Raw genomic sequence first — 72,089 nt, 5'->3', positions numbered from 1 at the left:
CTGAGAACATCACGTTCGGCCACAGCTCCGAAGGTCATTTCTTGGAGGACATTAAATCGGGCTTGATCCTATCCAGCTCCGCCCGAATTTGATCAATCTGGCTAACATATGCCCGAGCCTGAGAAGGAAAGGCATTAGCATCTGCTGTTAAAGATTTATTGTAAACTTCGAAAGCCCTTACCTTCTCTGCCAACTGATCATGCTCCCGCTTAGCCTCGGCAGCTTCGTTTCGAGCTGCTGCTAAATCCGACTTCAAGATAGAAAGGTCAGGGAGAGACGAGATATATTGCAATTTTTGCCCGTACAGATCCACTAGCTCGTCCACCTCCTGACTTTTGCTTTTAAGCTCCTCCTTGAGCCGGCCCACTTCGTGCCTGAGCCGGTGGAAGCTGGCATGATGAAGCACGGAGGCCTATAAGAGAAAGAGGGGCGATTGTTAAAATGAGACGCGAAGTTAAAACTAAAGGAAAAGAGCATAAGAGCAAAGCTTACCCGGTCCAATGCCTGCTGGGCCTTGTTGAAAAGGCACGATTCGCTGACTTCGGCAATTTTCTGACGGTCCTCTTGAGACACCAGAGGGTATAAATAGCTGGCCACCCCGATCGGTCCCTATAACATGTTCATATCGGTCAGCACCTTGAAAGTAATTAGCCTCTTCCAATTCGGATTGGTACTCGGGGCAGGAAATATTTTCTCTAACCTAGGATCGGAATTAACCCCGAAAAGGTTGGCCACGGGGATGGACAAATGCTCGAAACCCGACATACCCGGAGCAGGTATTTCATAACCCTCATGACCGGTTGACCCTCCATCAGTCATTTTGCCTTTGGCTTTCTCAACGACCGCGGGAATATCCACCAATGGCGTCGGGGAATCCTGTATGCAAATTATTATTTCAGATGAGGCCACAGCTTGTATCGGAAGGACAGAACCAATACCATACAAAGGCGGAATGTTAGGTACCTTTTGGCCTGGTACCGAGGAAGTTGCCTTCGATCCAGCGGCTGCGGCTGGCAGTTTTTCAATACTTCGAGTAGGAGTATGCTCAGTCGTAAGGTCTTTGAATGCCCCAACCTTCGACCCGATGCTCCCTGCGTCCATCGAGCTCGAGATATCCCTCGAACCAACAGGAATTTGGCTTGAGTTTTCCACCAATGGTGGAGTGATTGCAGCAGAACTGTTCAGATTATGCTCAAGGAGCTCGTCAATAAGACAATGCCCGCCCAACGCCTGGTCGTCATCATCAGAATGGTCCAATAGTTGACCAACAACCTCAGCGCCCAAAGTCCGGGCCAAGACATCTTTTGATGAGGTCTCTCGAATGACGATCCTTGATCTTTTCCTGTCCTGGAAAGGAGCTCGAGAGGATCCGGAGGATCGTCTTTTCCTCCTTTCAGCTTTGTCTCCCTGATCGGGAGCTTCAATATCCTGCTCATCGGTTGAGGCCTCAGCAGTTTCCTCTCCCCGAATTCTAGTGGCCTTTGATAAACCTGTGAAGCAAAAAGAAGAACAGTTCTTACCTATCTAACAGGGCGTATTACGTAGGTAAGAAAGGGCAATGCTCTAAGGGAAGGACTTACCGTGGGTCCCGGCCTCCCACCGGATCGGGACAATCGCCTCCAGGTACGATCGGCGTAAGTAAGTTGGGAACAGATTTTCCCAATCCACTGGTCAAGGTTGGGAACCGCACCGAGGGTTTGGGCAAGTGTTATATACACACGAGCAGGTAAAAGGTTCAGTATAAGTGCAGGCACATGGTCATATCGCACCAAAATAAAGTTACTTACGGTTTGGGTTCCATCTCTCGGGAAACGACAATTTGTCACCAGGAATCAGATCCGCTGTTTTGATTCGGACAAACCTGTCCTGCCATCCTCAGTCTCTATCTTCATCCAGACAGGAGAAGCGCGCCTTTCTGGCTCGTTTTGAGAGTTTAACATGCCCCCTCTGAAGACACGAGGGCTATATAGCCGAAGTAGATGATGCACCGTGAATGGAATGTTCACGTTTAAAGTAAAATAACGGAGGAGCACTACGATCCTCCAAAATGACGGGTGGACTTGGCCGAGGGTAATTTCATACCGTTTGCAGAAATCGACCACCACAGGATCGAGTGCACTAAACGTGAAAGGATAGGTATAAACATTTAAATACCCATCCACGTAAGTTGTTATGGCTTCGTTCTGGTTAGGGATAACGACCTTCTTTCCCTCCACTCGCAATCTTCTTTGACCTGATCAAGTTTATTCGGGGGTATCGTGCACAAATAGGCTAATATTTCAACACCTCGGTCCCCCTGCTGAGAAGGTTTTTCGACCTTGAAATCCCAAATGGTCGAGTAATCTTGAAGGATAAAGTCGGTCAGTACTGGCTCTGATTTAGGGGCCGAAGAGGTCTCACTAGTTTTAGCCTTTGAAGATTTGCTCGTCATCTCGGAATTATGAAGATAAGAGGGTTTTAAATAAAGGTTTGAAGATCGAGTAGGAAACTGATAAGGAGATATGAAGATATAAAGATTTGAAGATATGAAGGTATGAAAGTTTGAAGGTATGAATATCAACGTATCTAAAGCACACGAGGGTAAATTCTCTTTGGTAAAAGTCATAAAGTGAAAAATAAAAGGAAAAACTTGCTTTTATAGAGTAGGACCGAGACAATTTGCCTTCCTCAACCGTCTTCAGTGCCAACAAGGCCTCAACACGTGTCAATGTCAGATGGATGTGACAGATGTGACCTTGATCCTATCCAATGAGACCTAGATCGGGACCTCATACGAATACCGCTATGATCAAGTAAAGCCTTCGAATAGGTCGCAAAGGATGTGGCCTCGAACCAGTTACGGTCGAGTTTAATAATAAGATGTTCGAGTATGATGACCGGTAGCAAAACATTTCGAATTTTTTATGAATTATGGAATAAGTGATTATTGGTCAAATATAGCAAGGACATGTACAAAGATTCAGAAACAAACAATACACATGGAACGCTAAAAACAGCCCAATAACGACCAATTTTTAAAATTCCATTGAAAGATTTTTTTCATTCCATAAAATTCCGACTATATCGGATACGTCAGTATATCAGGAAAAACAGAAGAAGCCCTACTCTACGGCCAGTAATTGGAAAACAAAAATAAGACAGCTACATCTTTAATCAACTCGACAAGTTGGAGGTTGAGATTTTCGAGCCTATCCACAGGATGCGGCAATGATGTGTGATATCGATTATATATCCCCGTGACTTGCACCCGAGGCGGATGAACCGGGGATATCCAATCCCGGTGAATCTTCCTCATCAAGCACAATGGTTGGCGGAGCTTCGCCCAAAGGCATTTCCCGACAGGTCCCCATGATATGATGAGTTCGAACTCGAGATCCAACCCTCGAATGTACAACAGGAAAGCTTCCAGCCTCTCTTTGTCTAGGTGGCCTCGAGGGAGCAGGTGTTCTTCTTCCCCGAACTACGTCCTCAGCTACTGACTTTCCCTTGGAAGCCCTCCTCGTTTGGAGTCCTGGAAATCAAAGGTATTGAGTTAGGATATAACACAGGGAAATAAGGGTCGAAACGATCAGATTAAGAAATTACCATGGTCTTTGTCTTTCCACCCTTCTGGTGCCATTCTTCTCCAAGAGCGGCCCACGCTACGACAAGCTCGGAGAAAGGCAGTCACCCATTCAAAAATAGTATTTTCAAGCTCGGGTTCAATCGAATTTGGTGAAGGGTTCCACACTTCGGGAAAATCGACAGACGATGGATGGTGAAGTTGAACTGTGCGTATCATCACAAACCAGTAAAGCCATCCTCGGTCATAGTCGTCTTCGGGGTCGATTAGGCTTCGACTTCCTTTGGGAAGCATTTGAACAATTCCTCCTCGGATCACCCGGGGTATGTATAAATGAAGCAAATGGTCGAGAGTGAAAGCGACTCCGACCACATTAGCCAACTTTTCAATGCAATACACGAGCCTCCAAATTTGCGGGGCGAGCTGCCCGATACATATCCGGTACCGACGACAGAAGTCCTCGATCACTCGATGAACAGGGAGAGTGAATCCTATGGCAAGGGGATAAGTATATGACAACGAATAACCAACAACATGGTGATTTATTTTCACACCATCCTCAACGGGGCGGATGTCGACATCTGCGCCTAAATGGCAATCTTCTCTGACTGTGGTAATGGCGCCATCATCAATACAAGATTCAAAATTCTCCACCTGATCAAGATGGTGAAGGACTTTACAGTCATTCGTATAGATAAAACCCGACGGGACAATACTAGCAGCGAGAGATTCTAGCCCCCTATCGGAACCAGTGGCTCCAGTTGATGGCATGAATGAATGCTGATCTTCACCTTGAGTCAATAATGGGACGTGAGCCATATTCGTGGAAGGCTTTCCTTGATGATGAGTAGTCACGCCCTGAAAAAAGAAGATTGAAGATCCGAGGAGTAGTACGAGCTCAATACAGGAATCGCAGTAGGTTTGAGGAGGAGTAGAGTGAGGTTTGAAGAAGTGTAGATACATGAAGGATGAATGGGCTTTATATAGGAAGGGAATCCAGAGGTATTGTAGCGTGTCAAGGACTCTGCCACGGCGAGGTCTCCCAAAAGGATTTGGCGGTTGAGTAATGATGACCTAGCATCGGGCAGATCAAGATGTTGAATGAAAGGTCTTATCCTAGGTAATTGGAGGCAGGCTGTTCAGCTTTATTTGGGTCCATTTCTCGCCGTCAATAATTTTACCTCGGGAATGGGGGGACTATCTGTATACGGGTAAAACCGAGTATACGGAATGCGCAGTTTCCCGTTGTCATGGTTATGCTCGGACACGACCCGACCGGGTTATCGAGAAGGAGGCATCGAATTCGGTCGAGAACTAGGCGTTATAGGAAAAACGGTTAATTGCAAAAAGAAGAAAACTGAAATATCCGCCTTCAACCGGATATTTCGGCGTCGATCTCGGCAACAATTGTCTCCAGATTTCTTTCCTTTATCTAGAATTGTATTAGGGTTAGAACTCTTCTACTATATAAAGAGGAGGTCCTCATCCATTAGAGGGGGGCTGGCAATAGAAGAAAAGAAAAGAGTTCATATTAAGAAATAAAAAGATCATTCTAAGTTCATCTCCATTCGTTCTTGGGTTCTTTTTTCATAATTCATCGTGTATGTGTTCAGCATAGGGTATTGACCTCGTTTTCCATACCCGAGGCTAGACATAATTAACATTCGGTCAGATCTGCTTCTTTGTTTGCTTATTGGCTTATCATGCAATTTAGTCTGTAATTGAATTTAGCCACATATCTCTAGCGTCACGCATAAATTTAATTGTTCTCCGTTTTAAGGTTAAACATTATTATTTATCTTTAATTTGTAACATACACCTTCACATGCTTGGCTTATTCTTCTTTCTCTCGTCACACACAAACATATATATGTCTATGTAATCAGAGGCAGAGTTAGGATTTGAAGCTTATAAGTTTTCATTCTATTCTTTTAAGGTAGTTATTTAATATGAATTTTTTAAATAAAATACAAGCTCTGAATCAAAGCTACTGAGTTGGGTCGAACACGTGGTCATACTCTAGCTCTGCCCTTGTATGTAATCATCTACGGTAACCTTAATTTATAAACCCTATTTCGATACCCTTTCATATTCTGATAAATATAAATATACATTTTTATAGGGTTATACGATCTCGACGTAGACCTTCTCGGTAAAACAAATCATACTTAATATTATTCTTTAGACAAGGTATCTCTTGGGTCAATTTTGGCCACATATTACCCTAGTTAAATCAGCTAAATTTTTAAATAAGATCAATTAGATGGGTCAAATAAGCTTATTGCATAAATAAACGGGTCATTAACCTGCAACTTCAAATGCATGCATGAGAAGTGAAAAGCCTTTAGATGCACGCAAACCATTCGTGACCGTTATATTGGTCAAATTTCTATCTAATGAGTCGCTATTTAACCAGTCGTACTTGACTACTTTCCGTCGTGATAGAAATTGATGTGTGGTACTAATTTCAGCTTTCAAAATAATGGTCAACAGAATGAAGATATATTTTACATCTCACTTGTACTAACACTCCACTTTCTAGCTAACAACCAATCATCTCCTAGACTTAAACTCGAGATTACCATTGTTCTTATTGGTGGTCATTGCATGGAATAGCAACTTTGAGATGAGGATTGAGGATAAAGACAACTTCAAAATTCTTAACTACGTAATATATAATTGTTGATAAAGATGGTCAAAGAAAGGGAAGGAATTGCTACAGTATCTTCTTTAGGACTTTAGCTTTCCTAGACCTTATCTTCTTCTTCTTTTTCTTATTTCTTAGCTTGTTGCTAATTTTCTTGTAGGTCGTAAAGAAGTCGGATAAGGTTAAGAGATTCGGATAAAAGATTCAAAGCGATATGGAAATGAAATAATGCAAGCGACACAGATAACACAGGATAATCAAAGCACAGGAAATAACAGATAATAGCAGAAATCGGAGCAGATAACACATGAATTTTGAGCCGAGGGTCTTTCGGAAACAGCCGTCCTACCTTGGTAGGAGTAAGATCTGCGTACACTCTACCCTCCCCAGACCCCATGATGTGGGATTTCACTGGGTTGTTGTTGTTGTCGTAGTAAAGAATATAAATAAGAAATTGTGGGGGTTTCAGTTAGATACTAATGCTTCTTTGAATTTTGCTAGAATAATGTATCCAGCTCATGACTCTGTTATCATCATTAGTTAATGAGATCTTGGGTCTACTTTATCAAGCGTAGTCCACCAAAAGAAAGCTACTCCTTAAATAGAAAAATTAAGTTGAAGTAGTCCATTTCAAGCTGTTCTATCTTTATCAAGGAAGATTAATTAGGGAGATTTCTCTTTCCACCTACACTTATTAGTTCTCTCGAGAAGTTGAAGGGGAATAACTTTTCAAATGGTTTCAGAATCTTTAACTAAACTTATTGTAACATCGCAATCGGCTCTATTTTATCGTGGAAGGCATGAGCTAGATAAGCCATATTAATTGAACTGATAATAGTGTCGAAACTGCTACATAGAAATTTCAACATGTATATTAGACAGAAAAAAAAGAAGTTATTTTATTTCCCTGAAATTTGGAACATACCCTTCTAATGTATTATGTATTGGCTGATTCTGTTTTCTCAAGTGAGGCACAAACATAAGAATATGTGTATCAATTGTAGCAGTGGGACTTGAATTTAGAACTTCGATTGCAAGACGCTTTTTTTGATGTTAGAAAGAAGACTTTAAAAGTCTAGTCCCACTCAGTTCTTTATTTGAAAGGGCTCCGAAAATACTAACCCAGCTCAGTCCTAAGCGAGCAGTGGGTTGGCCCGGCCGTGGGCTAGCCTTGTAACTTTTTAAAAAAAAAGAAATATTATCAGAATAGCTATTTTATTCGGAGGAAGACAAACTTTTAAGTATTAAATGTGAATAAGGTATATTACTTTGAAAGTTGTTTAAAATAAAAATAAAAAATTGTAAAACACTTATATACAATTGATTGATAGTTTCGATCGAAGAGCTGTAACCGTCACCTGTCATGCATACATATTCCTACTGTCGTAATGAAAATTATGATGATGTATTAACTTTTGTAGTTTTAGTGTATATACACACTTATCACATTACCAAGGAGCTTGAGGTAAGTACAAGAATTTGTGCAAAAAAATAACGTAACTTTTTTCTTGAATTCATCATAGTACTGACTAAAAAATATGATTTTCATGTTGCTATATGAGTACTAGTTTAACCAAACAATGTATACACAGAGCTAGTTAGTTGCATGAGACCAGGCTCCAAGATAAGAAGCATGAGTGGGGTCAAATAAGAGCCTTAAAGAACCTTGTTACGTTCAATTGTGAATTTTTCAAAATTTTCCTTTTTATTTTTACACTTTTTGTGTTAAACTTAATTAATTATTATATTTAAGTTTTGGCCTCGATCAAGAGCTAGCCCATGATAGCCTCAAACTTAAAATGGGCTGAAAATTCTCAACAACCTCACCATTCAGCGGGTTGGGTTGAGCTGACCTCAAAAACAAGTCCATTTTGACGGCGCTTCAGGGGGACTAAAAGAACAATTTTTTTTGTGCGAAGCGTCCTTCAAATGCATTGGTCTTTAATTTTTAGCCCTTTCCCCTAATACCATGAGATTTGAGATTTGAATTCCGGCTCAGTAAAAAGAAAAAGACAATTTCGTAAGGCAGAATTTTATAGTAAAGTTAGGCCTTAAGACAGAGTTTTGCCTTCAGGTATAAGACAAAACTTTGCCTTAAGATAGAGTTTTGGCATGTCTGAAGGCAAAACTCTACCTTAAGGTAGAGTTTGCCTCAAAACTCTATCTTTAAGGTAGAGTTTTGCAGGCAGAGTTTGCAGCATTTTGCAGGCAAATCTCTGCCTTGCGAATTCAAACTCTACCTTACTATTTTTTTTAATTTTTGACTGAGCGGAGGTTCGAAACCAAAACCAAGTGATTCTAGCGAAAGGCAAAAATTAAAGACCACCCAAAATTGGGCATTCCTGCTAATTGCCCCTAAAAGAATAGGCTCAGCATGCTAAAAACTTAAGCAAATTAAATGAATTGGATAAGTATCAAATATAGAAACTGAATTGGATAAACATATATGGGAGATATAGAGTAATGACCACAACTCAGCCAAAAGTTCCAATCACAAAGTAGCCGCTAGCAAGTAGCAAAGCAAGACTTTTCTTTCCCTTGAAGGGAATCCCTTCACTTTTTGGCTAAATTTATTGCACAAAACGTCAAAAACCTATTAATTACTCCATAGTCTATGGAAGAAGAGTTACTATACACTTAAAAATGACACGATTAATTGGTAATACTATGCAACATAATATAACATGGTCCAAATTGCTGTATGCCCTTCATGCGGAACCATTTAGATGATGAGATGGCATGCTATGGTAACTTTCATGTACTAAAAAAAATTGATGATCGCTTCACATATAACTTGTCGTTTTTATTTTTTATTTTTTACAGAAGTTTCAACTGGTATCTGAACTGTTTATATCACTACTAGTAATTTAGCCTATTGCAGCAGTAGAATCAAGATGGAAGATCATTGAATTGTACTAGTAGATAGGCTTCTATATACTATTATATATCATTAATTTGCAGTAAGAGCCTTTATCTGAACAGGATAAGGCCAAATGTATTGTCACTGAATGAGTTGAAATTGAACTTATTAAAGTATGTCTCCCGAACCTACTTTAAAATTCAATTAAAGTAAACTAAGAAAGGGAATTGAGAAGATCACACAATAGAACTTTTAACTAGACCTCTTTATGCTCTAGAAGGAAATCCACTAAAAAGTTATTAAGAGAGGGAAGAGGGGGAAGAGTATCAATTTGAAGCAGGGCTAGCTTCTTATATGTAGGTATATTAAATTTTGAATACGTTTAGCACGTGTAATTCTTGATTTGGCCACCGATTAGAAGTAGAAATTTCCAATGGAAATTGGTGGTGATGGGTGCATGAGAAGAGGATATGAGTGAATTACACGTTGTTGATTGAGATGGTCAAATCATGGTGAAAGATATGTTACATGCTAGTCTGCTGGAGTATCTTGTCTTTATAAATTAGTATTCATTTGACTTCTATTTCTTCTTGTTGTGGTTGATTTCCAGATACAATGCATGCATGCGTGATCTAGTCTATTTCCTAAAAGAAACAAAAAGACTTTCTGGGATTCTTCATTAGATAGTACTTCTTATACTTCCAGATGAATGTCTTTTCATCATGAGAATGTCTTTTCATCATGAGAATCTATTTCCACTTTCAGGGCTCACTCCTAAAAGAAGTTATTTATATTCCCCGTTTAATTTATGTGACCTTATTTTTTTTTCCAGTATATTTAAAAAAAGCCTTTCATTTTATTATTAATGACAAGCTTTTATAATTACACAAATATAATGATGTGCATGTTTACGACCACAAGTTGTAAAAATCTTATATTAGGCCACACAAATATAATATCATGATGTGCGTGTTCCAGAACTTTTTATTTTCTTTTAAATTTTGTGCCTGATTAAACAGATTCACATTATAAAATGAAACGGATAAGATTACTTCTTAAAAGATAGAAGTAGAACTTTGCAATATGTTTGTTTTTCTTTCTTTATCAAGGAAAGTTAGGGAGACGTCTTTTAAGAAGCTAAGGGACTGCACTTGCTTTTCTGAAAAGTAAGTATATGTCTTGCTTACGTTTTTTAAGGTATGAGAATCCAAGCTTTAATTTGCTCGTACAAAATTATGCTGTTCTATTCTTTAATTGGTGCTCCGGTTCTTTCATTTCTATTCCAACTTTCTGTATGAAGCAATTGTGGGATCAAAGAAATTGATTGGAAATGGTAGAATCTATTTTTTATTTTTTATTTTTTTAAAAAGGTTTATGCATATTTAAAAGAAATGATTTTGGGGGAAGAAATTTCAAGACTTAGGAGCCCTAAGGTTTTAAAGGTGCGAAAACCTTTTTGTTAGATGCACTTAGGTGATTAGTTTGAAAAAATTTACTCCATCTATTTAATTCAATTTGTGTGTTTTTTTTTTTTTTAAGTCTGTTTCGAAGAAAATGATTTCTTTCTAAATCACCAAGATTGTGAGGAGGTTTCCTCATTCTCTCCATTGAGAGTAAGCTTTTGAGTGATAGTCCATATTATTTTAATCTTCTTGCAACTTCGACTAGAAAGGAATATTGTGTCAAATTTCGATGTTTCACTACTATTTTAGTCACGCAAAATAATTATTAAAGTTCAGGTCAAAAGAAATAGCGTTCTAATTAACTAAAAATATTTATCAGTTCATACCTTAAAAAAGTATTTATGAGTCAATCGAATTATGAATAGTTTTTAATCCCACTATTCACTCCTAGAAATACATCGTTATCTGATGTTACTTCTTTGATCTATAAACTTATTCTGTATATAATAATTAATACGTAGTAATTAAAAACGGAAAATAACCTTTCATGACTATTTAGGAAAAATAATTATCCAAAATAGTCCATGTTTATAAAATTACCCGAAATGGCCTAATTTGTACCCTCACTTCAAAAGCGTATTGTATATTTGTATCCTCACTACAATTGAAAAAATGATGTATATTATTGTATACAATTGAATTTTCTTGGATATAAACATATCTTATACATTATTATATACTTTTATACAAGGTTGATACATTGTCTATTCCAGATGTATAAAGTTGTATATTATTATATATTGTGATAAAAATAGCTATGCGAGGTGTAATTTAAACATATGGCTACGCAAATATAATTTTGTATGATAGAATGTACATTATTGAAATTTCCCCAAATTTAAATGCATCTGTGTCGGCACTGAGAGCAATCAGTGGACAAAAAGTAGTGGAGAAAATTTAAAAGGAAAGATGGTCCAAAATTAATGCATTAATAAAGCCTGTGAACATGTTGGGAGGTAAACGTGCAGCTTCAGTCCCACTATATTCTTCATGGAAGCTTTATGATAGTGTTATGAGAAAGTGATCATACTATTATAGAAATTAATTTATAAGTAGTGAGGTCTAAACAGTTGGCAATTAATAGCCAATCAGATTAATGCAAAGGCTTCCAAAACAACTAATTATTTTAGGTGCTTGAGTGGTGATATTATGACACTAAAGATGATCAAACAAGACCAAAAGAAAAACGCAAAAGCATAAAAGTGAAAAAGCCCTTAGAAGAAGAAGCAAAGCACGTAATTGGTCCTTTTGCCAATTTGCTAAAAAGAAAGCAAGCAGGTGCTAAAGTATCAAGAAATTGCTTATACATATAATGGTAAGAAACACTGGGGAACTTTACACAAAGCTTGTGCATATGAAGGGAACAAATACACTGGGGATCTTAAAGTCTTGTGTGGCCATAATAGTAATTCATTATAAGCCTCTAATGAAATGCTCCTAAATTCAATTTGTCCCTCCAATTAGTAAATAATTTTACACCCATTTAATTTCCCCTTTCTTTTGCGAGCAATTGATAGATCTTATAAGATATCGATTTTAGAGTTTACAGATAACGTACGTATAAGAAAGTTGGGGCATTTAACTATAAGTGACTTTTAAGTTTTAAAATTAAAGGGAGGTGATTCAAGTTTTAATTATTGAGTAGAGGTGACTAAATTTGATTAGTGATTAAGGGGCTTTGAGCTTGCCCAATAGTTTCATTTTTGACACTTTGGCCCTTTATTTTATTTTTAATACTTTGCCCATAAGTTTTATTTTTAACACTTTGCCCATAAGTTTTATTTTTAACACTTTGACCCTAAACTTTACTTTTAATACTTTGCCCCAAAGTTTTATTTTTAACACTTTGACCCAACCACTATAAACCCTAAAATACAAAAATCGGGGGAAAAAAAAATCCTCTTCACCGCCGTTTCCTCCATTTTTGTTCTTCCCATATGTTCTTCGTGATGCTTTCTTCTTCTTCTTCTTCTTCTTCATCCGCCATTGCTCAAGAAAAAAATATCATCCGATTTTACAATTTTTTGATTGAATGTCATTGGTGTAGCACTGGCATTACTTCATAAGTGTTTTCGGGTCCATTGGTAAGTTAAACAATATTGTTTCTTTCAATTGTTCATCTGGGTATAGTTGCCTTATTTGCTAATTTTCCCAGATTCGTAGTTACAGCAGTATAGTTGTTGCAACAAGTTCTAAAGCTTCTGTGTAAGAGCTTCTGAACTTTTTGCATCAGCTGTTGTAGTCCTAGTGTTTCTGCAAGAGTTGTTGATAAATTATGAAGTTGTTGCAACAGATTTACTAATCTGTTGCAACAATTACAAAAAATGTGAATAAATAATTTACAACACCTGTTGTACTTTATGCAATAACTGTGAAATCTGTTGGAGAGCTCCTACTCTTTCCAACAACTGAGTTACTTGTTGCAACAAGTATGATACTTGCTGCATCAATTACAGCAGCTGTTGGACATATTTTACAGTTGTTGGATGAAACAGAGACTGAAGTTGTCTCCAACAAATAAGTGAGCTGTTGCAACTAGTAACCTACTTGTTGCAACAAGTATGTTATTTGTTTCAATAAGTCACTTAGTTGTTGCATTTTGTTATGAAAGAGACAAAAGCTGAAGCTGTCTCCAACAAGTAATCAAGTAGTTGAAACAGGTTACATACTTGTTGCAACAAGTATGCTAGTTGTTCTAACAATTCATATAATTGTTCCATTTTGTTATGAAACAGAGAGAGAGACTGAAGCTATCTCCAACAAATAAGTGAGTTGTTGCAACTAGTAACCTACTTGTTGCAACAAGTCATTTATTTGTTCCAACAAGTCACTTAGTTGTTGCATTTTGTTATCAAACAGTCAAACTGAAGCTGTCTCCAACAAGTTACCAAGTAGTTGGAACAAGTTACATACTTGTTGCCACAAGTACGTTAGTTGTTCCAACAAGTCATATAGTTGTTCCATTTTGATATGAGACAGAGAAAAAACTGAAGCTATCTCCAACAAATAAGCGAGCTGTTGCAACTAGTAACCTACTTGTTGCAACAAGTCAGTTATTTGTTTCAAAAAGTCATTTAAAGTTGTGATTAAGTTAACTAATTTGGGTCCAAAATTACAGGAAAAAATCACTCAACTATGAACTTAATCATAAATTTAAGTGGCCTTTGGGCTTGGGGTGGTCAAAGCTGTCACCTAGAGTAATTTCAACACTTGACATTCAAGCATTGTAATTACTAGTTGTGACAACTTTGAACATCCAAGCTCAAAGGCCGCTCAAAGTTGTGATTAAGTTAACTAATTTGGGTCTAAAAGTACAGGAAAAAACCACTCAACTATGAACTTAATCATAAATTTAAGTGGCCTTTGACTTGCGCTGATCATGACTGATTTTCTTAAAACAAAATATCTTCAGGCACCATTAATGGGGGACTCAATAATAATAGGTGTTGATTGCCATGGTGAATGGATCGAGATGAACAATCGATATATTTGGCGATGGAAGGGTAGTCACATGTTAGAGACGATAGCGATGACTGTCCCAAGAGATGTTGAGTTTGATGATTTTGTGAACTTAATCATTAACTATTGTGAATTAACTTGTGAACCGAAAGACCTTGTCATCACTTACATGCATAGCTATTTTGAAAACCAGAGGGTCTTGCCTTTTAAGATAACCTATCAGAGTCGTTTGCGTACTTATTTAAAAGATGTAGCTAGGCCCATTTTAAGGGTATACGTGGTTGGAAGCCCGGTCGAGAACCATAATTTAGCTCAAGACCAACAAAATGTATTAAATGATAAATTGGAAAGGGTGGATATGGATATTCCAGATAATAGAAGTGCGAAGCCCCATGGAAGTGGGGGTGAGCCGATCCCTATACCCAAACTTGCGAGTAATACACTGTGTGCTGCACAATCGTCACAGTCCAGCCATGTTCAAGATGATGAAACAGGTTTTTATAAAGGAATGTCATTCAATTCGCGAAGTGTGTATTGCTTTAGATGTGAACATTTGAAGTGCAAGTGATGGCCAAGGGATGTGAAGATTTTAAGTTCTAGCAAACACGGAAGGAGGTGGACAAAGAGGGCTATGCAGAAAAACAAATGCTCCTTATGCAAAACAGTTGGCCACAAAAAAACAACATGTCCAAGCCGAAATGCTCTATAGTTGTAGATTGCATTGTGTTGTAATAATAGTTATCTGTTGGATCTTTATGACATTTTAATGTTATTATTTCTTAACATGGTAAGTTATATTCTTGGTGATTATGAACTTGGTTTATATGATATGTTGTTCGGGTTCAAATCACTAATGTAAATATTCTTGTTAATAAATTGTTTTACAGTTTCCAACAAGTAATGAATTTGTTGCAACAGCTCTGTAACTTGTTGGGTTTTATCGAACAAGTAACAGGACTTGTTGCAGCAACTAGTAAGTCGTTGAACATATTACAAAAAATCGGAGTTTTTAAGTAGATGCAACTAAGTTATATGTTGGGTTTTTTCTAACAAGTGGAGTGACTCAAGTTTTAATTAGGGATAAGGCATCATTACCCCTCTCACCTAGTAGCGTTTTTGCTACGACACACCTTACCTAATTTTTTGTCCTATCACCCCCCTAAACTATTTAAAACCGTAATATTTGACCCCCTTAAGGTTGACGTGGCAAGGAGAGCGTGTTTCACTCTCTTTGAGAGAGTGAGAAACATAAAAAACGGGAAAACTTAATTTTTTTCTTAAAAATCCGTATTTTCTTAAAATATGAATATAAATCTAGTTTTCCACATTTTAAAAAAATAATTAATTTTTTCAAAATTTTATAAAAAGTCAGTTTTTTTTTTTTCAAATTTTGACAAGAAAAACACTTTTACCGGATTTTATTTGAAAAATAAAAGTGTCCTAAGAAAATGAAATCATGAAAATCAAGATCTTTTAAGACATTTTAAAAAAAAATAATCAAGATTTCCATATTTTTAACAAATCCATTTTTCCATATTTTAAAAAAAATTCATGTTTTCAGTTTTTGTTTTTTTAAAACATAAATTTATTTTTTTAAAGAAAATTCAGTTTTTTAATTCGCGTTTTCAGTTTTTTTTTTTTTTTTTTAAAAAAACGGGTTTTAAAAATAAAATTTTAGAAAAATCAATTTTTTATTTTTTTATTCTTAAAAATTGACACGTAAGCTGAAATTTTTATTTAGTGATAAACAATGGAAATCAAACAAGTAGAGTGACTTGTTACAGAAAATTGGTAACTTGTTGCGTCTTATCCAGCAAGAGTAAGGACTTGTTCAGCAACTTACTCAGTTTGCTGCAACAGATACTACACTTGCTGCAACAGATACTAAACTTACTCCAACAGATACTGCTTGATTCACCCACATTTAGTGATCAATAAAAGGAATCAGCCACATTTAGTGATAAACAATGAAAATCAAACAAGTGGAGTGACTTGTTATAGAAAATGGGTAACTTGTTGCGTCTTATCCAGCAAGAGTAAGGACTTGTTCAACAACTTACTCAGTTTGCTGCAACATATACTACACTTGCTGTAACAGATACTAAACTTGCTCCAACAGATACTACTTAATTCACCCACATTTAGTGATCAATAAAGGGAATCAGCCACATTTAGTGATAAACAGTTGAAATTAATCAGATTTATTGATCAATATATATACTTAAGCAATTTCATGGTGTTTTGGGTCAGGATAGATGATCAACTAAGTCCAATACACACTAAATGGAGTGATCATTGGAGTGAATTGATGGGATTCACCCACATTTAGTGATAAACAATGGAAATCAATCATATTTATTGATCAATATATATACTTAAGCAATTTCATGGTGTTTTGAGTCAGGATAGATGATCAACTAAGTCCAATACGCACTAAATGGAGTTATCATTGGAGTGAATTGATGGGATTCACCCACATTTAGTGATAAACAATGGAAATCAATCATATTTATTGATCAATATATATACTTAAGCAATTTCATGGTGTTTTGAGTCAGGATAGATGATCAACTAAGTCCAATACGCACTAAATGGAGTGATCACTGAAGTGAATTCATGGGATTCACCCACATTTAGTGATAAACAATGGAAATCAATCATATTTATTGATCAATATATATTCTTAAGCAATTTCATGGTGTTTTGGGTCAGGATAGATGATCAACTAAGTCCAATACGTACTAAATGGAGTGATCACTGAAGTGAATTCATGGGATTCACCCACATTTAGTGATAAACAATGGAAATCAATCATATTTATTGATCAATATATATACTTAAGCAATTTTTAGTAATTTGTTGCAACTTCTTTCCACAACTGTATGATCTGTTGCAACAGATTAGTAACTTGTTTCAGCAGATTATTTACTTGTTGGAACGGATTAGTAACTTGTTGGAACAGATTATTAATTTGTTGCAACATCTTTCCACAACTGTATGATCTGTTGCAACAGATTAGTAACTTGTTTCAGCAGATTATTTACTTGTTGGAACGGATTAGTAACTTGTTGGCACAAATTAGTAATTTGTTGCAGCTTCTTTCCACGACAGTATGATCTGTTGCAACAGATTAGTAACTTGTTTCAGCAGATCTGTTGCAACAGATTAGTAATTTGTTGCAACTTCTTTCACAAATGTATTATCTAATGCAACAGATTAGTAACTTTTTTAAAGAGATTAGTTACTTGTTTGAACGGATTAGTAACTTCTTCAACAACTATGACTTGTTCCAATCATTTAGGCAACTTTTCTAAACAGATTAGTAGATTAGTAATTTTTTGCAACTTTGTCAACAACTGTACTATCTGTTGCATTTGTTGCAACAACATTCATAAATAATAACAAGGATAAAAAAAAATTGTTCAAGTAGTAATTTGTTAAACAGCCAGCTCAGGGCTCCAAAACTTTATCTATCATACCCACTGCCCACCGCCACTGCATCCTCGCCACTGAGTTGTCGCACAATAGAGTCTCAGGCTTCATCATGTTAGTGTCAGTAAGAAAATGCTCAATAAAAGCAAGTGAATACGATCCGCATGCCATTGCAGTTTCATTACGGGGGAGATTCTCCTTCAGCACAAATTTCCAAGCTTCGTTGAGCAGCTTTTCAGGCAAGCGTTCAAACATGCCACTCTGCTTCAGTAGTTTCGGCCATAATTCAATGACTGGCTTGATGTGGATGAAGAACTCATCCTCTTGGATTTTTGGGACGTTGCAGTCATAAACATTTATCACCCCCTCCTCAATTATGAATTCGAGGGTGACAAATTGTCTCACATTTATGTTCATGATAGTAAGCACCCTTTTGGCACCAACCCACTCGCGACCACCTTTGGCTGGTGCACTACCTCTACAGTAAGCGATAACATCATCATCCCATATAAAATCATCAAGCATTTGATTGAATGGAATAGCTTCCGGCTGTGTGCTCTCATCCGACAAGTCTGTGTATCGCTTGAGCATGATATTGTAGAAGTTGAGATCCAAGATTATATCTGTGGAAGCATAGTGCTCAGTGAAAGTGCTTTGCCTCACACGCATTAAGAGCATAATTTCATCAACATACTGCATTAAAAGTATAAGGAATGTCAGTCACCTAAACAACTAAGTGAGTTGTTGCAACAAGTGCACACTTGTTGCAACAACTCTCCTAGTTGTTGGAGTTTGCTTACAGCAGTTGGGTCTATTTCCCCAACTGCTGTAAACAAACTCCAACAACTAGGAGAGTTGTTGGAACAAGTGTGCACTTGTTGCAACAAGTGTTCCACTCGTTGCAGCAAATATATAACTTCTTGCAACTAATACAACCAAAATAAGACTTGTTTCAACAAAAATAATTGTTGTTTTCAAACTTACACTAGCCAGCCACCAATCTTCCATGCTTGTCATTATCCTGAAGTCATCGGCCTTAAATTCATGCAATGAATACATCGTACCCTTGCTCTTCTTGGCATTGACGAATTTGTCAAGCTTTTTCATTTTTTGTGCATCTGCATGCTTATACACATTTACCTTTTTAAGATCAACAACATCAGTTGCCTTGTGGGGTGTAGAAGATTTCCTTGACCTAACATCGGCAAGTGCCTTGGAAATTGATTTTCCCTTCTTGCGAATGCGAATAGGAGTATAGGGTGAGGTCAGCTTCTTGGATGGATTGACACCCCTCTTGGATAACAAACTCTGTAAAGCAGAATTTGTGTCTTTTTGTACCTTCACCAACTCATCAACATTATTTTTCAAATCATCCATTCGCTGCTTGCAATAGGTGCATTCACAAGCACATTTCGATGTGTCGGCACCAACAAAGTAAAATCTACCACCAAATCCGCCACAACTAACATCTCCATCAATTAGAGTTTGTCCACCGACATCACCACCAATTGGAGTTTGTCCACCAACAACACCACCAATTGGAGTTTGTCTACCAAAACTAATATCATCATCTATTATTTTTTCACCGGCAATTTCTGTCGCAACGTCATCAACAGCAGGTTGACTACCAGCAATAACACCACCAACATCTACCACAACTGATTCCCTTTTGATGGCTGTCACTCCAGCCAATTCTAATTTCATCCCCTCAATCATTTTATCAGGAACAGATTGTAATGGCTCAAAGGAAGCAAGGAATGGCATATCCAACTCCCTTACTATCGGGACAAGCCACGGGTGCACAACCTACAACAAAAAAGTAGATATATTAAAATGGTCCTAAATCATAAAATGCAACAGATAACTAGGTTGTTGCAACAAGTGTCATACTTGTTGGACATTGTCCAACAGATTAGTAAGTTGTTGCAACAAGTGTCATACTTGTTGGACATTGTCCAACATATTAGTAACTTGTTGCAACAGGTGTCATACTTGTTGGACATTGTCCAACAGATTAGTAACTTGTTGCAACAGGTGTCATACTTGTTGGACATTATCCAACAGATGACCAAGTTTATTCTATATATATGTCTTAAGGCTTACCTCTTCCAAAGGAGGGTTAAAAAGATCAACACTCAATCTTGTGTTGCTCTTTGCAGTCAGCCATCTAAGCATTCTTGGAAAAGACACTTCTGAAGGGTAGTCCTTCACTTGTTGTCGGAGGTGAGGAATGGCTTCAAATGCCCAAGCCTAGAAAACAAGATACCATCAAAATCAGAATGATGATATAAATACAAAAAGTACAAGAAATTGACATTGCAAATGTTTTACCATGAAAGCCCAAGGGAAGCCATATAAATTTACTGTCTTCACTGTTGGCTTAAGCTCTTTCGATAAATAGTCAACAGTCAACTTGAAGCTTTCCCGGCCCCATCCATGGTTGTTGAATGCCTCATAGTCCTCCGCAAGTTTAAGCAAACCAAGTGGTATGTTCAAACTTGTATCTTTTGCCATAAGAACACAGTGCACAAACCAAACTAAACACAAGGACTGCTTATGCCTTTTTGACATGGTTTTGGACTGCAAATCTACAAGCAGCTTATCTCCTTTGTAACTTTTTCCAACTAACTCCACCAAACCAGTTTCACTCTTATCTTTTCCACCCTTTCCTACTTTCTTGGCTTCTTTAGCTGTCTTGGTAGTCTGGGCTGACTTATTCAATACAATAGTAGGAAGCTCACAAGGATGACATCTAAGGCCAGTAACTATGGCAAACTCTTTCAAGCCAAAGCACACCGGCATGCCACAGTAATTAATCCAAAGCTCATCCTTCGCATCCGAAAGAATTCTACGCTTCATAAGCCCATATACCATTTTCATTTGAAACCGTGCACCGGTCTCTTCAGACAGATCCAAATACACCCCAAAACAGCTTTTCCGAAAGAAATTCTCCAACCCCTGCTTTTTAAGAATTAGCCTAAACATATCAAAGTTCTTGGCCATGCCTGATTTGACCGTAAGATCAACGATCAAATCATTATTTTCATTCAATGGCATCCTCACGTCATACTTGTCAATACTGAAAACCTTGACGACCTCGGCAATGGAAGGTCTGTTATGATCTATGTCCAATCTACTAGAAGATTCTGCAATTAAATTGGCATTCACACTATTTCTCTTCTTTGTTCTTAATTCAGCTATGAACGTCGACAATTGAACTGTATTTTCGGAAGCACTGCCCTTTTCATCATCTTCATCAATCCATCTACTCCATCAGCAGTTTCTTCAGCTTCTAATTCTTCTTCACTTTGTTCATTTGTATCTACTTTTTCTTGGCTCTGTACTTCCTATCTTTCTGAGGATTGATTGTCAGTTTGGCTCTCTCTGTCCTCTGTATATCCTGATTCAACAATAGATTTTGCTAAATCAGCAAGATTCTCTAATGATGATTGCACTCTAGCTTTTTTATTATCTCTATGACCCTCAGTTGATTTCTCAACTTTTCTTTTGGCTGGACACATTTTATCTACACACAGGAGGAAAAAAAAACTTCAACTGATTAGTGTATTATTCAAAGTAAACAGATAATAACAAGTGCAACATTTGATCAAACAAAATACAACAAGTAACAGAATTCCCCAACAACTGAAGAATTTGTTGCAACAAATGATGTAACTGTTGTAACAAGTGAATAGGTTGTTACAACAGATTCTTCAGTTGTTGAATAAGTGATTAAGGTGATGTATATCTTCTACAAACACAACCAAATAACTGAAGCAATGTCCAACAAATTTATAGTTGTTGCAACATATTGTATAGTTGTTGCAACAAGTGTATAACTTGTTGCAACAACTATAAATCTGTTGGACATCTTCTACAAACAGAACCAAAAGACTGAAGCTAAGTCCAACAGATTTATCGTTGTTGCAACATATGGTATACTTGTTGCAACATATGATATACTTGTTGCAACAAGTGTATAACTTGTTGCAACAACTATAAATCTGTTGGACATCTTCTACAAACAGAACCAAAGGAGTGAAGCTAAGTCCAACAGATTTGTAGTTGTTGCAACATATGGTATACTTGTTGCAACAACTATAAATCTGTTGGACATCTTCTACAAAACAGAACCAAAAAACTGAAGCTATGTCCAACAGATTTGTAGTTGTTGCAACATATTATCTACTTGTTGGCACAAGTGTAGAAATTGTTGCAACAGCTAAAAATTTGTTGGACATAGCTTCTATAAACAGAACCAGATAAATACCAGGACAAGAACAAAAAAACCATCTATTGGATATCCACTCCTAAACCCTGAACCATACCAGGACAACAGCAGAAAAAAACCATTTATTTCACTACAAACAACAACAACAACAACAACAACAACAACAAAAACAGCAATAACAACAATAACAACAATAAGATGTATTTTATCCAAGCATTTCCTAAACACTTAACCAAACCAAAACAACAAGCATCTACTTTCAAGACAACAGCCAAATCGTCTACTACAGACACACAATCATACAAGTTAAACAAAATACACCAAATGTATGTGCAATAATTGTTCATCCTTTCTTTTGCTAAACCATACCATAACAGGACAACACCAACACCAACATCAACTTCAACACCAACACCAACACCAACACTAACACCAACACCAACAACAGTATTTCACTACAAATACACTAAATAGAGGTTTTTAAAGCAAGCAACTGTCTGCAACTGTCAAACAAGTGCTGAAGTTGCTGCAGCAACTTACTCATCTGTTCGAAAAAGTCAACAAGATTGCATGCCATTTTTTTGAAATCTTAAGGAGAACAAGAACAAAAACATCACAAAAAACCATAATTTGAGAACAATGTACGCTATTTACAAACGCAAAAACCCCAACAAGTCAAACAAATACCCTAAATAAGGGTTTCTCGAACAAGGAACAACAAAATAAACAACATTGAAGACAAACCCATGTTCTTCTTCTTCTTTTTCTACAACCAAAATAATCAATTTCTATCAAATAACTTTTGGAACAAGTGAAACAAAATCTTTACCTTGATAAAAGAAGAAGCAGCAGCGGCTATAGACGAGGGTGAAGAAGAAGATGACAAGAAAAGAGGAGATATGAGAGGCGTCCAAGTGAAGGAGATTAACTGTTTGCTTGGGAGTTTTGATTTTGAAATATGGAAGAAGTGCGAGGGAGTTATGGGGAGGAACGGTTTGGGATGTTTTGAATATTGGGTGGGTGTTTTGGGTTTTTTTGTAGTTTGTAAAAGATTAAGAAGTTTTAAAAATTACATTTTGGACCCCAATCTTCTTAATCCCAAATTTAATTGGGTTTTGTTGTGGGGTGGGCCCCACACATCACCTTTAGTAATTTCGGGACTTTTTAGTCACCTAGAGTTAATTCTTCCAAGAAAGTTAGTCAATCACTTCAAAAAACGAACGGTAGATAAGTCTTCAATTATATATGTGAAGTATGAGTCAGTAATGTAGAGAGAGAAAAAAAAAGCATATGTTAGAATGTCTCACACTGATGGGAGAGATAGGTTATCTTGTTGTCCGCTTAAATGGTACTGGTCAATCCTCATCAGGGGATGTAGGCTTTAAGTTACGGGTTCGGAAAAATCAAAAATTTGTCTAAATATTAAGAAATTTGTTAAATATATATAAAAATTAAATCTATAATCCAGTTATTAACACTTCACATCTCTGTCCTATAATTGAGAACCCATAAATTCAAATCTTGAATCCGCCTCCAACACCTCATGAATTAACTTTTAGAATTGAGCTAAGTCCAACATCTATTTTCTTATGATAATGTATACTTATCCATGCTCTTGATTTACTCAATCTTAAACCAGGCTAAATGGGTGCCAGTAAATTCACTTTTAAATAGTACCTTAGTGGTGAGAAATCGTATAATAATCAATCAGTGTAATTTGAAAGAGATTAATTCCGTGATTATTCTCATTGATTGAGTTGGTAAATATACCATCGTTACAATGTCCTATTAGGCTACAAAATATACTAACCTAAATTGGAAGATTTACAAAATATTCTTTGACCACATATTTACATTATTTATCACACCCCCGCAGTCGAAACGGGAGGTTTACGAACACTGAGACTGTCCCGAAAATCCTCAAATAAGACATGTGGCAGCCCTTTAGTGAAAATATCGGCGAGCTGATATCGCGACGTTACATGAAGGACACGGACGTGGCCGCACGCCACCTTCTCACGAACAAAATGGATATCCATCTCAATGTGCTTGGTGCGCTGATGTTGAACTGGATTTCCTGACAGGTAAATGGCACTGACATTATCACAATAAACCAAAGTATCCTTAGGGACCGGACAATGTAGTTCCAAGAGGAGGTTACGTATCCAGCATGATTCAGAGACAACATTAGCAACCCCCTTATATTCTGCTTCTGCACTGGAGCGAGATAGAGTAGGTTGGCGCTTGGATGACCAAGATATCAAATTATCTCCCAAAAACACGCAATAATCTGACGTTGAACGTCGTGTGTCGGGACATCCCCCCCAATCAGCATCAGTATAGGAAATCAAATCAGTGACCGAAGATGGGTAGAGATGCAAACCATAATCAAGAGTACCCTGAATATACCGAATGATCCGTTTAAGAGCAAGCATATGCGTATCTCGTGGAGCATGCATATGAAGACAAATCTGTTGTACGGCATAAGAAATATCCGGTCTAGTGAACGTAAGATACTGAAGAGCACCTGCAAGACTCCGGAAAAGAGTGGGATCTCTACAAAGATCGCCAGAAGAGGCACTGACCTTTGGTTTAGTGTCAACTGGAGTGGAAGAAGGCTTACACGATGACATGCCTGCACGTTCAATAATCTCCGAAGCATAACTTCGTTGCGAAAGAAACATACCACCCTTGTGACGGGTCACCGCAATGCCAAGAAAATAATTCAAAGGACCTAGGTCCTTCATTGCAAATTTTGAGCCAAGAAGTGCCATAATCGAACAGCGGAGATTATCTAAAGATGCAGTAAGAATAATATCATCCATATATAGTAAAATGTAGCCCAAGTCGTGCCCTTTGCTGTAGATGAACAAGGAGTTGTCGAACCTGCTATTAGCAAAACCAATGGAATAAACAAAGTCAGCAAATATTTTATACCAAGCTCTCGGTGCTTGTTTAAGCCCATATAAGGACTTGCGCAACAAGCACACATAATCGGGATGAGATGGGTCTCGAAAACCCATTGGCTGATGCATATATACTGTCTCCTTGAGCTCGCCATGAAGAAATGCATTTTTGACATCCAACTGATGAATGGGCCAATGCTTAGAGAGAGCTAGACTTAAGACAGTGCGAATCGTAGTTGGCTTTACGACCGGACTGAAAGTCTCACCACAATCCATGCCAACCTGCTGTGTTTTGCCATCACCTACAAGACGGGCTTTATGCCTCTCAAAATCACCATTAGACTTTTCTTTATGAGTAAAAATCCACATAGACCGAATAACATTCACATTAGGTGGACGGGGTACCAACTCCCACGTCTTATTTTTAATAAGAGCATCATATTCATCATCCATGGCCAATTTCCAATTCGGGTCACGTAGCGCATCTAACGGATTACGAGGTATGGGGGACCTGGTAACTGCCGTATGTAGGTTAAATGGGTGCTTAGGCTTAAAAATCCCGCGTTTGGGTAGGGGGATGCTGGACAGGAGGAGGAGTGGTGGAGTTTTGTGGGCTGTTGGCAAGCTGGCTTGGCATAGGTGCGGGCTGGTCCAGCGTAGAGGAAGGAAGACGCTGCTGCCCAGCCGAAGGTAGCGTGGGCAGCTGGCCCAGACCAGGCGAAAAACCACTGGGCAGCGGGGGAGGGGGACACGGCAGCGGTGGAGGGGGGCTGGTGGCGAGATGACGGATCAAGTAAGGGGAAAAGCCATCATCAAGGAAGTCATATGTGGTGGGAGTGGGAGTGTGGATTTTAGAAAACGGAAATTGAGTCTCATCAAATAACACGTGACGACAAATAATGATTTTATTTGAGGATAAATCAAAACATTTGTAGCCACGATGGCTTGGTGGATATCCCAAAAAGACACATGGAGTTGATCGAGGTTGCAACTTGTGAATAGTAGTAGACGGAAAAAGGAGATAACATAAACACCCAAAGACCCGGAGATGAGAATAAGATGGTTTCCGTGGGTAAAGGACTTCTAAAGGGGATTTGTGACCCAACAACTTGCTTGGTAAAATATTAAGGAGATAAATCGCCATTTGCAATGCATGATGCCAAAAAAATGGAGGAATGAAGGCATGGGCAAGAAGAGTTCGGATGACATTATTTATTGAACGAATTTTTCTTTCGGCTTTCCCATTTTGAGAGGATGTATGAGGACACGAAAGACGGAAAGACATCCCATTAGACGCACAAAATTTTCTGAATTGACCATTATCATATTCCCTCCCATTATCGCATTGGACATTTTTGATAAGACGTTCAAATTGAGTAAGGATATGGGACTTAAAATTTATGAATTTTGAGTAAACATCAGATTTTCTAGCCAAAGGGAAAGTCCACAAAAAATTAGTAAAATCATCCAAGAACAAAACATAATAACGATGCCCCATAGAACTCAAAATGGGAGAAGTCCACAAATCACTATGAATAATGTCAAACGGAAATAAAGTCTCGGAAATAGAACTAGCAAAGGGCAACTTAACATGTTTACCAAGAACGCAAGAATGACAAATACTAGATGAACTAGAACTATTACATTCAATACTTTTATTGTGCCTAAGAAAATCCAAAATAGAAGTTCCCGGGTGGCCCAAACGATCATGCCAACGTGTAGAAGACAAGGCAGCAAAAGTTGATGGTGAGTGGATGGGGTGTTTGAAGGTGGACAATGGATAAAGAGCACCCCTACTATTACATCTCATGAGAGCCATCCCCGTCCGGAAATCCTTCACAGAAAACCCATAAGGATCAAATTCAACACTTACAAAGTTATCAGTAGTAAATTTACGAACCGATATTAAATTCTTTATGAGTTTTGGAGCAAGAAGGACATTATTTAATAATAATGGAGGGTTCCGGAGAGGCAATTTAGCATGACCACAACCTCGAATTGGAATTGACTTACCATCACCAACAACAATGCAGTATTATGATCGCTCAAATTAAAATAAGACGAGAGAGTACCTTTTGTGGATGTCATATGGGATGTGACGCCGGTATCCATATACCAATTTGGATCGGGTTGGCTCAACGTCATCGTGTGCATGGCCGATTCAATATCGGTCGGAGTCCACTGCGTCGTTGGACCTGCTGCTGTGGTCGCGAGCCCAAAATTCCAGGTTGGGCCATCGACCTGCCACCAGAAGAAGGTGGCTGCGGCTGCCACTGCTGCTGTGGCCGAGCCCACTGCTGGGTGGGATACGGGCAAGGGGGAGCCCATTGCGGCATCCACCCCCATGGCCACGGTGAAGATGACTGCTGCCACTGCTGCGGCACGGGAACCTGCTGCCGGTCGCCTGAGGAATGACCACCATGGCGTCGGTTGGCACTGCCGCCGCCAGAACCACGGCCACCGCCGTTATTTTTCCCGCCGCTAGAGCCACGATTTTTGTGGTTATTTTTTCCCCGATGATGGTGAGAACGACCTGAATTTTCCAGAGGAGTGGTGTCATCAAACTCACGTTGGGAATTAGCCACCATAGTTGTGGGCGAGTCATCATGCATTTCAGCCAACGCCTTTTCCTCAAGGCACAAACTTGACCGAGCTTCGGAGAATGATGGAAGAGGCTTACTTTGCCGGATGTAGGTGCCCACATTCTTGTATGCCTCGGTGAGGCCAGCCACCAGTTGAAGAACGAGGCGGTTGTCGGTCACCGGAGCCCCCACGCTCTTGAGTTGATCGACCAAGGTCTTGAGTCTTTGACAATACGCTGAAGCGTTTGGAAAATCCCGCAACTTGACATGAGAGAAATCATGTTCCAATGCAACGGCTCTGGAGTTTTTGTTGTCTTGAAAAAGATTACGGAGGCGATCCCAGGCCTCCTTTGCCGATAGATCTTCTTCGATGATCGTATGCAATAAGTCAGTGGAGATGGTTGCATACACCCATTGAAGTACCGTGGCATCCAAGGTGGACCACAACTCCTTTTCGTCGTCGGTGGAAGGAGCCTTCTCCTTTCCGGTCGGGAGAATGTGGGAAAGGACACGGTGAGACCGGGCATGAAGCTTGAATAATTCGGCCCAAGCCGAATAATGATCCGTTTCCATCTCAAGAACGATAGGAATGTGATTCTTGATGTTGGAGACAGCCATAGCATGATGGAACTTGGTGTCTGCCATTGATGGAAGGCAAGAAGGTGGACGGAAAAAAAGAAGGAAGAGGACGACGGAAAAATTAGGGCAGCGGAAGAGTAGGAAAAGAAACCCTAGTATCTGATACCATGAAAGAGATTAATTCCGTAATTATTCTCATTGATTGAGTTGGTAAATATACCATCGTTACAGTGTCCTATTAAGCTACAAAATATACTAACCTAAATTAAAAGATTTACAAAATATTCTTTGACCACATATTTACATTATTTATCATAATTAAAGCACGATGAACTATTCTGACTTTGCTAATAAGTTGTCAAAGTTTTAATTCCTCTTAGCTTGCTTTCTGGTGACCATTAGCGAAAACGAAAGAAACTGCCAAAAAATTAGACTACTATTTGTCTTTCTCAAGAAAACCCTATGTTACCTAACTGATAGGGAAAAAAGTACATATATCTAAGAAAGTGGTCATTGAATATCAACTTCCTCCATCCCAATTTATTTACGTGGTACTTCTCATTTATCAAAAGTTAATTATACTAAATTTTAAAGCTAAATTGGATTAAAATAATTTAATATGTTCAAATTAAAATTACAATATTTCGAATTTTTAATAAAACATGCATTAAAAATATTGATCAAAATTTACATAGTTTTGATCGCGAAAAATGAAAAATTTCACATACATTAGTACATATAGAATAGCAAAAAACAAAATTAAAAAGCAGTCATTTAATCATATAGATGGTGCGCTATCAACTCGCGTAGTGGAAAACAATAATGGATTGAAGAGAGGATATGGTTCGTTTTGGGTCCACATATGATCAACGTTCTAGATTTCTAATTACTTATTGCACAAACTTGAGCTAATCAATTTTCAGTTCATATGAAAACAACAAAACATATAACATCTAATCATTAATTGTTTTCATTCAAGATTAAACTATGCATCGTCTTGGTATGAAAACAACCACACACACAAACATTTAATCATTGATTGTGTAACATCAAACACAGCCAATTATTTGTTTGCAATTCAAAGGTTGAATGGCAAATCGAGCCATAATTTCAATGAACTTTGTAATCTTACTTATTGGGGAAAAATCGAAATTGTATCTTTACTGTGTTAGGTCATTTTGTTCAGTAACAATTTTATATCTTATATTACCCTCAGATGCCTGAATTAGTGCAGGTTGTACCTTTGAAGCAATAGGCGGATCAACTAATACTCTTTTTGAATTTAGTCTGAGCCACAGTGCGAGCACTTTCATAAATATTTAAATAAAAGAATTTAAACTTTTTATAATGTAAATAACTCAATAATTTTATAAAATAAAAGTTGGGTAAGCCAAAAAAAAAAAAAAAAGAGTTCACTTCACGTATCTCTACTTTTTAGCAGCCGATTGATAAACTAGACTTTTTTGGGTTTTAAAGTCACAAAGTGATGGACTTTAAGGAGGAAGTGTGAATTGGGAAATGGAGTGAAATGAAATTTTGGAAAAGTAACTTTTTCAAGTGAGCATTCTCAGTAATGGAAAGTGATATGTGTGTGCTTATATGTAGAAGCACATCTTCTAGCTCATAAAGAGTTGAGATGAGGACCTCCCCTCGAGCTATCGTCGTTGCTTGACTCGGATTCAGCTTCGGATTTGGATTTGGTCAAATGATCTGACTGATTGATAAATTTTTTGGACAAAATTTATTTTTCACTTTCATTATTTAATTTTCTTTTTCCTAATATTAATTCACGCATTATTTAATTATTTAATTAATTAGCGAAATTTAATATTATATCCCAACGGTCTTAACTGCTGACCGAACGATCACCTTCTTCCCGAACAGGTGCCTTTGCACCTTTTCAATGGCTATAAAATTTCAGAGGCTTCGCCTCAATTTTACATACTGCAATAACGAAATTTTACTCTCTGAAAAAAAATACAGTCTTTCATCATTTTCAAATCAGAAAAACAGTAAATGTTGTGTGATTACACTCGTTGGTTGAGTTCGCTGAAGTTCTGCAATTTCGATTACCTGTATTACAGAATAGAGTTTCGTTTTATCCTGGGAGGAATTAATCCAAACCTTGGGTAATTGTCAGAGGACTACATTTCTTAAGAAAACACAATTTTATGTGGGCTCGAAACTACACTTTCGTTCTTATATTTTTTGGTTTACAACGTTTGATTATAGGGATAACAAATTTAACAAGAAATTTTAATTGGCCTCACTCGCACTCCACTTTTTAATAGCCAATGATATCCCTAGAAACTAACATGGCTAATGATATCCCTAGAAACTAACATGGCTTAATTTGGGATTATCTTATTGGTCATTGCTTGTAATAGCAACTTTGACATGAGGACAGAGGATAAAGACAACTTCAAAATTCTCAACTACTTTCAATAAATTCAGGAAGAGATTGGTTCCTTCCAAGAATAATCGTAGTAGCATTAATTTTGCGGCCGCCTTTCTTATTAAACTCTCAGCTTAAATTGGGGAAAAGGACAATTTTTTCTTTGACGTCTGCAGTCTGTCTTTCCCAGTTGATAAATAAAAAAAATAAAAAGCCTTTTTGTTATAGTAGTAATTTTTGGTATATAGTTCAATGTCACCATAACTCTTTTGCTTTTCTTCCCTTTCCTTTCTAGCTATATTCAGGAACCTAAACTTAAGGGGAAAAAAGGTTTAAATGCTTGAGTAGATCTTCTACAAGCAGTGTTTCTCTTTTATTTTATTTTTCTTTGCCTCAACGAATTGTTGGGGCAAGGGAATTTGTTTTTCTTTTCCTTATTTGTATTTTAATTAAGGTTATTAAATTATACTACTACGAGTAACAGGCTAATTTTCATTAGAGGTGAAAGAATCTTATCTATATTTTCAAGACTCGAATTCGAAACTTATAAGTAATATGACTTAAATATGTCGAAAACTTCAAATGTAGCTCGTTGAAATTATGGCCAAGCCGCAATCTTGGAGTCAAAGGAAGGAAAACAAAAAGGACCAATAGATATGGAAGAAACTTAAGAAGAAGAAAATTATGAGTGCAGCACGGTAACCGCTGGTGGCGGCTGCAAATTCATTTCTTCAAAAAGTAAAAAGATGTCCTTACATGCACTATCAGCGCGTGGCTCACTAACAAGAAGAAGAAATATGACATTTGATTTGCAGGCATGTACATTTATTTTTTACGGTTTATATTTTACCTAAGCTTCCCTTTGTATTTATGGTTTTTCCTTCTTCTTCATATGCACTACATATCTGTTAAACAAAAAAGCACAGTAAATAAATTGAATTTCACAGTTTATTTCATTCTTTATTAAGTTTTTAAGCGTTGAAGTAACATTTTGAAATGGTGAAAGGACAACTCAAAGAAATTTTTCGTTATTGCAAGAATAATTTGAGATGTGCTAAATGTTTCAATTTTGTCGTGGTCAGAAAGTGCTCCTAGGTCCGAGCTAAGAAGACAATAGCTCGGAAAAAATAAACACTCAATTGGATCTAACACTTTCAAATTATAATATGTTTGAGAAATTAAATTAGAGCGGAATGAAAAATGAAGGCCTAACAAATTACATACTGTATACGGTAGAAATCGGATATGCGTTAAAATCGGTGAGACCGGGAACCGAAGGAAGAAGAGGACAAGAACATGCACGAGGACTTTCATTCTGAACCGGAGGAACGCTTGGACCAAAGCCAAGGAAGGGCATCATTTGATCCGGTTTCTTGGTGACCGAGTTGGTCGTTGCTGTTGGTCCGTTTGGTCATGGCCGTTAGTCCATTTATTCGTGGCCATTGGTCCGGGAGATCCATTGCGCGATTGCCACGCGCCGATAACGTCCTGCCATGTTCAACTGCCAATCGTACGGGTGTCAGACCGTACGGCCAACCTAACCCAACCTAATCCAAGTCAGAGTTTTTCTTTATTTTTAGTTTTCTCTTATTGTATGGAGTCCATGAAGCAACACTATAAATAAGGGTCATTGCCTACTTTTAAGGGATTAGCTCCTTAACATCAAGAACATTCTTTGTACTAGAAATATATACAAATCTCTCTCATTATCGTGTTGCAATTCGAATTCATTGTGTTCATCTCTATTACACTTCTTCAATCAAGTAACACACATATATTAGTAAACATACAAGCATATAGCAAACCACCGATTATTAGTTGCTTCTTCATAGTATATTCATATATTTCTTTTCTCTATCAAAGGGATTTAAGGCACAACCACGTATCCTATACCTCACCCACAAATTTAATTGATTATCCAAATTCGGGGTAAACAGTTTGGCGCCCACCGTGGGGTCAGGATAATAGTGGTCTTTTATCTTGATCTCTAGCTTACCCATCAAAATCGAAAACATCTTCTGTTCGTCACTAAAAAAATGACTAAATGGCTGACAGTGGGCAATCTGGTCACGTCAACAACAACGAGATCGTGGCCGAAAACGAAGGCAGCGGTCCACGAGGATTGCCAAACCCCGCTGATCCTAACCCCATTAATTCGAGGGAGGGCCTCAACCATCAAAATACCGTGGACCAGGAGAATGCTGCCCAACCGGCTATCGACCCTTTAAATACACACAATTCGATTAATTTGTCCCGGACTCAGGGCCGGAAAGAACCGGAAACCCCAAATGATAATATTGACTTACGTTTAATTTTTGAAATGTTACAGGAACAGAGAGCGGCGATTGCCGAACAGGGAATCGCAATAGCCCGGTTGCAAAACGGAGGGGATAAAACGACCTCGGAGGAGGCAAAGGGTGTTGCTGAACCCAGAAGAGATAAAGCACGGATGGTTGAGAGCGATGGGTCCGGAGCTGGGTCCTCCACCGAGGTTCCGAGAATGCTCGAAACTTTGGCAAAACGGGTAGACTCAACCGAGAAGAGGGTGGAAACATACAACTCTCGGGTAGACCAAATCCCGGGGGCTCCGCCTTTACTGAAAGAGCCGGATTCGAAAAGGTACATCCCAAGGCCTTTTCCTCCGAGTACAGCTCCAAAACTAATCCCGAAGAGGTTCAAGATGCCGGATATCCAGAAATATGACGACACAACGGACCCACACGAACATGTGACCTCATACACATACGCTATAAAAGGCAATGATATGGAGGAGGACGAAATTGAATCGGTATTGTTGAAAAAGTTCGGGGAAACTCTGTCAAAAGGAGCATTAACATGGTACGACCATCTGCCCGAGCATTCGATCACCTCTTTCGAAATGCTCGCCAATGCCTTCATCAAAGCTCACGCCGGTGCCAAAAAGGTGCAGGCCCGTAAGGCCGAACTTTTCCGTATAGCCCAAAGAGACGACGAGTTACTGCGTGAATTCGTCAACCGATTCCAAAGGGAACGGATGGAACTCCCCCCGGTTCCAGAAGAATGGGCTGCACAAGCTTTCACAAAGGGGCTCAATGTTCAGAGCTCAACGGCTTCGTTCAAAGTAAAGGAAAGCTTGCTGGAGTACGAGGCTGTGACATGGGCCGATGTCCATACCCGATACGAGTCGAAGATTCGGGTGGAGGATGATCAATTCGAGCTCCCCCCGGGGCCGATAAATGTGAACAAGAGTTTTGAGAGACCAAGGAAAGGTTACGAAATGAAGGCCGAATCGTCGAGGGAAAGGTATTGGCCATACTCCCATTCGGAGAAGCCAAGATTTAGATCGGAGAAATCAAGGGTTAGCCCAAGCCATTTCTCCGGTCGGGGTAATCAACGGGTCGAGCGCCCGTCAAACAGTCGGGGCCTCTCATTCAGGAGCGATGCCGGAAGCTCTGCCAGCAATAAGGATTTACCAAAGATATAGGAGTACAACTTCAACGTCAGTACCTCGGGCCTCGTCTCGGCCATTGGCCGTGTCCCGGATGTAAGATGGCCAAGACCTCTAAGGTCGGATCCGGGCCAACGGGACCTGAGCATGGTGTGTGAATACCATGGAACCCATGGTCACAAAACCGAGGATTGTCGCCAGCTAAGAGAGGAGGTAGCCCGGTTACTAAAGAATGGTCATCTCCTAGAATTGCTGAGTGAACGAGCCAAAAGTCACTACAAGGAAAGGAAGGCTCATCGAAGGGCCGAGCCAGTAGAACCCCAGCATGTAATCAACATGATAGTTGGGGGAACCGATGCCCCTCGAGGGCGGGTGATGAAACGGGCCAAGGTTTCTGTTGTTCGTGAAAAGCGCAGCCGGGATTATTTACCCAAGGGTTCCATCTCTTTCAGCAACGAGGATGCAGAAGGCTTCATTCAACCGCACAAAGATGCATTGGTAATTTCTGTACTTATCTTTAAAACTCAGGTTAAACGTATTTTGATTGACCCAAGTAGCTCGGCCAACATCATCCGGTGGAGAGTGGTCGAACAGCTAGGGCTGCTCGATCAGATCGTACCGGTAGCCCGGGTACTCAGCGGGTTCAACATGGCGAGCGAAACCACAAAGGGGGAGATCTCGTTGCCGGTGAACATCGATGGCACTATCCAGCAAACGGTGTTCTATGTAATCGAAGGGGACATGAAGTATAATGCATTGCTGGGTAGACCTTGGATACATAGCATGAGGGCCGTGCCCTCAACGTTGCATCAGCTGCTGAAATTCCCAACCCCGGAAGGGATAAAAATAATCTGAGGTGAACAACCCGCTGCAAGGGAGATGTTCGCGGTCGAGGAAGCCAACCCCAAAAAACTGGTTCACGAGGAAGCGGATCTAACCGGGGGAGCGAACACCAAATAACAATCAAAGCACACGGGTTTGGACCCGGGGTATGAAGAGGACGATTTCGATGTACCCTGATCATTCGTCATGCCGGATGACTCGGATGCAACCAAGTCGACAGTAGAGGAGCTGGAGCAGATCATCTTGTTCGAATACCTACCGGACAGAAAGATATACCTGGGCACGGGGTTAACCCCGGAGCTCAGGAACAAGTTAATTGAATTTCTTCGAGCTAACGCAGATTGCTTCGCATGGTCCCATATAGATATGACAGGTATATCACCGGAAGTAGCAACTCACAAGCTCAGCTTAGACGGGAAGTTTCCCCCGGTGAAGCAGAAGAGAAGGCCCATGGCGGAAGCAAAACACGCCTTCGTAAAAGACGAGGTAACAAAACTTTTAAAAATAGGTTCTATCCGGGAGGTAAAGTACTCGGACTGGCTAGCTAACGTGGTAGTGGTGCCCAAGAAAGGTAATAAATTTTGAATGTATGTTGATTACAAGGATTTAAATAAAGCATGCCCGAAGGATTCATTCCCGTTGCCTCACATCGATAGAATGATCGATGCGACGGCCGGACATGAGATGTTAAGTTTTCTCGATGCCTACTTCGGGTATAACTAGATTCGGATGCACCCGGAGGATCAAAAGAAAACATCCTTCATCACCCGATATAGGACTTACTGTTATAATGTCATGCCCTTTGGACTAAAAAATGCCGGTGCAACTTACCAACGCCTAGTTAATGAGATGTTCGAAGAACAAATAGGGAAAACAATAGAAGTTTATATTGACGACATGGTGGTCAAGTCCCTGGAAACATAGGACCATTTAAAACATTTGCAGGAAACCTTCGACGTGCTCCGCAAGTATAACATGAAGCTCAACCCGGAAAAATCCGGTAAATTTCTGGGTTTCATGGTGTCAAACCGGGGGATCGAAATCAATCCGGACAAGATCAAGGTCATCGAGGATATCGAGGTGGTGAATAACGTCAAAGGAGTACAGAGGCTCACCGGAAGGATAGCGGTGTTGAGTCGCTTCATATCGAGGTCCTCGGACAAGAGTCATCGTTTCTTCTCCTTACTAAGGAAGAAGAACGACTTCGTTTGGACCCCGGAGTGCCAAAGACCTTTACAAGAATTGAAGAGATACTTGTCTAGCCCCCCGCTGTTGCACACCAAAGGCGGACAAGCCGCTTTTTCTATACCTTGCTATCTCCGAGGTGGCGGTAAGTGGCGTTCTGGTCCGAGAAGAATCAGGTACGCAATTGCCTATCTATTACGTAAGTAGAACTTTGGGGGATGCGGAGACCCGTTATCCCCACTTGAAAAAATTGCCATTGGCTCTAGTAAGTGCTTCTAGAAAGCTCAAGCCCTACTTTCAATGCCATCCAATATGTGTAGTAACTACTTACCCCCTGAAAAACATCATGCATAAACCGGAATTATCGGGTAGACTAACTAAGTGGGCCGTCGAAATTAGCGGATATGATATCGAGTACAAACCTCGAACGGCCATCAAGTCCCAGATTTTGGCCGATTTGGTGGCAGATTTCACCCCGGCTATGGTGCCAGAGGTTGAGAAAGAGCTTCTACTAACCACGGGGAAAGCCTCGGGTATTTGGTCGCTACATACGGACGAAGCCTTAAACCTCAAAGGTTCCGGGCTAGGAATCGTCCTTAGAACCCCGGCCGGGGACGCCGTTCGATAGTCTATTAGAACTGCTAAATTGACTAACAATGAAGCCGAGTATGAGGCTATGATTGTAGGTTTGGAATTGGCCCGAAGTATGGGGGCCGAAATAATCGAGGCAAAGTGTGATTCGCTCTTGGTCGTAAACCAGGTGAACGGCTTCTTCGAGGTCAAGGACGAACGGATGCAGAGGTATCTTGAAAAAATCCAAGTGATACTACATCGGTTTAAAGAATGGACCATGAAGCATATACCGAGGGAGCAGAACAGCGAAGCCGATCATTGGCAAATTTGGGATCCTCGGTCGAAGGGGAAGAAATCAACCCCGGGACCACGATGCACTTATTGAACACAGCGATAGAAAACGGATATGCCGAAATAAACGCAATGGGTTTAACTTGGGATTGGCGCAACAAGTACATCGACTACTTGCGTGATGGAAAGCTCCCAAATGACCCAAAAGAGTCACGGTCATTAAGGACCAAAGCTGCGCGTTTCTGCTTGGTAGACGGCCAATTGTATCGACGATCTTTCTTCGGCCCCCTGGCTAAGTGTTTGGGTCCCGGAGAGACGGAGTATGTGTTGAGAGAGGTACACAAAGGAACCTGTGGCAACCACTCCGGTGCTGAAGCTCTGGTCCGAAAGATCATCAGGGCCGGTTATTACTGGAACCGGATGGACGAAGACTCGAAAAATTTCGTCCGGAAATGTGACGGGTGTCAGAGACATGCTCAGATGATTCACCAGCCCGGGGAGTTGCTGCATTCGGTGGTGTCACCTTGGCCTTTCATGAAGTGGGGAATGGACATTGTCGGTCCATTACCATGGGCACCAGGTAAAGTCCGTTTCATTCTGTTTATGACTGATTATTTCTCTAAGTGGGTTGAAGCACAGGCCTTTGGAAAAATCAGAGAGAAGGAAGTCATTGATTTCATATGGGACCACATCATCTGTCGCTTCGGCATCCCTGCCGAGATAACCTGTGATAACGGACCCCAGTTCATGGGTGGCAAAGTCAATGATTTTCTCGAGGGATTGAAGATCAAGAAAATTGTATCAACCCCGTATCACCCGTGTGCAAACGGACAGGCGGAATCCACGAACAAGACAATAATCTAAAATCTGAGGAAAAAACTTGAAGCGTCAAAGCATCACTGGAGGGAAATATTACCGGAGGTGTTGTGGGCATACAGAACCACATCAAAATCAAGTACGGGAGAAACTCCTTTCTCGTTGGACTACGGGGCTGAAGCTCTTATTCCCGTAGAAGTTGGTGAACCCACTCTCCGGTTCAGCTATACTACCGGGGAGTCAAACGAGGAGGCCATGGCCGTAAAATTCGACCTCACGGATGAGCTTCGCGAAAACGCGTTAGTCCGTATTGCAGCCCAGAAGCAGAGAATGGAAAGGTACTACAACCGAAGAGCCAATTTTCGGCATTTCCAAGTTGGGGACTTGGTACTTTGAAAAGTTACCTTGAACACCAAGAATCCCAACGAAGGAAAACTGGGTCCGAACTGAAAGGTCCGTATAAGATAACCGGGATAACGGGCAAATGATCATATCAGTTGGAGTCCATGAACGGGCAACGGTTGCGCAACAACTGCAACGTGGCTCATCTGAAAAGATACTACTGTTAAGGTATGAACTCCCCATGTTTTCTATTTAACCTTTCTCTTTTTGCAGAAAAATTGAGAGCTGGATAAAGTTAGAATTTAGGCCCGAAAACACGTGTTGCACTCTTTTCCTTAGCGCGGTTTTGTCCCAAAATGGGTTTTCCGATAAGGTTTTAATGAGGCAACAAGTACAACGTGTTACTCAACGAAGACGAAGACAGGCGCCCGGAAACTCGGGGTCACACCCAACGAGTGGGAACTTAATAGCACTCACCCGATCTTGCAGCTCGGATAAGAGCCAGGGGACTATCACACCCACTCCGAAGTTTACCCTCGTTAGCTGAAACCGGAGGCCGCACTCAACAAAATAAAACCGGACCTTCAATATTAGGTTCCGATGTAAGGACCAAACGATCAAAATGAATCGTGTCCACATAACATTTGCTATGGAAAAACCAAGAACCGGATCTTCTGCATTAGGTTCCGATGTAAGGACCAAACGATCAGAATGAATCGTGTCCATTTAGTATTTGCTACGGCAAAAGCGGAAGGGAAAAATTCATTCTCATGTACACAAACACTTGCAATGCAAAAATTATCGAAATTTTGGATAAACGATATCTCGGATGTCTTCCTGTTAAAACAGTTCACCCCGATGATAACCGTCGTATTTCGACACTATTTCATTCATACACCCTATACCGGGCACTACAGTCGAAATTCGACAAAGGCAACAAGGTCATAGCGAACCGAGCCCAAATCGTTAACTCCATAAACGGGGACTTTTACATCAAAATCCGGCTAAGGCTGAGACTCAGGTGTCTGAAATATACCAGCCCTAAACATAGCCGAAAATACTGGCCCTAACAACGCCCGTCGTGATTCAGAGACGTCCAAATTCACAAAAGCGTAAGATAAGTCCCATGGGCAAACCCTCCATAAAATTCCCGGACGACATATACTGGAGAAGGAGAAAAGCCGATAAATAGGCATAGTTAGAAATAGTGACTCCTTAAAAATCAAGGAAAATACATGTTCTATTTATACAAAGGATTTTACATCGGAAGCCCACTACGAAGGCAAAAAATAAAAAGGCTAAGTACAGGCCCTAGCCTATCCGGAATGGCTGGAGCCGGAGTGTTCGGATACTGTCGCTCAGAGTCGTCGGAGTCATCCCCGAGGGCACCTTTAGCCTCTTCCTTGATTCTTTTAGCCTCGAAAATAAGGGTCGGAAGATCCGTAAAGCCATGCTCGGCTTTCTCAAGAGTGATCCTCCGAGACTTCCATTTTTCGTACTCGGCAACGATAGTGGCATGAGCCTCGACGGCCTCCACGCTCTTCAGAGCCTCCTCCAAATCAGCCTCGGCCTGGGCTAACTTTGCCGCCAGAACATCTCGAGCCTCTCCGAGGACATCTTGCATATGGATGGCCGACTCGAGCTCGGCCTTGAGGACGTCATTAGCATCGGTCGTCTCCTTAAGCTCGATTTTCAGATCATCGCACATCTGGGCCCTCTTCTCCGCCTTCTCCTCGAACACCCTCATGCGCTCTTTGTATTGGGCACTTTCAGATTCGAGCAGCCGGTTCCTCTCGGCCAAGCTCGCAGCATCAGACTTCACCGAATCCAGCTCCTCCCAGAGTTGAGAAAGGGTGGTTTCGAGCTCATCAAGCCTCGAGGAAATTTAAGCGTTATCTCGGCTAAGGCCGATCTTGTCCGCTTCGAGACTCCGGTTGTATTCAACCATCTCGGCCAGCTCACCCTTCAATCGACGATTTTCAGCCTTTGTTGCATCGAGCTCGGGTCGGAGGTTGGAAAGAGCAACTACTCGGTTCAGCTCCTCCTCCTTCTCCCGAAGAAGGTGCAGATATTTCTCCGTTTCCCGGCCTTGGGCATCCAGTTGGCCCTTGAGATCGCCCACCTCTTGCTGGGCACGGACGAAGGCTTCGTTAACAAGCACCACACTCTGCAAAAAGAAGCAAGTCAAACACTTTTCATAAAATGAGACAACAATTCTCAAGAAAAGTATGTAGGGACAGTTGACAAAACTTACCCGATTGCCCGCATGCATACCCTCATTGATGAGGCACTGCCAAAAGACCCCGTTCATCTTTCGTTTATCCGAGCCCGAGATAAGGGGCCTCAGGTAGCTCGCCACGCCCACTGGGCGAGAGAGAAAGCTGCAATCCTCAGGAACGGTGATCACAGCCGACCTCGTCCTCCTCGGCTCCACATTTGGGGCCGGAAAGGTTCGGACCAAGCTATCCCTAGCACCGGACTCGGTGGCCCGACCAACCTCCCTCGTGGCTCGAGGGATCTGGATATGTACGAAACCCGCGGCTTTCCCGGTTACAGGAGGAGTGCTCAAGAACATGTCCTCAAACTCATCCGGCCTCGAAGCCGGAGTTGGAGAACCTGGAGCGGCCTCAGCAGCTTCAGCAAAAATAAGGGGATCCGTAGTTGCAGCAGTCTCATACTCGGGTAACGGGCCAGTGACCGTTGGAGCTTCGCTCTTGGGGGCAGGCTCGGTTCTTTGATCAGCTTCGGCAGCAGCCGCCCCCCCTAGATTTACTTGTCCTTTGCAGGGGGGTTTCTTCGGAACAAGCTTCACCTGAAATGTCGACGAAATCAATCGACCTTAAAGGAGTCGGGTAAAGAATTTCTTCCGCACTTGTGGGTAACGCCAGAACCAAAGGTCCTTTTACAGCTGAAGGAAGGGGTGAAGTGGTGATACCCTCTTCAGGAACAGGAGCCACGGAAGGGGCCGCACTGATACTCCGGACGAGGAGCTCGGGCTCTGCTTCATCCCGCAAAGTCCTAACGACGCTCCTCGCCCTTTTCTTTGTTTTCTGCCCTTTGTCCGATGGCCTTTTTCTCTTGGCAGCAGCAGCAGCGAGGATACGAGATGCACCTGCTGAATCGAACTCCGGTGCCGACGTTGTGGGTTCAGCTGCCGACTCCGGTTTGGGATCCACCGAGCCCTTGGGCAAACCTGAAAATCGAAGACGCAATGAATACGGGTATTAGAAGATGCAGTGAACACGGGTAGCAGCAGAGTATTACCGTGGTTCTGGGCAACCCATCGGCCTCGTGACAGGTGGCCCCACGTCTAGTCGTCGTGGACATGCTGGCTAAGGAGTGCAGTAACCCATTCGTTCAGATTCCGGACGACCGGGGGAATCCATCCTTTGGCTAATATAAATAAGAAAAGCGGTGAGAAAGTGGAACCAAAGTTCGATAAAACATACAGAAGCAATTACTTAGAGTTCAGGCTTACGCTTGTTGTTCCACGATTCCGGAAAAGGCATGTAATTGTCCGGAATGATGTCTGAGGTCCTCACCCAGACATATCGCTCCAACCAGCCCCTGTCTCTATCTTCGTCCATTTTCGAAAAAAATGGATTCCGGATAAGCTTTGCGATTTTTATTACGCCACCCCGGAACAACCTCGGGGAGAATAAGCGTATCAAGTGGGCCAGCGTGAGCTCCTTCCCGGCATTATTGGCCAATAACTGGAGGTATGCCACGACCCTCCAAACGATCGGACCAATCTGTGCCAAGGTCACGTCATAGGTCCGGCAGATGTCCAAGATGACCGGATCGATCGGAGGGTCGAGCTTGAGAGTGAAAGGGTAAGTATACACATATAAAAAAACTTTCCGCTGGTCAGTGACTGATTCACTTGGCCCGGGGGCAAAAACTTGGACCGAACGGGTGTCCCACCCACAATCAGCCCGGACTAAGTCGAGTTTTTCCTCAGTAATGGATGAGGGATATCACCTCACATCAAACCCCCTATCGGATACCGAAGAAGGTTTTTCGACCTCGAAATCTTTGTTGAAGTTAGGCTTGGCCGGAATAATGTCCGAGGCAGTGGGCTCGAAGGTGCTCTTTGCTTTAGTTGGAGATGCAGGTTCGGTTCCTTGAGATGAAACCGAGGGAATATCATGGGAAGTGGTTTCATTCATTTGAAAATATGAAAAGAAGAAGTTGAGTGGATTCAGAAAGGAAGTTAAAAAAGAGTAAGGGAACAGACGGTTCAAGAAATGACAGAGTAAGAAGCAACAACACTCAAGCAAGAGCAGCTGGTAAAGATGGTAGCAAAGTTGCTTCCTTTCACGTGGTATAAGCGATGAATCAGCAACAAACTTGATATGGAGGATAATTAGATATGGTGAAGATGAAGAAATGCAGTGAAGAGTGAAGATGAAGAGAAATGAATCGTAAAAATGAGAGAATGAAGAAGTTGAAGACGTTTTATAGACATGGGGTTCAGGCGGTTACGGTTTCCAGCTAACTGGGGGGCGCCACGTGTCTCATAATTAATGAGGAATGACTTGAAACAACGTGCGTGCGGCGGTTGTCAGAGCGGACCATCCGGGATAAGACACGTAGCCGATGGCAGAGGAACGTGACGCAACTGTTCCCGCCAAAAATGAAAAGATAACAATGGGCAAATGGAGTCACCGGTTTCTTGATTCATCCATTTCCCGTTACTCCGATAAATCTACGATCCGGGAAGTGTGGGGACTAGCTATATACGGTAAAAATCGGATATGCGTTAAAACCGGTGAGACCGGGAACCAAAGGAAGAAGAGGACAAGAAGATGCACGAGGACTTTCATTCTGAACCGGAGGAACGTTTGGACCAAAGCCAAGGAAGGGCATCATTTGATCCGGTTTCTTGGTGACCGAGTTGGTCGTTGCCGTTGGTCCGTTTGGTCGTGGCCGTTAGTCCGTTTATTCGTGGCCGTTGGTCCGGGAGATTCGTTGTGCGATTGCCACGCGTCGATAACGTCCTGCTATGTTCAACTGCCAATCGTACGGGTGTCAGACCGTACGACCAACCTAACCCAACCTAATCCAAGTCAGAGTTTTTCTTTATTTTTAGTTTTCTCTTATTGTATGGTGCCCATGAGGCAACACTATAAATAAGGGTCATTGCCCACTTTTAAGGAGTTGGCTCCTTAACATCAAGAACATTCTTTGTACTAGAAATATATACAAATCTCTCTCATTATCGTGTTGCAATCCGAATTCATTGTGTTCATCTCTATTACATTTTTTCAATCAAGTAACACACATATATTAGTAAACATACAAGCATATAGCAAACCACCGATTATTAGTTGCTTCTTCATAGTATATTCATATATTTCTTTTCTCTATCAAAGGGATTCAAGGCACAACCACATATCCTATGCCTCACCCACAAATTTAATTGATTATCCAAATTCGGAGTAAACACATACAACAAAATAACTAGGACTTGAAGAAATATTATCACTTGAATCTGACCAAACCGTTCGAAACAATAAAGATAATCTCACTTCTCCAACAGAACATCCACCAATTAATAAAGATGAAATGATTAATTTATTTAAAACCTTTTGATCGTTTTTCATTCATCCATATACTTTGAAATCCTCTTCCTTTTAAAAAGACATGTTTTAATCAAATTGAGGTGTTTGGATAAAATCTCGTGGAATAAAGGGTTAAAAATACAAATCAGTGTAAGTACGGTTGTTATTGGCTATTCAACCTATGAACAATTATAGTATTGATTTTAAATGACAATTTCCTTCAATTAGTCTTGATTTTTAGAAGGGTAATACGACAGGAATCAGATATAACAAGAAATCATTATGTAATGGTAATTCAAGCAATAAATGAAAATAACCAAAAAAATATAATAAAAATGAACATGAAGTGGAAAAATGTAAGGACAAGTCGTGCTTCAAGTAAGAAGACAAAAAACAGTTATCTTACCGTATAGATATTTTGTCGTGATAATTGTTTTTTTAAAACAAAATCATCACTTCACGCTCTTAATACACATGTATTTCACGCAAAATAATTATTAATTTAAAATTAAAAAATATTTGAAATTAGTCTTCTTTTGTTAAATGGTAATGCGACAAGAATTGAAGATGGCAAGAAATTATTAATAGTAGTAATTCAAGCAATAAATGAACATAATTACAAAATTTAATCAACTCAACCTGAAGCTGAAAAACAATGTAAAGAAAAGTGGCGCTTCAAATAATAAAGACAAAAGCAGTAACTTCCTCCATCCCAATTAGTATTCAAATAAATATCTATAGCTTATTTTAGACCACAAATTTTTTTTAAAAAAATCTTTATTTTTTATACTCTGTTCTCATCAAACAGCTTCACATAAATTGAGATGGATGAAGTATTTTGTTGTTGTTGTTAACCAAATATTTAATTGTGAATTCAATAATTATTGTAGTACTATTAACTTAGACTGATATAAAAACTTATAAACTTTAAATACTGAATCAGCGTCTAATCTATTTGACTATTCGCCCCATTGACAAATAATTCAAAATTACAAAAAACTGTAAAATTAGTATTTATTTTTAGAAAGGTAATACAACAAAAATTGGAAGTGACAAGAAATCATTTAATAGTAGTAATACAAGCAATAAATAAAAGTAATATAAAAAATATAGTACTAAAAATAAACCTAAAGGGGAAAAAAAAAAAAATATCGCAATGAAAGATCATGCTGAAAAGAATAAAGACAAAAGCAGTTATTGGTTGCAAACTTCCAATATGATGGAGCTGAAACTGAGAAACCCATCCCGTAAATAAAGAGCCCATTAAGGGGCAATTCGGGTGATTCACTCCAGAAATGGACAAAAACAGTGGCTCATCAGGCAAATAAAGACAACACAAAGGGCAAAAAAGTAAAATGCAAAGAGCAACTAGACGCCGAAAATATTTTAATATTCCGAAAATAAACCAAGTTACTAAATCGATAAATGGAGATCTATTTGTAATGGCGGTGGCAACTCGACTTAAATAACGCGTTAGCCTGTTGTTAGCTGCGGTCAGCCACCGGGCGCTAGAAAAGAGATGAATGCGAATGGATATAGCGTTATGGAAAAAGAGTATATAAGGAAGCATCATATTCATGAGGTTAAAGAGAATCGATGCAGTTCGTTTTTAGTAAAGCACATTCGAGCACCTGTTCATCTTGTGAGTATTCCCTTTCCTTATATATTATATGCTTTTCTGGAATGTATTTGCATTTTTCTTTTCGCTAGATCGATTGATTTATTATCTTTTTCAATATCTTGAAGCTAAAACATTAGATTCGTTATTTTTGTGGATATCTTGACCGGTTTCCTGATTTGTATTGATCCGTGTTAAGTTTGTGTTTTGTGTCAAATTTGTATAGAAGATGAAAATCCGAGAAAATTTGAATTGTTTCCTATTTTAGGTTAAGGGAAGATTGTGTTTACTTTTACTTGTCACGTTTTGCTTCACGAGAGTCAGTTTGACTAATCTTTGGAGCTAAATTGAATTAGATTAATTTTGATACTTTAAATTTAAAATTTAGATGTTCGAGAACTATACGAAAAATACTAGGATAAGTTGCAATTCTTCTCATATTAATATGATGAGAAAATACTGCGTCTTAAGATGTTGGTTAAAGTTCAAGTAAAAGTGAACGGAGTCTGTTGGCTGTTTGGTTTATCTGGTCTTGAAAGTGACTCTTGGTACTCGTTTGGTTTGTTGTATAAGAAAAAAATCCTGCCATAAAACTCTTCATAAGTAATGCAATGTTTAATATAAGGACTAAGGTATAAACTCCTTATGACTATGCGATTATATTATCATGGAATAAGAATACATAAAGTAGAATTACTAGGATTAGCTGAGTCTTGATTTGGCATCACAATCTCTGCTTAATTAATTATGTGCTTATCATCCACTGCAAAAAAACTCATGTATTATCATTTTTCGCATAGCAAACCCTGTATTAGGATTCTTGCATAACTAGTTCGTGAACCAAACGATCCCTTGCTGAACTACCTAATGCAAGTGCTTATAGTGAATAAAGACAAAAAGACTAAATGCATGACAACTGATATGTTCATTGATTATGCAAAAGGGACAAATGGCTCATCTGCAGTTATTCTTGAAGTTGATTGTCTTATGCTTTTTTACATAGACTGAAGATCTGGATGAACTCATATTACTTAATTTTCTCTGGTAACATGAAGGAAACTTGCATTTTATATTTTATGTTCAGCCAGTCCTAATGGTAGTTGGCTCTTCCTCTTTTTATCAGGTTTGGTCACTGGTTAGGCGGTTTGATCAACCACAAACGTACAAGCCCTTTATCAGTAGGTGCATCGTGCAAGGAGATCTTGAGATTGGTAGTCTTAGGGAAGTTGATGTCAAGTCGGGCCTCCCTGCAACAACAAGTACTGAGAGATTGGAGCTTCTTGATGATGAAGAGCACATCTTAAGTGTCAGGATTGTTGGCGGCGATCACAGACTTAGGGTATTAAACAATTCTCTCCTTTGGTTGTTCCTTTTTTCCTTTTTTTTTTTTTTTTTTTTTTGGTGATTTTTAACAACTTTAATAGGGATTTTGGTATTATTAAGTACACTTGAAAATGGGTTTCTTTCTCAGTGGATGAGCATTTCTATGGTAGAAGATTGCCTCCAAACTAGTTAGAGTACCAAAATAAACTTTTAACTAGAATCTCTTATACTTCTGATTTCAAATTTACAGTTACAGTTACCAGTTTCAAAAAAAAAAAAAAAAAAATTACAGTTCCTATTTTTCAAGTGTTAGTCATATATGTGAATAGAGAAGCTTGAATCATCTGATATTGATACTTTTGTGGTAGTGTGGCATTGCAGACTACTAATCATCTTCCTCTAGTATTGCCTTCAACTTGTCAACAAAAAAGTGGGTATTGCAGTTGTGTTATTCTAGGCAAAAATTTAAGCATGTTTCTCATCTAAAAGATTATTTGTTCTATTTCAGATTGATGTTTTTCGGAATTAAGCTTTAGTGCTTTAAATAACTCTCACTTTGTGCTGTATTGATCATTCAGTTTCAAAATGCACTTTAATTGATAATAGTGCATTTTGAAACTGAATGATCAATACAGCACAAAGTGAGAGTTATTTAGCTCTTGAGGTTATTCTTAACAGAGAGCGGATCATGTGCTTTTAAAAGTATGATAAGCTTAGTCGGAAGGTCTACCAGAAGGCCGAGAAAGAATCAACTTGATTTGCAATTTTGTTGGTTATATAGGGAGTATGATACATTATGTAGCAAATGCAAGTGTCTGAACTTGTGAGTTGGTTTGGGTTAATGATTTTCATGCATTTTTTTGAATTGGAATAACATTGAAAATTGATTGCTAGCAAATGCAGGTGTCTGAACTTGTGAGTTGGTTTGGGTTAATGATTTTCATGCATTTTTTTGAATTTGAATAACATTGAAAATTGATTGCTCTATAATTGTGATGTCATGTCCTGTAAAGGTAAGTGTAATTATGTATTTGGATTCCATGAAGAAATCACTAGATGAATGATCAACTTTGATTTTAGCAGGTAAAACACGATAGGTTAGTTTGCTCTACCAAACTTTGGGGGGGGATGGGGATACTTTGTGGTTGTTTCCTCCGACCTGCAGTATCTTTGTCACTACATTCAATTAAATATTGTGCACTGTGTTTGCACTTATTTCTTCTTTTTTATTTGATCTTTTCCAGAATTATTCCTCAATCATATCTGTCCACCCGGAGGTTATTGATGGAAGACCTGGGACACTAGTGATTGAATCATTTGTGGTGGATGTGCCCGAAGGAAACACCAAAGACGAGACCTGTTACTTTGTTGAAGCATTAATCAAATGCAACCTAAAATCACTTGCTGATGTTTCAGAGCGGCTTGCTGTGCAGGACAGGACAGAACCCATTGATCAGGTTTAAATGTTCAGGAAGATGTTCGGAAGGTTATTACATGAAGGATGAAGCTTCCTCAAGGCTGTTAGTTCTCCTGAGGCTTTGGAGGCGGACTGTATGTGGCTGCTCTCTTAAATATTCCCCGGGGTTTTTAGTGCTCAACTTTTTCTTCCTCTTCTTCTTTGTTTTTTCGGTGCATGTTAGGGTTCGGTCATATTACTCGTTGTTTGTAGTGTCTCAGAATCACAGGTTTTACAAGGATTTGTAGACACCCTGTAAATGGATGAAAAGACTAGTCTGTTTCAATTCTTAGAATTTTGATAGTGGTTGTGGGTATGCCACTTGTCTCACTTTAGCGTTGTTCCAGGGTCTATTGAGTTTATAGTCGCATTTGTGGTCTCTAGTTGCAGTAAATAATGGTGGAGTACAGGGGAAACTCTATTTACTGAATAGAAGCACATTTAAGGCTCCAGTAGTCCATGAGCTAATGCTGTACAGACTTGTTATAGAGAAATGCTTTAGATCTGCAAACAGTCTTGTTTATATCATTGTTATTTATCGTTGATCACGGGAAGACCTTTACCTGTTGCATAATGGCTGGAGCGATAAGAGGAAAGTTGAAGATGACTTTCTAAGGTTGCTTTAATGTAACTGAGAATGATAGCCATGTGACTGCGAGGTTCTTTCAATAGGCATGTTTCTTGAGTTGAACCTTACCGGTTGCAAATGATCTGACCAACAGCGGTTGGTAGTTGCAGGCGACAAAACTACATGTAAGCTTGTGGGTCAATGGTCATGTATGCTCATGTCACGCACCTGAAAAGCCTTGTGCGTTTGCTTATGTATTATGTGACATGCAGTCCTAGTCAACTGTTGGTAGTCTTGGAAATTTAAAGGCGGAAATCGTCCATAAATTTCTTAATTCTCAGGGCAATATGATACTCTCATGTGTCCGTCCTATTACCCTGTCATGATAGCTTGAAACGGGTTCAAAAAATCAACTGTATGGAGTTACTGTCTATTACCATAGATATGCATATCTACTGCGGGAGGTTAAAAGCAAAAATGAGTGGATAGTTAGGAAGACCAAGATAGACAAAGGATTTGTAATTGAGATTATGTAAGTTATCGAAGAAGATTTTTCTGTACATAAAAGGAATTCAAGTTGGGGCTTTACGTTCGTTGAAATGATGAAGGGTACTTCCCATGATTCTGATTCTGAGCATGTTCCTATCCGCTGACGCTGAGGAAGTAAATACTTAACTGTCAAAGAACCAAGTAATCTTTTACTTTGGTTAATGGCCCTTTTTACCGGGGAGTTAGTATCAGGTTCATACGCTTGCACTTGAAATCTTAATCCAAATAACTTTGAAGTAGAGTTACATATTTCTCCAACAGAAGTTGCCTCTTTCAGAAGTTCGAAGGTGAAGATAAAGACTTCCAGATGACTGGATCTACTCTATTTTTGTCGGCCTTTTAAAGTTAAAAAGTTTTTCTTTACTGTGTTAAAAGTTGGCAGTAATCGTTAAACTATTTACATTTACCGTAGAAATTGCAAACAAACGAAAAAGATGATTCCACCTTTCTTACTTCTGTTCTTCTTTTCTTGATCAGAAGAAGTGTTTAGCAATATCATCTGAACCCTAGAAGACAATGCTACAAATTGAGAGTAAGGTCTAAACCACGAAAATTTCTCTGAATTTATTCAGGTGTAAACCACGAAAATTTCTCTGAATGTATTCAGTAGTAATTCACAAGATTGGACATACGAGTAAATTCTGCCGATGTCTAAAGTTTATAGCCGTCCTCTGAACTCCGAAATTTATCACACTGGCGTCGTATAATTCAAACATGAAGGCATCAGGAAATGATGAACATAAGCCAGATGGTTTCATATCATATTTGCAGAAATAGAAGTCTTGACCCTTTTTATTTTTTGAGATTGTGGATTTGAAGATTACAAATATATTGAACTAACCCTATTGCTTGCCAGGATTGAACTGAATCATGCATGCGTTCACCTAAATTGATCAAGACGCAAGGGTCATGCTCGGGCAGCTGTCGACTGTGCAGGCCAGTATGTCTCTATAGTCTCGAGATATACTGAACGAGTCGTAGACTTTACCATCTCTGCTCTTTTTGTACTCAAACAACAGATTTGAATGATCAAATACTGTCAACTTCACAAATCCATGGTCATAATCTCTGAAGATACTCCATTTAGTTTGGATGCGGGTAAAATCTGAAAGGCTTGCTCCAGCTCCTCCGGCAGCAACATGTATAGTTCCATTCAAGCCGCCCTTATAAAAGTGCTTCTCATTGTTTGTACAGATATTCTGAGATAACAAGCAAGTGTTGTCTTTGCATCAGACAAATAAAAGAATGTGGAACCATTTCATGTAAGAAATAATGTGAATGTTATACCATATGGTCACTAAATGTCAAATGCCAGGCGAAATAACATCCTAAAATTTATGTTTCCGTTTACAATAAGTGATAGAAGATAAAATTCAGAAGTTCCAAATGTACCTGGTAGATGGGACACGTCCGTTCATAGTTATGAACATGGCCGAATATAGCTATATCAACTTTATACTTCTGCCAGAGTTTTTGAAGGCTTTCCCTACCCATAGGTTCTGCGAAAGATCCTTGATCAGCATAAGAAGAATCTGAAGAATAGCCCAGTACCCGATGAGCAAGGAAGATCAGCCACGGTTGTTTTTGTCTGTCTACAGATGCCAGACAGTGTTCAATGAAGTTATATTGCTTGGTTCCCTCCCTCCAATCGTGTTCTGTATCAGCTATGCAGAATCGGAACATCCCATAGTCGGTAGAATACCTGAGAGAAGAAAACAAGAATATTGGAACTAGGATCTCAAAGTACTGTTGTACACAAAAGGATAACTAGTGGAGGGGCAAATGAAATGACATTCTTCAAAAGATTATATTCCATGAATAGAAAAATGATTGGCAGTCATATCACAAGAGTCGGAAAAAATATCTATAGAAATGAAATAATCAGATAGGTAAAATCACCATACCAGAACTTATCACTGTTTTCTGTGGGAACATAAAACATATTCTGAACTAGAACTCCACATTCTCCACCTGAATCCATATTTCCATAAAATGACCCCGTACCAGGCCAATCACGCTCATGGTTTCCACTGCAGAACGAAGCTAAGAATTACCCAAACAAGCAGAAAATTCTTTAATGTTCAACAAGGTTGTCCTTACAACTGCAGCATACCTAGCAAGCATATAAGGTACAGTTGAAGCAATTGGCTCAATCTGAGAAGTAAACTGATCCCATTGTGAAATGTAGCCGTTGGCATAACAGATATCACCTATGTGAAATACAATGTCAATGTTCTTTAAATCATTAATAAGCTGATTGGTAGTGTTAAGAGAGCCAGGTTGAAATTGATTATATTCATTGGAGCCATCAGCTTCATCCTGCAGTTTGGAAAGATGAAGCAGATCATTGCAAGATCAACCTGATCAGAATAGTTAATTTGAGAATTCTTAATCAGCGGTTTGGATCTATGATTTTGTGAAGGAAAGCAAACACAAAATAGGAAGATACCGAGAACGAACGCATATGTAGGAACCTTCAAATTCTATAGACACAAAATGATCACAATTCTTTCTGCTTTTACACACTCATGCATTTGACTAGTGCCATCTCGACCGACAACAATAATAATTATTGGTCCCACCTAGTTGATCTATCCACCTTGAGTCCTAAAAATCCAGTTGGATCAAATATGGATTTGCACCAAACTTGTCCACTTCTATAAGTGCCAAACCAATTGACTAGTGCAACATATTGTCATTTTTCTTTCCCCTCATTCTCTCACCTTCCTCGGAAAGGTGCTTATTCTCAAAATAATTTACTATTTGCATTCTTATGCTACTCTGCTATTGATAAAAGCTTTTTCTGACCACCCACCCCCATGAACTTAGAAATCCATATAGAGAGATAACAAAAGCTTAACAATTGGTAATCAAATAACATGAAGCAGCAAAAGAAAGTAAATTCATGATAATGCATAACCGAGGAATGCAAATCAGTAGTGAAATGATATGGTGAGCCTTCCGGATAAATCAACACTATCAGGATCAAGTGGAAGAATAATGGTTCTAGCAATCTAACTGAATCTGAAGAGATTATAATAAACCTTTCCCATGTCCCCAAAAATGACAACACGTTGTAGAGATTTTTGACCAGGATAAGGAGATGATTTGAATTGATACATCTGATACCAGATATACGTGCCATTTAAGAATCTATGACCAAGCTTGTAGGTATACCTGCAAAGACCAAGATGCAGCATGATCCAGAATTTCACCTACTAAAATGAAACAAGACTCCACAGTACTATAAAAGGTACTAGGTCGAACTCATCTATAATATAATGAAAATTTTCGTTTTAGAAGTACAACATCTTGATATCGAGTTTACGAATGTTAGGTGAAAACCTAAGCTCCTCCAATGAAAAATAGGCCTACACATGCCCAAAAACAATTTTCAATGTTCTATGGAAGAATAAAGACATCTATGCCAAATCTGTACACAGTTCTAACACACGGGTAAAAAACATACAGTGTGTTTGGCCACAGTTCTTTTAGAAAACTAGTGTGGATGAATCCAGGGTCACGCCATCCAACAGTTCGCGCTGGTGCACCTGAAAGTGGCAACATATATGAGAAATACCAATCCCACATAACATTTGGCACAATTAGGTAACAGCTTTATAATCCTGAATACCTTCCAAATTCTGTTAGCTTCCTATGTAAGTACCAAAAGATAAATAGAACGCTCAGAAGTTTATAGTTAGAACGCGACATTTCAACTCATCCAAAAACAACATTATCAAAACGAGTATACTGATTCTCGTGGGGCAATATCGTATGTTACAAATACATGATTTTATAATATTTTCTGTATTATAAACATCGAAGGTGATTTACAGTGCAAAATTTGGATATATGTTTACTATACCTACGTTTCCCCTTATGATTCTTTTTCATGCTAATGCTCTTATAACTTATCAGTTGGCTCTATCAAATTAACTCCATTAAGCGGTTAGTCATGAATTAACCCAGTTCTACTCCTTAACCAAACATTTACTCAAATATAAAAGAGTTCAACGCACCACACATGCTGCTGCGGTCAAATGTCAATGTCCCTGCTGGAGTACGCCCCTGCTGCCCTCCCTTTGGACCCCATTCCACGAAAGGCTCTGCTTCATTGATTCCATATCCACTTGTCCATGTCACAGTCATCTGAAAGTTTAAAGAAACTTATTTCCCAACTTATTTGTGTGACATATATGGGATAAAAATAAGTAGGAAGCTGCTACAGGTTTATTTTGACGGCTGTTTGCAGGGAAAATAGACACTTACTTCATCCCATGTCTTTCCTTGTGCTAAACGTGGGTATACTGGTGCATTTGGATTTGCAAAAGCAACTATGTTTGATACTGCCACCAGCTTTGGCTGTTGATAAGGAGATAAATTAAGGTAAAATGAGATCATTACGAAGTTGCCTACTGGTTATGTTAGATGGAAATACAGCAAAATTCTGAATAGTGAGAGGGAATAGAAGCTAATCCACATACAGAAACAGACAGACAGATGAAAGCACCGTTCTATAAAGTTGAAGACATCTGTAGAATGAACATAACAACGAAACAAGCACGTTTTGATAGAAACTACTCTATTAGGTTCCAAGTTCCTGAAAATTTTGAGCTTTGCAAAATTGAATTCAAAGAAAAAATGGATCAGGAAATTGTTAAACTTGTCTACACAAGGAAGTTAGTTATTTTTCAGGTGAAGTACGTAGTAGTGATGGCAAGACATATACATAAACTTGCATTGAATTGAAAAGGATGAAAAAGCTATGAACATACACTGAAGAGTCCACCAGAAAACAAGGCAAAAGAAAAGTCTGATCTCTGGTTAATCAATTGAAGCTTCAGTGATCCTTTCCCTGTGTCATTGTAGTGAGGGCTCGAGTAACTGGCATATTGATACTGCACGGTAAGAAATGCAAGTAGTGGGACAATCATGGTTACTCTTTTATTCCTTCACGCAAGAGAAACTTCTGAAACCAGATTTAATTAAACCGAGCAAAACACCAACCTTTATAGGTGCTGTACACAGAAATGGTGGAAACGTTCGCGGATTTTCAGGGAAGCAGCTAGATGCACTAACCAAAATAAATAGTCGTGATTATGTGCTGAATAACCATAAAACCCTATTTTACATGATTTTAAACTTCACTAGTTATATTCTCAAAGGGATCAGGAATATAGTTTTAACCAAATGTTTAGGTACCCGTTCATTTAGGAAAAAACAAATTGCATTTATGAATACTAACAAAACAGAGAGTTAAGAACCAGCTAGTAAAATATGAAAGCTATTTGTAAGTAGGAAACATACTAGTTAATACTATAAAGAGGTAAAAGGATGCACTCAACTTTATATCAATTCACTTTGTATTGTCAACAATATCATTTATCAAGACCATGCAATAGTTTGATTAAAAATCGATAACTGCATGACTTCTACCTGAAATTGCCTGGAGAAAATACCCCAATCCAATCATCAACCGAGGGATTTGAAACGCTATACTCTAAAACAACCCATTCTTTGTTTTTCCCCTGCAATTTGAAGTGAAATTTAAACTATGAATGAGAGACTTGTCTCTTCTCATTTGCAAACCTAGACCACATGCCATAGTTTATTAGAGACCATAGGAAATGCGACTTGTTTCCTTGCTTGACATACTTGCTTTATGGCATCAACTAGTTTTGCCTGAGTGGTATACATGTGCCTGTAAGAAAAAGCTATTGGAGCTTACATTAACCCCAAGAACTGAAGGAGTAGCTTTAATAGAAGCATGAATGTCAAGTGCAAGAACAGTCTGATGAATCGCAATCCTTGAAAGAGGCTGCTGCCCATGACATGTCACCCCTTGAAGGCTAACCAGAGTCAAGATAATCGAAAGTAAAGCTACTAAAGTTCCCATTGCCTCCACTGCAAAATCTGAAACCAATCAAACAATATTGATTAAACTAGAAAATGGACAAATTTAGCATCCATCAACTGAAGATAAGATTTATGTCAGAACTAATAACATGAATAAAACAATTATCAACTATCAACACCATATATGCCTTTCATCTATCAACACCATATATGCCTTTCATCTAACCAAAAGTACTTAGCTTGAACCTCAAAAAAGAAAATAATAGATGCTAAGTACTTACCTTTCCATTAATAAGAAAATAGACCTCGGGCTAACTCAACCCTAAAAGTTAGTTCAAGAGGTAAGGATTGCTCAAGACAATATAGAGACAAATGATCCAAGCCCCAACCGATGTGGGACTCAACACCCCCACTCCCACACGCCCAGTATTGGACATCTGAAGCGTGGACAATATAAGATGGAGGTCCATCAGGTAAGCCATGAATATTTTGTGCCCGACTCTGATACCATGATAAGAAAATGGACACTGGCTCTAACTCAACTCCAAAAGCTAGCTCAAGATGTGACGATTGCTCGACAAATGATCCAAGCCCCAACCATAGGAGACTCAAAACCCACAACAAAGATGATGCTCCAATCACCCCATCTCACTCCTCTAAAGATAAAGGACTGTTATTTCAGAAAAAGATAAGTAGTACTTAATAACTTTTGCAAGCACGTACAGTGCCAAACATGGATAAAAGAGGATTAAGGTAAGTTAATAGCCTGTTTAAAAATAGTCTAACAATAACAAATCCTTGGAATATTAATTTCCTAGGCACATGCTTAAACAGAGCATAATGAATGCAGATGATTCATATAGACAGCTGAATGTATAATTAGATTGACTGATCTTAGAAATGTTAGCTCGATTAGCCCAAAGACACTTTTTAACATGGTATGATTGCTTTTATGGCCACGCCTGCACAGTATTTTGGGACTTTATTCACACACCAACAGCAATTATTAGAACAACTAACTGCTATGTCTGTATCCAACAAAGCAAACTCATATATCAAGAAGCCAAGAATCAGCAAGTTCTCTAAATTCAAATAGAAAGAAGAAGAGAGTATTGACCTTAAGCTACTTGAAATCCAATGAATATCAAGATACAAATTTAAGTAGCAAGTTGGAACAAATCCACAAAGCTCAAGTTATGATATCCTCAGTGTTGTTTTTAGCAGCTTTAAGGAGCAAGAAAAGCTTAAATGATGAAGGGGAAGATTCAGCCATTACGTGTTTACTTGGAATTAGTGATAATGATTGTGACATCTTGTAATCCCAAAGAATTATTCTGGGAATCATTATTTTGTACTTATGGGTTGCAACAGTGTCGCAGAACCAGAAAAAGTATTTTAAAAAATTATATTTTCTATATTTTTAGTTTAGGTTAGAATGGGAATGTGCATAATAGTAAAGGTAAAAATTGGAGTATTTGGGATGGTTACTTTTTAAAGTAAAAATAATATCTAGATAAAAATATTTTTAGTTAACATACTGAACAACTTTAACACAATGAATTTCGAGGCTTTGACAAGTGAAATTTCATCAACTTTTCAAACTCCATAAATGATTCATGGAGTTCAGACTTTATTAGTTTAAACTTCACAAAGATTCGTGGAATCAAAAGTTAACTTAAGGGTGAAATTTGTTTGGAATTTCAAACTCTTCATATGATTTATGGTGTTCAAATCTCTATTAATTCAAATTTTAAGAACGATTCATGAAGTTCAAATTGATAAATGTTCGAACTCCAATCCTGATCTCCTGAAGCTTTTTCCTTATTTTAACGGAAATATTGGTAACAATATTTTATTTTCGTATTAAAAAATGTCCAAACGTTAAATAATAATTTGAACTACATTAATCATTTGCTTAGAATTACTCTTTTAGTTCCCTCCAACCAAACGATTCGAGTTAATTCTATTCATTTTGTAGTTTTTGGCTCACACTCGTGTTTACAATTTAATCTTCCTAGTTCGGGAGATATTAATCTTTAGTGATTGTCTTGTTGACACCCAATTTTGTCCCTCCTTTATTTCAATTTAATTTACCCGGGGTTTCTAAATTTACTGACGAGCTAAATACTTTATTTTCACTACTATTATTTTCGCTACTTTTATTTTTTTTAACATTATAAGTATTACTTTATCACAGATTTTAAACGGTTAGTCATCGTTTCATTTTCGGGTTTGGAATCGTTAAATTAATTACAAGACAACACTTTGCAAAATCTTTATTTTTTCTTCTACATATTAATTATTAATTACATAATATATATTATACCAGTTAGAATCCCAAAACAAATATAATTAAATAGCGGAGGAAGGACCAATATTTTTCAGCCAAATTAATGGCCCAAAATACAAATATAATATCATTTCCCTACCCAAATAATCACCCCACATTTTAATACCCAACCCACATTTATATCAGCCCATATTTAAATTAAACGGACCAGCCCACTACCATTTTAATTTCAGCCCAGCCCATATTTCACCCGACCCGGTCCACTTCTTTTCCTCTTCTCCTTTACCCTAAACCTAATCCCATTTTCCGCCTCCCTCTCCTTCTTGACCCTCATCTCTCTTTCTTTCTTTTCTCCTTCTTTCCCGCCTCATCTCCCTCGTCTCACTCACCCCACTGCCGCCGCTCCTCTTCCCTTTTCCCCACACACGCTCCCCTCCACTCACTCATCCGACATCACTCCTCTCTCATACACTCATCTTTCCCTCCTTTTAAACCCTATAAATGTTTGTTCTTGAAGGGTAAAAAAAGGAGGAGGTGGAGATGGACCCGAAAATCCCATAGTTTCTTGACATCAATTGAAATACCAAACATTTTATGTCGTTAGCTTTGTTATCTTTCCGAATTCGAATACGTAAAAACTCGGAGATCTTTTCCGTGGGGATTTTGGTGTTCGAGTGGTTTATTTCTAGGAATAAGAAAATCCGAATCACCAAAGAAGCTAGAACGGCAGAATTCCCTACAAAACATCAATTTTAATCATAAAGGTTTTTTTTTCGGTCAATCGCCTAAACTTTTGTTTACATACATATTAGTCACCACATCAGAGAACACTCTTTGATACATCAAGTGAGTCACTCTCATCAATTCGACTGTTACTTTGGAGTCGAGCGTAGATTCGAGACCGTCGACACCCACTTCACTGCACACAAAAGAGGTAAACCTCGATACATTTATCGCTCATAATCTTTAGTCTTTTCTGTTTTGGTTAAGATTTTTTTGCCTGTGCTGCTATATGTCTAATGATTATATAGTTTATTTGTCGTCGCGTTATTTGTTTGATGTTTGGGGGCTGTTAGGATAGAACGTTAATCGCCAAAAAATGAATTTGAAAGATGCATACCGTAATTTGGATGTTTAGACTGAATTCCCAGAACTTAGAACCCATTTAGAGCCGAATATACATGGGTATACAATGAGCTGAAGATAAGGCGAAGGCATACATTCGATATACGTCTGCTATACACACTATGGTGTGTATATCTTAGGTATATCATGTATATGGTTAAAACAGGCCAGCACTGTCCCTCTTTTGCTCTATTTGTTCGAGATAATGTATACTGTTATGAAGGTAATCTGCCTGGGTTTAGATGTGATGCAATGATTATACGACGTATCGATATTGGTTGTTGATTTTATTTGGTCTGCAAGGTCGTGGCTGTTTGTTTAAACTGTTAAGATTAATGGAGAATGGTTAGTTTGAGACTTAGGCCAGTTTACCTTGTCATCGCTGTGTGGTTTAAGTCAAATTTGATCAACGCTAGACACTAGTAGCTCGTCTAGTTAGTTGTAGTTTCCTCTAGTTTACATTGTCATGACTGTTTGTTGAAGTGAAATCTGATCAATGTTAAAAGGTTGGTTTGAGGTTCATGCTAGTTCATATTGTCATAATTGACTGTCTTGGGTTGAACATGATTAGTATTGAACTAAAATCTTGCAATTTTGCTAGCTCACACTGATGTAGTTGTCTGTTTAAGTCTGGATGTGATTGATGCCACATGAACATACTAAATGCATACTTTCTCTCAGATGTCTTATTCAAGACTTAAGGCTTTTGCATTGGTTAGTATACTAGTCGAAATCATTTCCCTTTGTTTATGATTTCTAGAATATGCTCTGTGTTCTAAATGAGACAATGCTGTCCAATCATTTCCCTTTCATTTATTTCTTTTGCTTCAGTCATTGTCTGATTCTGTGATTGTGTATTGATTTTGAATCGATTAATTCAGAATATGTAGTTTAATATCAAATGGTTTGGTCCTTTTCAGAAAATGTTGACACTCTAAAGTTTTGGATTAATAAGGGGCTAATTTAGACACTGTTGGTTAATTGATAATCCCATTGGACTAAACTGACACTCTCAGTTGAGGGTAAATGAGATGCAAACTGATCTGACCCTGACCCATCTCAACTGTTAACCAAATTATGAATTTGCATAATCTGAATTATTGCAAATATGTCATGAAAACAGCCCCAAAACATTCCTTTGAAGATAAGGAGAGGCTTCCCTAAGTTTGTTTTCCCCGCCTTGCCATACTTTGTTTGAACTCTAATTCTGATTTGCTTGTTGATAATTTATTAAAATTTAGCATGATTGAGTCTTCTTTTTTAGAAGTCCATGAGTTAATTTCACCTATTAAGTGCAACATATATATGAAGCAAGAATCTGTTTTCTCTCATTGATTTTCATGCTCCAATGCACCAAGCTTCTAGACTTGCATGTTGGATTCAATATCAGTTGTCCTCTATCTATGATCATTATTAGGCTTAGTTCATTTTTCTATCTTGGTTTGGTAATACTGAAGCAGCAAATTGGAAGCCTTGTTTGGCCAAGATTACTAGAATATGTCTTAACATTTTAACAAAGGTTATTGATAGTTCGGTTAGGTAAATCCATAGTTCACATCTGTTCTAATGTCTCTCGTTTAGTTGTTCCCTTTAGAGTTTAAATTGTGGGGAAATGCTAGTTTTAAAAAATCTTTAGTATGAGTCACTGTTATGTTCTATTTTATTAACTGTATTTATTTTATCTCCTGAAATATGCTTTCTCTCAGATAAGCATTTCTGAACAAGGAAAGTTTGATATTGAAAACCTTATGCTGTTATGCTGTCCTAGAGTGTTTTCCCTGCAATGTAAATCTTCATAAAAGTCAGGGGCTAATTCAGTCTTCAATATGATGTGATTTAGTATATTTTCCTGCTAGTGTGAGTCTTTATAGTAATCGTGTTGTTGATTAACGCAAAGATATAGCTTTGCAACTTCAGTGGTTTAATATAGGGAGACTATAGACTCTTAATAAAGAAATAGAGGAAGATCACAAATTGTTGTTTCCAGATCGACTGAAAAACAAAGTAGAGATTTCAATTATTACGAAGACAAGTATATATATGATTTGTTTCATGTATTTCTTATCATATAAAAGTCTGCTTCTTGTTTTCTAATCGTTTTCTTTCTTATTTTCTTTTGCATGACACACCGGAGCCGAAGAGTCTCATTTTGAGACTCAACGACACCGCTACCGCATGGAATCCACAGCCATATACTAAATTCGCTGGGCCCAAAACCCAACAGCAAACAGTCGCAGCAGTCCTATAAAAATGGGTTGAACCCATTTGATTCTATTTGCTCTTTATTTCGTACATTTAAGTTATATTGTACAACTAGTACTTTACTTGGTTTGTCTTCTTAGCTAGAATAAACCTTAGTGAAATTAGTGGGTTGATACGATGGGTAGTTAATTTAAAAGAGAGCTAACAATTAATTCATAGGCTTCATTTCTCTTTTTTCATGTTAAATTATTTATAGTATCTATACTATTTATTTTTATTAGAATAGTTGATTTTAAATATCATGACTACATATTTTGAGAATCAAGATTCATTCTTACTATCTTCGAAATTTAACACGCTATTAATTTTTACACTAACGTTAACTTATTTTTTGAGAAATAAAAAGACAAATTAGTTTCAACGGATAACTTTCCACTTTAATTCCTTCCAACACTTGAAATACATTTGTCTAAGATAACCTTTAAAACTTTATTAAATAACTCTTTTAAATTTTAGTCATTTCCTCCACATATAAACATTACATGTCCCGCTTTCTTTTAGTTTATTTTTTGACTAAAACTCTTTTATGCAACTATTACCTTTCCACAAGTATTATACTTTCGTTTAAAATTTTAACAACATTTATAAGTCGTATTTCAAAATAGCATTAAAAGTACTCTTTTATACAAATTATTATTATTTTACAAGTTCTATTTTAAATAGCATTCTTACATATTTATCTATAACTTTAGCCATACTTACAAAATTAATTTCGTTTTTCTATAATACTATATTTACACTTAGCCTAACTAATCATAAGTCCGGTCGGTTAACCATTGTTAATGGGTCTTAAAGGATGCCTAATACCTTCCCTTTAGACTAATTGAACCCTTACCTAGAATCTTAAGTTTCGCAGATCTTGAACAGAGTTAACTTTAAACATAACTTTAATGAACTTTAGGTGTCCTAATTCACCATAAATAATTAGGTGGCGACTCCTTAACACAAACAAAAAACAGGAATCTCCAATACGTCATACTTCTAAATTTTAACTCTCCGGGGGTAAAAATGGGGTGTGACATGTCTCACCCCTTTTCTTTCTTAAGGAACACTTGGTTTGATTTGATTAAGACGCTGGATGAGATAGTGAGGCAAACATGGCTCTCAAGGGTTTTATTTTCTCTTTCTTTGCCATTTTAATGCTCAGAATGTTCAAGAATTTTTTAGTTTTCCATCTTAGCAATTTATGAAAATTATTTAAAGTCATCATTATATATATAATTGACCTTCAATCCATTAGTTCGTTGATGACTTTTAATAGTTAGAACGGTTTATTAAATTTTGAATAATTTAAAGTATTTCCCTTAGGAAACTTTTCGACCCAAAATTTTACCCAAAAAAAAAAAAAAAAAAAAAAAAAACGTGAATAATTAGATTTCCTTCGTTTAGATCAGTATTTAAGAGAAATTAGTAGGATTTCACACGAGTTAGTAATAAACGATAATAAACACTAAAGATAATAGGGCAAAGGTGCAAACATACCCCTCAACTTTGCGATTTAGAGCAGATATACCCCTCATTACAAAAAGTGATGTATATATACCTCTGCCGTTACAAAATGGTGCAAATATACCCTTTTCGCTGATGGGGTTTTTTTTTAAAATTATTTAGTTTATTTTTTAATTAAAAAAATGTCATGTGACTTTAAAAAAAAAAAAAGTCTACCCATTTTTTTGAGTAGAGATACTTTTCTAAAGCCACATAGTAATTTCTTTTCCTAATGGATCGGGTCTGGTTCGTTTAAAAAAATGGGTAGACTTATTTCTTTAAAGTCACGGAGATATTTTTCTAAACGAACCATACCCGACACACCAGAAAATAAATTACCATGGCTTTAGAAAAATATGTCTACCTAAAAAAAAAAAAAAATAGGTAGACATTTTTTAAAGTCACGTGACATTTTTTTTAATTAAAAAATATCCTAAATGATTTTTTTATTTAAAAAAACTCCCATGAGCGAAAAGGGTATATTTGCATCATTTTGTAATGGCAGGGGTATATTTGCACTATTTTGTAACGGCAGAGGTATATATACACCACTTTTGTAACGAGAGGTACATCTACTCTAAATCTCAAAGTTGAGAGGTATATTTGCACTTTTTCCCAAGATAATATTTACGGAAAAGGGTCAAATATACCCTTCTACTATGGTTTATTGTTGATATCCATCCTCTGTTATACTTTTTAGCCATTTGTGCCCCTGCCGTCTGATAAACTTTTAAATATACCCCTAGTTTGACGGAGGGGACACGTGGAGGGCTTTGGGAGGCTGACCCATGTTTTTAAATTTTATACCTGGTAAAACGGGTTTGACCCACTACCTGAATTAAAACCCACCCCAAATTAAAACCCCACCCTGATTAAAAACCCGACCGACTCGTACACTCTCTCCATAGCTCCATCTCCATAGCTTCTTCTTCATCTCAAAAAATGCGATTGATAAGCATAAAAAAGGTAATTTTGTTCACTAAATTCAATTTCTTTAACTGAGTTGAACCCTCTTAAATTCTAATATTTAGGGTTAATATAAGTTTGTGAATTTTAATGTCTTTCTTCAATTTTAAGGGTTTAGGAAATGTCGGAGCTTAGTGTTTCGTTTGCAAGGACTTGCCATTACGGGCTGGCTCCTCGACAATCACTTCAAAAACTACTGCAAATCCCAAAAGGAAATTTCATAAGTGTACTAATCGTGAAGTAAGTTTTTTTTTTTCTGTGGATATATGTTGAAATTTATGTTTAAACATTAATTAATTTCATTTATTATTGGTAGAAATCCAACTGTTATTGAAAATGGGATGATGAAGATTTTCCTGATGGTGCGGTTATTGCAATTAACCAACTACGGTTAGAATTGGAAGAGGCTAAAGGATCGATCAATGTTTTGAATATGACGTTGGATCAAGTGAAGATCGAAAGGGATGGTTTGAAGGATAAAGTGGAAGCTTGGGAGGCCATGAAAAGCTTTGAAGTTAATAAAACTATGAAGTTGGAAGAGAAGGTGTTGAAGATAAAGATGTGTATTATAATGTTATGTGCGTTAATTGTTGGATTTGCATTTATGGTGATGACAAAATGAAGCTCATTATTCTGTTTGTGTTTTAGTTTGAAGGTATATTAAGAATGTTTAGTGTGACTAAATTGAAGTTTAGTTTTGAATGTGTAATATGCATCTTGGATAGTGTTGAATGAAATTCATTGATTTTAATGTCAACTTACTCGTGCATATTAACTTGGACTATATTGTTGTGAAATTCGTTTAACTAGATGAGCTTGTGTAGTTGTATATGATTGTATAGTTGTTGGAGTATATTGGTGCATATTGTTGGAGTATATTAGTGCCGAACTGCCCAGAATTTTGCGTGCAAACTGGACATTTTTTCCCCAGAAATTTGACTATATAGCTGGACAGTTTTGAGAAGAAATTAGGCCACTTTTGTGTACTAAAATGAATACTAAGACAGAATACATACAATAGTAATAATGCACAATAATTCATCAAAAACAAAGGCAATTTAACTACTAAAACACCTTTAATATATTAGGCAAACCAAACCAAACCGTACATCAATTTCTTAAATAGAAAAAGGCACAAGTAGACCTAATCTATGTCTATGATCTCCTCCTTCATATGAACAATGAAGGTTAGGCGATCCTCAACATCATAGACTTGAAAAAGCAACTCATTTCCTTCCTTCAACCCTTTAGCATCGACAAAGTCTTTCCATCCTCTATTGAGGCGCACTTTTCCACCAATTTTGTATTTCATAAAGAATGTGCCATTGTCAAATATAACAACTACTTCTTTGTCATATTTTTGAAGATTATCCAAAATATTAGTAGGAAGTATCTGCACAAATACATGTTATTAGATGCAATAAAAAAACAATTGAAAACAAAAATTAAATTTGACGCTAAAATTTAACACTTACGAAATTATCGTTTTCAATATATGATTTTGTCAATTTTTTCTCAAAGAAAGCGATTGTATAATCTTGAACCTTTGGCATCTTGTTTGTGATAAAATTTCATTTGTGATGGAAGTTTGTTTGTGATGGAATGAATGGGATGAATATGGGGAGTTATATAGGCTTTCAATATATGATTTTGTCATTTTTTTCTCAAAGAAAGCGATTGTATAATCTTGAACCTTTGGCATCTTGTTTGTGATATAATTTCGTTTGTGATGGAAGTTTGTTTGTGATGGAATCAATAGGATGAATATGGGGAGTTATATAGGCTTTCGACCATCCAATGCATTAAACTAGTCAACTACACAATTCATTGCATTCAACTATTCAACTACACCATTCAACTATTCAACTACACAATTCAATACCATTCAACTATTCAACTACACCATTCATTGCATTCAACAATCCAACTACCACAACTATTCAAAGACCATTCTAAGTACCAATCAATAAAACTGCCCAAACTGTGGCATTAAAACTGCCCAAAATGCAGATTCTTGACAGAAACAAAGGCAATTTAACTAATAAAACACATTCACTAGATTAAGCAAACCAAACCATAATGGTACCAATGAAGTTTAACATTCACACTCCTAGTTACGTTAAGCATGTCAACAGTTAGACATGTACACAAACTCAAGAGTTTTGGATACTATGTTGTAACTGCAAAAACTTACACAACCTATGTCACAACATGACATCCAAATCATAGCCAAAAGAACATTAAACTACACATAATATACTGTCATTAAGCAGTTATTACATCCCAAAATAACAACAAAGTAACACCAAACTAAAGGATGGATATTCCTTTCCCCTTTTTTGCTCTTAATTTCTCAAGTCTTTACTGTCTGCTTTGTTTCTCAAGATGATTACTAGTCACTACAGCCTTTCCCTTCTATTTGAGCTTTGATGGTGAGTAAGGAATATCTGTGGGTTCACTAACACCTCTACAAAGCTAATTCTTCTTGTCCAAGAAGACACTTGAATATTCTGCCTAGGCTGAAACCTAATTTCTGCTTCTGATATAATACAATCCCTTAGTACTGGGTCAGGATCATGTTCAAAGGATGGATATTCAAATTTTGGAAAAGCATTGAACACAAAGTCTTGAATAAACGTGGACACTTGAAGTGTAGATGGTTGAACATATTCTTAGGTCTGCATGACTTCATCTTCACTATTTTCATCAAGTAGAGTTCCCTTTCTCTTAGCTGCAGGCCGCCTACTTTTTGATGACTGTCCCACCTCAAAACAGTTCTTGGCTTTAGATTGACCTGCACCTGAACTTTCCTTAGTTTTCCTTGCTTTTACTGGCTGAAAATAGAAGTAATTGTAGTTAGAATATGAAAAATGTAAATTAAATGTACTTAAAAGTAAAGATTACCTTTTGCATCCCCTTGCATTGTGGTCAGATTCTCCACAAGTCCCACAAGTCATAATTCTTCCTTTCCTGGACAAACTCCACTCACCTTGCCTCTTACTAGCTTTATTTTTTTGCCTAAGTCTCTTGATTCTAGGCCTGCCTGCTAAAGTCACCATATCAGGTGGATCCATTGCATTAGCTGGACCAATTGTCTAGAATTTCTCACCAGGAACTGGTTGTATCTTGTGGTGATAAGTCAGCAGGTATGCTTCTTTGGTGTACCACCAGTGTATCTCCCTTACAGGGTCTTTTTTCAAATACTGCATTGCCTTTATTGCCTGAGGACATGGGATCCCAAAGATGTCTCACATCCTACATGTGCATCTTCTCATCTCCAACTTCACAATGTGCTTGTCTTGCCCCTCTGAAACTTCAAAACCATCATCACTATTTGCTTCCACCACACAGACTTGAGCAATTTTGAGAAAGTCATAATACAGTTCTAAGCAGTTGGGACTGTACTCTTGTCTCCATGAACTCACTTTCTCTTCATGTTTTCTTAAATGATTCATTACCTTCACCCTTACAGTTTCAAGCATATTAATTATTGGCTTATATCTAGCATCCAAAATCCATTTGTTGAAAGACTCAGTGATTGTTGGTGACAGATGGATTCTTGCAAATAATGTCAAAATATGCCCTACACCAACTCTGGGAAGGATACTTCAATAATGACTTAACAGCAGCTTCACTCGACTTGCCCATACACATCAATTGGTCTTTAAACTCTTCTGGATAATTTGACCATGACGCCCACCAAAACAGCTTCTTCATCTTCAAGGATCTTCCATTTTTTGCCCAATTTGCTTCAACATGTTTGGCACAACACCTTCTTTTTGCTTGTGGAAGCACATTTTTAATGGCATTAATTAATCCCTGCATTAGAATATGTACAGAATTGAAGTCAACTAATCAACTTACTTAATATACTACTTGCAGAATAACAGTGCATAAATAAGTAAATGGATTATGGCAGTTAAGACAATTAATCAACTTACTTAATATACTAATTGCAGAATAACAGTGCATAAATAAATGAACTGATTATGGCATTTAAGTCAACTAATCAACTTACTTAATATGCTAACTGCAGAATAACAATACATAAATAATTAAACTGATTACCTAAGTTAAGTCAACTAATCAACTTACTTAATATACTAACTGCAGAATTTAAGTGAAATAAGTAAACTAATTACCAAGTCAACTAATCAACTTACTTAATATACTAATTGCAAAATAACAGCGCATAAATAAGTAAACTGATTACCTAAGTTAAGTCAACTAATTACTTACTTAATATACCAACTGCAGCATTTAAGTGGAATAAGTAAACTAATTATCAAGTCAACTGATCAATTTACTTATCTAAGTTAAGTACAATAAGTACAGAATTTAAGACAAAGATCTAACTAAAAACAACTAAGGACAAAATTAATACAAAGTAAAGACAAGAAAGGTACCTTCTGCATGTCTGAGATAAATGTAACTCCTTCTCCTATATTCAACTCCAATGAACCCTCCAGATGCTCTATAAACCAGGTCCAACTCTTGTTTGTTTCTTTATCAACAACTGCCCATGCTAGAGGATAGAAATGGTTCTGGCTGTCTTGCCCAAGAGCCACTAACAGTTGGCCTTTTTCTTTCCCTTTCAAGAAAGTGCCATCAAGTCCAATAAATGGCCTCAAACCATCTTTGTATCCCATCTTTAGGGCCTGGAAACAAATGTACATTCTAAGGAATTTTCTTTTGCTTTGAAGTAGTGCCTCCTTGGATAAGTTAATAATCACATCAGATCCAGGATTACTATCCCTCAAAGCTTTGGCATAACCCTCCAACTTGTTGTAATCATCATTGAAACTGCCTTCAAGCTTCTCCAAGGTCAATCAAGCTTCTCCAAGTTCATTCTCTTTTCCTTTTTTACACTTACCATGAATAGCATTAAGGTTAAAGGCAGCTTGCAAATTAATTCTCATCTCTCTCACTTTGTACTTAGGACCATCTTGCAACTTCATCTTGAAGTAGTGTGCAATGGTTAAATAATCAACCCTACTGTTGTCAAAGTTATCATTGCAATCTTGTTTTGTGTTTAATGTCTTTACTCTACAACCCTCCATGCCTTTGTCCTTGGATATTAGACAAATAAATTGGCAGCCCTCTTCACACCTATATCTCAACCTATTGTTGTCACTCTTCAAAAGCACTAACTCCTTCTTACTAACCATTGCATACAAGTTCAAAAAATTCCTAGCTTCAGCTATATCTTTAAAAGACATACCACTATTTATCTCTTTATACTCAATAAGGTGTTCAGTAACTTCTTGTTTTCTTTGTGCCAGAAAGCAACCTATTTATTCAGAGTCATAGTCCAAATCTTCAGGATCAATTTCATCATCATCCTCCCCTTTATTTTCAGTACTACTACCATCATTAACAACTGAAGCTACAGCTGCATAAGTCTCAGTATGGTGGACAATAGAGGGGACAACAACAACAAGCTCACAATAATCATCTACAACATAAATATTGATAACACTAAACTTATTACTGCCAAGACACAACAGGGTCCTAATTCCAACATCATCTTCAATCTCATAATATTTTCCAGATGGACCAGTAATAATTAGTTGTTGAACCCCTACAAACCCTAATTTTTCAATATATTCATCAACTAAATCTTTAAAGGATAGAAGGTCTGAGTCACACCCTCTCCAAGGATGAACTTCCTTAGTTGAATAGAGAGCATAGGTTTTAGTTATCCATTCACCACCATGATTGAAAACCAGTTCCAAATGAACCATCTTTAACCTACAAAGATGGTACAGAAATTGAATGAGCCATAAAGTTACAAAACAAACATAAATTAGACAAACAGTGCATAAAGTCATATTAGACAACTCATATGTTATAAAACAACATACACTGGGGACACTAAACATATAATACAAAAAAAATTATTAATAAAGTACCACAATAAGGGTCCTTACTTAATAAAGAATGCATAAAGTTAACATATTTAAGTCTCAACCACCACATTTCAATGCAAAATCAGTCACATAGGGGACTAAATTCAACAATAAAAAGGCAATTTAAGACATGTAATATCAAAATAGGAAGACCTAAACCACCAAACAACTTCAAACCCACACATAACACCAAAATAGAAAACCCTGAACCACCAAACACTCTACTTTTAACCGACACAACCCGATAAATGCAATACCAGGTATGAAACACAACAACCTAAAATATTCACTCTTATGGTCCCCTCCATACCCCACAATAACCGGGGAAAAAAATTAACATATCCAAAAAATGAAAGGACCGCGCATTAAAGACCACATGCATGACAATACAACTATAAATACACAAAAACAACAACTAAAATCCAAAAATACTACCAAAAAAAGCGAGAGAATCAAGTCAGTGCAAAAAAATACAAACCTTAGAAAGCAAAATCATATTAAAACATAAAACCAACTTACTAAAAAGTTAAAATCAGTTAATACAACAATCTTTACTGAAGAAACTTACCTTTTTGAGCTTCAATTGCAACACAGATCTAAGCCTCCGCTCTTGACCCTTAACGTTCTAAAATGAGAGAGTGTACGAGTGTAGGGTTTTTAATTGGGGTGGGGTTTTAATTTGGGTTGGGGTTTTAATTTAGGGTGGGTTTTAATTCGGGTTTGTGGGTTAAACCCGTTCTACCGGGTATAAAACAAAAAAAACATGGGTCAGTCTCCAAAAGCCCTCCACGTGTCTCCTCCGTCAAACTAGGGGTATATTTAGAAGTTTATCGGGCGATAGAGGTGCATATGGCTAAAAGGTATAACAGAGGGTGGATTTCAACAACAAACTATAGCAGAGGGGTATATATGGCCCTTTTCCGTAATATTTATCATTAAGAAATATATACGCAAAAAATATACTCCCTTTGTTTCAATTTATGTGAACCTATTACTATTTGGGGACTCTACGAGGCAGTTCTTTGACTACGTTTTTCTTACATTTTTTCTAAAGTATTTGAATTTTAAATTATCATGACTTATAGTACTTTTTATGTAGTTTCTAAATATATAAATTTTATTTTTACAAACTTGAAAAATATATGTTAAAATTTACGGTCAAAGTTATAAAGTTTGACCCTCGTACTCTGAAAAGGTTCATAAATTGAAACAGAGGGAGTACTATTTACATAAACTATGCAATTTAGCATGGGTCCCACATGTAGTACACTCTAGAATACCCCGAGGGTTAAACGTCTAGATATGGTTTGAAATCAAGGTTTGAAACCCCAAATCATACCTTTTTTGGATGATTTGGGATTTCACTCATCGTTTGAAACCATGAGATGAAATCACATGGACAAACGTTGATTTCAAACCATGGTTTCAAATCGCACGTCCAAACGCCTACTAAGTCTATCCCCACCAACCTCGCCATCGTCTCCATCCCTCTTCCTCCTCTTAATAGTCGGGTGCTTTAAGTCATGATCATCCATCACTTTATTTCCCCCTGCCCTTCCCCTTCTTTGGAGTCTGAACCATAGTGTGTTTGTGGCCGACTGCTAAAAATTAGTAAATTAATTAATTTTTTAACTAAAAGTTTAAATTAAATAGCTGATTTATTTAACGAGAAATTATGTTAAATAACTAATTCTAAACTAAGAATTTAGTTTATCGTTCCTTATTCAGGATTTAGTTTATAGTTCATTATTCATTTTATGATTGTAATTATGAGAATTATATTGTTTTACATCTTTATGAAAACTTACTTAATTAATTTCTTAACTAAAAATTTATATTAAATAGCTAATCTATTAAACAGAAAATTTGGTTAACTAACTAGTCCTTTATCAACTAATTAATTACAAATTAACAATTGCTAACTAATTATTCTTCTATTGCTAACTAATTATTCTTCTAACAACAATTAAAGTAATAACGAACTAATTTATTTAACAAGAAATTAATTAATTAAAAATTAAAAATTAATTAAAAATTAATAATTAATTAAATAATTAACACATAAAATTACATAGCTAATTAGCAAATTAACAATTAACATAGGATAAACAATTACATAATTAACAAATAATAGGAGATTACTATAAATTTTTAATTAAACAATCAACAAATAATCAATTAACAAGAAAAAAAAAATACTAACACTGGCAGTTTGAAACTACCAGTTTTGAAGGGGAAAAAATTTTCATTAACCTAAAAATTGAGAGAAAACGATACTATTTTCGGAAATCGAGACTATGAAACATTAATCATGCATAACATTATAATGTACATATTTGACAATATAATTAGAAAGTTTATAGTAAAATACCTTGATTGTAGGGTTGTTCAAATCGAGTTGTGTGTCGCTATTTTTTCAAAATTGAAGCTTTAAATATTGTTCCTTGACTTGAATATACCAAGAATCTTGACTTTTGGGATGAAATTTGAAGCGAAAAGACCGTTTTTTGAAGGTGGGCCCGAGCTTTTCGCCTTTAATGGCGTTTTTTGTTAAAAATGTTAAATGGGGGATTAGTGGGGAAGAAATCGATGGGGTCCATTTTTATACCCCTTTAATGCAACAAATTGTTGCGTTAAGGGTACTTTGATAGCTCTTTTTTTTTTCTTGGGGTATTTTGGTTCAATTGGTTTTTTATTGGGTCATTTAGGTTCCGGACTCCAAGAGTAACAATAGCAATAAATTTTGAAAACAGAAAGACGTTGATAGCAGAAGGCTGGTAACAGAATATAAATCTGTATAGAAAATTAAAAAGTAGATAACAACAGTTACAGAACTATCAAAATTTATAGGGAAAATCTTTCCAACAATAACAAAAATAGGATTATAATTACTATTCCAAAGTTACAGACCATGCTGAGATTATAAAAAAAAAAAAAAAAAAAAAAGGCAATTGAATCTAAGGCATTAAATACACTAGATTTGGAAAGTACTAATGATAAGTTGTGTTACATTCTATGTTTTGATGATTTGTCAAATAGCTGGAGAAACCAGAGAGGGACCTGGTCTACTATGTGTTCTCTCTGTACATCGTACAGTCAACAGTAACAATTGTAAAGTTGCATTGCTTACTGCACACAAGTACAGCAGACCTGCTGCGGCCGTGCTTTAAGTCTATCACATCCCACATGCTCCCCAATATATATACAACATGTTATAACACATTAAGCATCACTTGGAAAACCTAGAATCACTTTAAAGTGCAGCCGTCACGAGATTCTCCAAGTGTTCAAAATAAAGCTGACCATAAACTGAAGGACCAGATCCCATCAACTGAAGATGTCAATGTCTCTTAGTTTGTTTTGAGCTTTGTTTATCTTCTTTAACTTGTAAACTTACTATTCTCTAAAGAAGTTGTTGTAGGTAGCTTAAATTCTCAGTAGTTGTTTGTAGGTAGTTTACCTACTCAATCTATTGAGTGGTACCCTTGGCTAGGGTTAGTCAAGATGTATTAGTTGGTT

At 37.9% G+C, this 72,089-nt stretch overlaps 4 protein-coding genes and 1 long non-coding RNA gene across 6 annotated transcripts; 2 read left to right on the top strand and 3 right to left on the bottom strand.

Annotated features, from left to right (window-relative positions):
* Positions 1-44,576: 44,576 nt before the first annotated feature.
* LOC132632037 (abscisic acid receptor PYL8) lies at positions 44,577-48,065 on the top strand. Its single transcript, XM_060347829.1, has 3 exons — positions 44,577-44,799; positions 45,899-46,114; positions 47,343-48,065. Exons 1-3 carry the CDS (start codon positions 44,677-44,679, stop codon positions 47,559-47,561), a joined length of 558 nt encoding a protein of 185 aa, XP_060203812.1. The 5' UTR covers positions 44,577-44,676; the 3' UTR covers positions 47,562-48,065.
* Positions 48,066-49,402: 1,337 nt separating this feature from the next.
* Positions 49,403-55,830, bottom strand: LOC132632036 (probable inactive purple acid phosphatase 1). Of its 2 annotated transcripts, XM_060347827.1 has the most exons (13): positions 55,648-55,830; positions 54,403-54,587; positions 54,111-54,202; positions 53,682-53,748; positions 53,450-53,572; positions 52,944-53,036; positions 52,694-52,823; positions 52,141-52,222; positions 51,716-51,848; positions 50,785-50,990; positions 50,576-50,701; positions 50,064-50,373; positions 49,403-49,870 (listed from the first exon to the last, which is right to left on the bottom strand). In XM_060347827.1, exons 2-13 carry the CDS (start codon positions 54,568-54,570, stop codon positions 49,565-49,567), a joined length of 1,836 nt encoding a protein of 611 aa, XP_060203810.1. In that variant the 5' UTR covers positions 54,571-54,587; positions 55,648-55,830; the 3' UTR covers positions 49,403-49,564. The 2 variants fall into 2 exon arrangements, with proteins under 2 accessions (XP_060203810.1, XP_060203811.1); XM_060347828.1 differs by lacking the exons at positions 54,403-54,587; positions 55,648-55,830 and adding an exon at positions 54,330-54,386.
* A 6,719-nt stretch (positions 55,831-62,549) lies between these two features.
* On the top strand, positions 62,550-63,407 carry LOC132634062 (uncharacterized). Its single transcript, XR_009580021.1, has 3 exons — positions 62,550-62,661; positions 62,773-62,901; positions 62,978-63,407. It is a non-coding gene; the product is annotated as an uncharacterized LOC132634062 (long non-coding RNA).
* A 311-nt stretch (positions 63,408-63,718) lies between these two features.
* LOC132634061 (uncharacterized) lies at positions 63,719-64,386 on the bottom strand. Its single transcript, XM_060350377.1, has 2 exons — positions 64,137-64,386; positions 63,719-64,054 (listed from the first exon to the last, which is right to left on the bottom strand). Exons 1-2 carry the CDS (start codon positions 64,212-64,214, stop codon positions 63,806-63,808), a joined length of 327 nt encoding a protein of 108 aa, XP_060206360.1. The 5' UTR covers positions 64,215-64,386; the 3' UTR covers positions 63,719-63,805.
* A 363-nt stretch (positions 64,387-64,749) lies between these two features.
* On the bottom strand, positions 64,750-69,289 carry LOC132634060 (uncharacterized). The gene is made up of 4 exons (XM_060350376.1): positions 69,139-69,289; positions 67,068-68,412; positions 65,566-66,480; positions 64,750-65,495 (listed from the first exon to the last, which is right to left on the bottom strand). Exons 2-3 carry the CDS (start codon positions 67,335-67,337, stop codon positions 66,193-66,195), a joined length of 558 nt encoding a protein of 185 aa, XP_060206359.1. The 5' UTR covers positions 67,338-68,412; positions 69,139-69,289; the 3' UTR covers positions 64,750-65,495; positions 65,566-66,192.
* Between the last annotated feature and the right edge of the window lie 2,800 nt (positions 69,290-72,089).

The sequence above is a fragment of the Lycium barbarum genome, chromosome 3 (genome assembly GCF_019175385.1).
Source record: "Lycium barbarum isolate Lr01 chromosome 3, ASM1917538v2, whole genome shotgun sequence".
In the NCBI taxonomy this organism is placed as follows: Eukaryota; Viridiplantae; Streptophyta; class Magnoliopsida; order Solanales; family Solanaceae; genus Lycium; species Lycium barbarum.
This window is presented reverse-complemented; position numbering and strand designations above follow the sequence as displayed.

Bases quoted from the DNA above. Each gene is read 5' to 3' on its own strand.
- LOC132632037 (XM_060347829.1), top strand. From the start codon at position 44,677: ATGAATGCGAATGGATATAGCGTTATGGAAAAAGAGTATATAAGGAAG. The intron at 44,800-45,898 runs GTGAGTATTCCC...TCTTTTTATCAG, and splicing joins TTCGAGCACCTGTTCATCTT to GTTTGGTCACTGGTTAGGCG. The intron at 46,115-47,342 runs GTATTAAACAAT...GATCTTTTCCAG, and splicing joins GCGGCGATCACAGACTTAGG to AATTATTCCTCAATCATATC.
- LOC132634060 (XM_060350376.1), bottom strand. From the start codon at position 67,337: ATGTACATTTGTTTCCAGGCCCTAAAGATGGGATACAAAGATGGTTTG. The intron at 66,481-67,067 runs GTACCTTTCTTG...ATTCTAATGCAG, and splicing joins TTATCTCAGACATGCAGAAG to GGATTAATTAATGCCATTAA.
- LOC132634061 (XM_060350377.1), bottom strand. From the start codon at position 64,214: ATGCCAAAGGTTCAAGATTATACAATCGCTTTCTTTGAGAAAAAATTG. The intron at 64,055-64,136 runs GTAAGTGTTAAA...GTATTTGTGCAG, and splicing joins ATATTGAAAACGATAATTTC to ATACTTCCTACTAATATTTT.
- LOC132632036 (XM_060347827.1), bottom strand. From the start codon at position 54,570: ATGGGAACTTTAGTAGCTTTACTTTCGATTATCTTGACTCTGGTTAGC. The intron at 52,223-52,693 runs GTGCGTTGAACT...TGCCACTTTCAG, and splicing joins TGACCGCAGCAGCATGTGTG to GTGCACCAGCGCGAACTGTT. The intron at 51,849-52,140 runs GTATGTTTTTTA...TGGTCTTTGCAG, and splicing joins GAACTGTGGCCAAACACACT to GTATACCTACAAGCTTGGTC.